This window comes from Syngnathus floridae, chromosome 3 (genome assembly GCF_059516105.1).
Source record: "Syngnathus floridae isolate MCC-2025c chromosome 3, RoL_Sflo_1.0, whole genome shotgun sequence".
Classification (NCBI taxonomy): Eukaryota; Metazoa; Chordata; class Actinopteri; order Syngnathiformes; family Syngnathidae; genus Syngnathus; species Syngnathus floridae.
Genome location: NC_142415.1, coordinates 6,224,371 through 6,276,807, shown reverse-complemented (window position 1 = coordinate 6,276,807; position 52,437 = coordinate 6,224,371). Strand labels below are relative to the sequence as shown.

General features: G+C 40.3%; 3 protein-coding genes and 1 pseudogene across 7 annotated transcripts; 3 read left to right on the top strand and 1 right to left on the bottom strand.

Moving 5' to 3' along the window:
* Positions 1–544: 544 nt before the first annotated feature.
* Positions 545–16,858, top strand: LOC148400208 (brevican core protein-like). 3 transcript variants are annotated; one of them, XM_088371118.1, is made up of 15 exons: positions 545–652; positions 2,374–2,463; positions 4,151–4,242; positions 4,658–4,949; positions 5,921–6,095; positions 6,168–6,295; positions 6,411–6,704; positions 6,845–7,147; positions 9,918–9,995; positions 10,715–10,822; positions 13,965–14,123; positions 14,227–14,309; positions 14,852–14,996; positions 15,066–15,248; positions 15,324–16,858. In XM_088371118.1, exons 2-15 carry the CDS (start codon positions 2,376–2,378, stop codon positions 15,392–15,394), a joined length of 2,199 nt encoding a protein of 732 aa, XP_088227244.1. In that variant the 5' UTR covers positions 545–652; positions 2,374–2,375; the 3' UTR covers positions 15,395–16,858. The 3 variants fall into 3 exon arrangements, with proteins under 3 accessions (XP_088227244.1, XP_088227245.1, XP_088227246.1); XM_088371119.1 differs by lacking the exon at positions 10,715–10,822; XM_088371120.1 differs by lacking the exons at positions 6,845–7,147; positions 10,715–10,822.
* Positions 16,859–18,235: 1,377 nt separating this feature from the next.
* LOC148400207 (uncharacterized) lies at positions 18,236–27,601 on the top strand. 3 transcript variants are annotated; one of them, XM_088371115.1, is made up of 9 exons: positions 18,236–18,370; positions 19,411–19,681; positions 20,245–20,303; positions 21,433–21,647; positions 22,071–22,708; positions 23,082–23,288; positions 23,508–23,631; positions 23,732–23,965; positions 26,911–27,601. In XM_088371115.1, exons 2-9 carry the CDS (start codon positions 19,412–19,414, stop codon positions 27,516–27,518), a joined length of 2,355 nt encoding a protein of 784 aa, XP_088227241.1. In that variant the 5' UTR covers positions 18,236–18,370; position 19,411; the 3' UTR covers positions 27,519–27,601. The 3 variants fall into 3 exon arrangements, with proteins under 3 accessions (XP_088227241.1, XP_088227243.1, XP_088227242.1); XM_088371117.1 differs by having other exon boundaries at positions 18,258–18,323; XM_088371116.1 differs by lacking the exon at positions 18,236–18,370 and adding an exon at positions 18,418–18,659.
* An 851-nt stretch (positions 27,602–28,452) lies between these two features.
* LOC148400206 (uncharacterized) lies at positions 28,453–33,502 on the bottom strand (annotated as a pseudogene).
* Positions 33,503–37,068: 3,566 nt separating this feature from the next.
* Positions 37,069–46,571, top strand: LOC148400205 (alpha-2Db adrenergic receptor-like). Its single transcript, XM_088371981.1, has 2 exons — positions 37,069–38,326; positions 44,286–46,571. The coding sequence occupies exons 1-2, from the start codon at positions 38,015–38,017 to the stop codon at positions 45,420–45,422; spliced, it is 1,449 nt and encodes a 482-aa protein (XP_088228107.1). The 5' UTR covers positions 37,069–38,014; the 3' UTR covers positions 45,423–46,571.
* Positions 46,572–52,437: the final 5,866 nt, after the last annotated feature.

Genomic DNA, 52,437 nt, shown 5'->3' with positions numbered 1-52,437 from the left:
TTATGTTTTTCTTCATAAGGGGCTTGTGTGAGCCGTGCTTTGTCTGGCCCCTCACCTAGGACCTGTTTGCTATGGGTGACCCTACCAGGGGCATGAAGCCCCAGACAACATGGCTCCTAGGATCATAGGGGCATGCAAACCCCTCCACTACGATAAGGTGACGACATACATACAACATAAAGTGTTGATATTGTTAAATTAAATTATGTTTTGTTTTATTTGAAGATGCAGCATTCATTTTGAACTTCTGGATTTCACAAACAGGAAGCTCAATATTTATTTTTCAGTTCAGTAGTGATGCAGCACATGTATTTAACCTGAAACTGAAAGACAAACACCATTCCCTATATATACGTACATGTGTGCCTCATTTGGAAAGGATGTGCTTCCTTGGATGTGCAAGCCATTTTTGGAGTTTTTTTCCTGGGTAGCCTCAAAACATGTCCAAAAGCAGACTGCTTTTATTTTGAAAGCGGTAACCTGTTGCTCCTGGAATTTCAGTATAAAGACAGCCACTGTTTCCCTTTCTTCTGCACACAGTCAAGCAGGTTTCTGCTATTAACAGGGATATCCTTACGGACAAAGCTGCAACCGACTGTTCTACTGAGGCAAAGACACAGCACTAAGGAAAAGTCCAGTTTTTCTTCAACAGGTGTGTGTAATTCATCTTCTACACAAGTTGTGTTATTTATAAAAATTTCTTTTGCAGAAATATGGATAAAATGAAAATGACTAGGACATTGGGTAGACTTTTACATTTTACATCATTTTGCAACTACATACAATGACAAAATGTGTTTGTAATTTGTTTGATCAAAAATAAGTACACACTTGGCATTCCTCTCAGGATAAATATAAATATATATATTTTACAACAATGCATAGTTAAATTACATAATTCGCTACATAAAAAAATACATTCCATATGTTACACAAATATCTGATTTATCAGAGGTGAAAAATACTTTTGTACTAAATTGTAATTGTGAAAAATACTATTGTAATTATTGGCTCGTGGTGATTGTATGGATACGGTACACCACTCTTTTCATTGTTAATGAACGCAAAAGTATTTTTATTGTTTAATTTCCAGTCACACTTGTGATCATTATTATTGGAAGTAAATTGGAAACAAGTTATTATGCAGGCAAGACCACATTGGTTATTGCCATAGTACATGGTCACATGACCAAAGTGCATCTTGTAGTAAGAACTTGAGTATCAGACCCCCCGTCACGGCTCCATCTGTGGCCAACAACTCCTCCCTACATGACTTGTACTTTTTCAAGTCCCCCGCTTGAATGCCAGTAGTAAAGGGACGGAAAAGACTGACTTTGTTTCCGTACGTCCTGATATCATCAGAGCTCCAATAATGCAGACATCAGGAAGAACAAATCCGGTCTTATGGGCCCAGTCTTTCCGGGAGTGGACCTTGGCACAGAATATGAATGACGCCAGTGTGAAGTGTGCGACCAGTGCTGCTCACACTGAAGTCAGTAGTGAATGAAATGTCAATTAGACTAAAGACCATGTCAGAGTCCCGAACAGAAACGCCCTCCAGGTTTTAAACAGGTTTATGAAGGACTCTCTGTGTCTGACCCGGGCTCGAACATAAGCAGTTAAATACAAAACCCTGGGTGATATCCAAGTCACATAATGTACAAACAATAAAGGTTAAAGATAAATGGAATTGTTAAATACAAAACCCTGGGTGATATCTAGGTCACAATCTACAAACAGTAAAGGTTAAAGATAAATGGAATTGTGTTGGAATAAAATGCATTTTCAAATTGTTTAGATCAAAATTTTGCAAATTACAGAACTAAAATTTGCATAATGTTCTTATAATTTGATTAATAAATGTAAAGACCCCTGAAAAAAAAATCTAAATGTTTTACATCTTTACATATTATTTATAGATTTAATTAATTTGTCTAAACACCCAGTTGGTTCTGATTCTGCATAATAGTGTGTGACATTGTAAGAAGTTTAGTTTCTCACACCAGTTATTCCCAACCTGATATAATCAGGGGTGTCCCGGGTAATTACACAATTTCACTTAGTGTGTCTGAAAACTATTATGTATGGATTAGTATATCTTTGTTTATCCGCGTATGCCCGCAATATATATTGGAACAGAAGCTACAATAATTTTGCTTATCCAACTGTGGACAAACTGTGGCTTCCTGGGAGTATTTCGGCTTTGTGTTCATGTTCAATGAAATCATCATTACTTCAGTATTCATATTTTTATGAATTTTCACAATTTTCTTTGTGGGAAACTCCTCTCTATATGAAGTAAATGAAGCCATTTTTGTGTGTTTTCTGTGCAAATGTCACATTGAATTAAAACAGATTCTAATCTCTTTTCAGATATGATCAGGTGGGCTGTTCATCTTGGGGTTTGTCTAAATGTCATCTCAGCGTCACTTGATTATATGTATGATGACAGCTCTTCCCTAGGTAAGAAAAGGAACTGCATTTTGGAAAGTTTAAATTCATTTACATATTTTGAAATTGTAATTGTCGAGTGTACTTCCTTCGACATCGTGTGCAGAATTATTAGACAAATTGTATTTTTGAGGATTCATTTTGTTTTTGAACAACTACAGTGCTCTCGGTCAGCCAAAATGTTAATGAACCTTAAACTTGAATATTTAAGAGAGTAAAAGTGAGATTCTGGCTTTCTTGGGAACATTTCTATGTGTGTATACTTATTAGGCAACTATTACTGTGCAGAATTATTATGCAACTAAAGTAAAAATAGAAATCTTAGCATCTCACCTGTTTCTTTTCAATTGTTGAAGTGAGAATAAGAAACTCCAAATTGAAAAATTAACATTTAAAAAAAAAATCAGTGACCAATATAGCTACTTTTTGATAACAGTTACAGGAAGGACTTCCATCCATGGAGTCTGTCAGCCTCTTGATCTGTTGACGATTAATTTTTTGTACCGGAACAACCACAGCCTGCCAAAAAGTTGTTCACAGAAGTGTACCATTTTTCTCCAGCGCAAATCTCCCATTTAGCCATTTAGGAAGGGGCTATAATTTTTCAATAGAGTTTAGGTCAGGAGAAGAAGGGGGCCCACGTCTTTACCAGCGAGCTACCAAGTGGAGTATTTTGAGGCATGCGATGGAATGGCAGTTAGTTCATTTCAATTATTTTTTTTGTTTTAATTTTAGAGTTAATTTTAAGTCCACCTTTAACTCGAAAAGGTCCAACCAGCTCATCTTACATAACGACACCTTGCTGGTGTCTGATTTGAAATGGAGCTCTGTGGCTGTTACTGATCCAGCTGGTCTGTCAAGAGTCACTCTTATCTCATCAGTCCATAGGATGTTTTAAAAGTCTGTCGTCTGATACTTCCTGGCCCAGTCGTGACATGTATATCTTGTTCAGTGGTGGTCAGGTGTCAGCCTTCCATACCTTGGCCATGTTTCTGAGCACTAAACACCTGGTACTTCTGGGCATTACAGGTAGATTGAAGTTCCAGAATATGGTGGCACTGAAGGATATTGGTTTCCTAGTAGCTTTATGTTTGACTCTTTGGCAGTTAATTTGCGTCTTTTTTTTCCCTAGCATGTTTCTTGCAACATTGTTGACAATTTGCAATGAAACATTTGATGGTTCTGTGGTCACGCCCAAATATCTTAGCAATTTCAAGAGTGCTGTATCCATCTGAAATCCTTTTTTTTTTTTTTTTTTTTTTTTTTACAATTTTTTACTTTACAGAGTCTTTTTTGCCCCGTTATGCCTGATGAAAACAAGGGGGGGGGGGGGGGGGGTAGCGTTAGTACCGAACCCCATCAGCTTCATTCACCGAACCCCTCTTTGGGGGGTGGGGGGTAATTACATACCAGCAAATCAGTGTGACTTCTGCTGTTGCCTTTGCAAGACCAGTCTTTTTTGCCCCATTATGCCTGATGAAAACAAGCTGCCTAATAATTATGCACTGTGATATAGTGTGTTGACCATCCCTCATAACGCAAATACACATCACTTGATATGCTTGTATTGAGTAAGCATTCATGCTTATACAGCATGTAGCTGGAAAATATGCATGAAAATTATCATACGGTCAAAATACGTACTTGCCTAATAGTAATTCTGCACACTGTGTGTATTTTATATGACTCCCTTGAACAGACCCATTAGAAGTGCTCAGTGTGAGAATACCTCTACTAGACCCGCATCGGCCACTACTTGGAAGCACATTAATACTTCCATGCTACTTCAAGGTGTGTGTGTGTGTGTGTGTGTGTGTGTGTGTGTGTGTGTGTGTGTGTGTGTGTGTGTGTGTGTGTGTGTGTGTGTGTGCATTCACCGAACCCCTCTTTGGGGGGTGGGGGGTAATGACATACCAGCAAATCAGTGTGACTTCTGCTGTTGCCTTTGCAAGACCAGTTCAGATATGCGTTATCGCGAATTTACACGACATTCAGGTGTGTTGGGCCATCCGCGGGGGGGGGATAGCATATCAGCTCTGCCGAACCCCTGAAGCCAACTCACCGAATCCAGGTTAAGAACCACTGCGATAGATGTAAATTACTAAATCATTATTTCCTTTTTCCCCTGTAATTTAAATTGAGAACACACTATGTTTGATGTATTTTTATAAACAAAAAACAGTGGGTTTTTCTTGTCTTAATATAGGACCACACTATTCCAGACCCTGCAGCGCCCAATATAGCTCCACTTTCTCATCGCATCAAATGGAGTTTCATGACTAAAGACAAGACCGCAACTATTTTAGTTGCTTTAGAGGGAGAAGTGTACATCAGCAAGAGGTACCGGGACAGAGTTCATCTGGTGGGCTACCCTTTGACCCCGACAGATGCGAGTATCAAGATAGATCAGCTAAGGTCCAGTGACTCTGGAGTCTACCGCTGCGAGTTTCAACATGGTATTGAGGACATTCATGATGATGTACATGTGAAGGTTCAAGGTAGGCAAAATTTGAAAAGTTTGCTTTAGTCACTGTTTTTTCAACCAGTCTGCTGAGCTCTATACAGGCAGTTAAGCCTCTTACGACTCTGAAATACTTCCTCGATCAGGTAGTCCTTTGAACAGGTCAAGACATAGGCATGTTTCCAATCAGGCTAGTATTTTCTTATGAGGATGTTCAAACTTATCCAGAGGTGGATAGTGACAGACTGGTCCATCCATCTGTCACTGATGGATGCTCATTTTATGGATGGAGGAAGAGGAATGAGAAAATTAAGCAAAGGACAGACGGAAGTAGGTTTTCATCTGTCCGTGTAATTGTCACTAACCAGGTCAAGTGCTGACAAACCTCTCAGTCTGTCAGAGATGGATGCCCATTTCACTGACAGCTGACAGAAATGAAGCTAGCCTGTCTTGTTTGTTATGCAACGTTCACTCGGGATGTATTTTTTATGATATTCACGTTACTGTGAATCAAGTCGGCAATCGTTTTGGCTGCTTTCTTACAGAAACTCAATTCTACTCACTGTGTAACATTAAAGTCAGAGGAATGTATTATTATTGATGACAGTAGTGGTGATGAGTTTTTTTTATGGGGGGGTTGCGGGAAGACAGATTCACGATTGATGGACGAACGTAAGCGATCATGAAAGTGGTTTTAAAATAAAAAATAAGGATTAACTGATGATGGAAGGTTGCCCAGGTAATGGATGAAAGATAGATGGACCGGCAAAATTTGATAAACCCACCTCTGTATTTATAAATGTGTTTATTCACAACCAGAATGAATGTACAAAAAAGAAGGAAACTTCCTATCTATTCACTAAAGTGTACAGACATCTTACAAAATGTTATGCTCTTTACAAAAAACCTGCATAAAATATTGGTTGTTAATAAAAACCCTCAATATGTTATATTCACATGTGTTTGCCTAATTCTTTACTAAAGTGTTTTACTTTGTTGTTACTGCAGGTATTGTCTTCCACTACCGCTCCATTATTGGTCGCTACATGATGACCTTTGAAAAAGCAAAGAATGCATGCACCCAGAACAGGGCACTCATGGCTTCACCTGAACAACTCCAAGCAGCTTATGATGATGGCTACCACCAGTGTGATGCTGGCTGGCTTTCCGATCAGACAGTGAGGTCAGTTTATTTTATAACCAAATGTCTGATTAGCCTTCATTTGCAATATTGTCTCATGTTGTTTCCAAATAGATACCCAATTCATATTCCCCGTGTCAACTGTTATGGTGACAAAGGAAATGTTTCCGGGGTTAGGACATATGGAGTGAAACAACTCGACGAGACTTATGATGTGTACTGCTTTGCTGAAAAAATGACAGGTTTGCATATATCTTCAGGGATATACTGATCTTAGTCACAAATCCTAGTTTTGTGTGTATTATATGCAGGGTCACTCCACTTATTACTTTAAAAAACATGTTCTGTCTTTTTCAGGCAAAGTTTTCTACACTACGTCGGCAGAAAAATTCACTTTCTCTGAGGCTATGTTGGCATGTTCCACAAAGGGGGCCATACTGGCCACTACAGGTCAGCTGTACTTGGCCTGGCAGGGCGGTATGGACATCTGTAATGCTGGTTGGCTGGATGATAGAAGCGTACGCTACCCCATAAACATTCAGCGGCCACAGTGTGGAGGAGGTCTTCTGGGGGTGCATACTGTTTACCTCTACACAAATCAGACAGGATATCCTCTTCTTGACACTCACTATGATGCCTTCTGCTACACAGGTAACCTCATTTACAATGAAAGCTTATTCCTAAGTCACCATTTACTGGCTTGTTTTCTATAGGAAAATATCAAAGTTTTAACAGTGATTGTATTTGATCTAATGGATTTGATCAACTTAGTCGTATCATATCACCCTCAGAGTTCCCTGATGATAAAGGTTCTGGCGTAACAGAGGAAGGAAGCGGCGTATTAAGTGTTATCCCAGTGATGCAGAACCCAGACGTTTTCTTTGGGAAACGAACAACCGAGAGTGAGGCGGCCGGAGGGGTGGTGACCCAAAAACCGACCATCGTAGACTTTACCTTTACGCAGAGTCCTAGTAAACTACCTCTACCTCAAACACCAAGCATCACAGAACTCCCCACTGAAATAAGCGGGCAGGTCACGTTGCCTTCTAACCTAGGCAGGGAGCGAGGCAATGAGGTTGTGATACCTCCAACTGGTTAGTAATTTGCATTTTGATATAATCTGTGTTTTAAGTGGTAAAAAAATATAAGTGCTGATACTCCACTTGGGCGACTGTTGCCAGGTAAATTAGGCTGTAGGTAGCAGCAGATCATCAAGTTAATTAATGTATATAAAATATACTATCGATAATGAACAAATATTTTATCTAATAAAAAACGCCTTTGTTCGTTTGAACAGCAATCTGGCCATTGTTGTTCTGTGCAGTTATTGTTGACATCTCTAGCAACAAGTGAATCAAAAGTGCTAACGTTGCTTTTAGCTGGCTGCTCTTCATTTGGAAAAAATGAGCGTGTTGTCCCCTGTTATCATCAACCACTTCATCACCAGTTTGTGTTTTCTTCCAGTCCTTTTGAAACCACGGCAACATGTTGATGTTGGTAGCAAGTAGCAACTATGTTATGGCAATAAAAACTGTGTTAAGATCAGATGAAATATTGAAAATGAGGCCAACTTCAAAATGAATGGCTACAAAGGTTATCGCATTGGCGTCAATGTATTGGTTGGTCATGCCCTTTGCACTGCCGTCGTGTTATGAGTATGAATGCAGTTCCCTTTCCTTGATGCCGCACATGCCAAAAAAACACAGTTGTAGTATGTATGAGTGTCAAAGCACAAGAGAGGGTAGGCCTACTGTGGGGTCATGTGAAGTCCCAGGACGCTAGAGGCTAAAATGAAGAAGCGCCGCTATTCTGTACTGTTGCGTACCGGCCCATTTAAAGCACTGGATAGATGATATATAATAACTCATATCAAATGGAATGGTTAGGATGTATAGGATGCTTCTATCATCCTTACACAAATACATTGCCATATTCATTCTTGTTCTTTTTCATGGGTATGTGTCAGGTTTTGGAAGCCTGGCTGGTTCTGTGAACCAGGATACCTCTGGAGACCTGTCTCGCATTGGGAGTCTGTCTAGTTCTGGAGTCAAGTTTATCTCCAAAGAATTGGCAGGTTCTGGGGACTGGCTCTGGAGATCAGTTTATGTCTGGAGACCTGTCCGGCTTGGGAGACTTGGTGGGCAGGACTAATGCTGATCTGCCTTATGGCACATCAGCAGTGTTGATTCATCAGGGTCAGGGATCAGTGAAGAACAAGTCATCACCACTGTTTTGTTTTCTAACAGTGACATCAATTCATCAAAAAAAGTCACCAGTTTGGAGAGTTTCCAAAGAGCAGAAGAGGCAGGCTCAGAAATTCTTATAAATAAAAATTCTTCAGAAACAGGTTCAGGCATGCTTGGTGGTAGTGGAGACCTGTCTAGATCTGGCATTGATCCTGGTTTTAGCTCTGCAGAGAGTGGTTTTTCCACTGAATCTTCAGTGGAAAATGGTCAGTTCTCTGGAAAGTCACCTGGTCTTTATTCAGGAAGAACCAGTGGACAATCAGGGCATTTTACTGGAACTGATGCTAAGATCTTATTGATAGATAATGAATTGATTGACACGTCCGCTCATGTTACCCAAAAAGAATATGAGCTTGGAAGGGGACTATTAATTTTCAGTGGCTCCAGGGACACTTATCGGCTGCCCAGTCATGATCTCAGCAGCTCAGCTTCTGGAAGTGGTTCTGAGTTCTTCTCAGGTGTGAGCTTTAAAGGGTCAGAGTTCCCTAACAGAGTCATCATTTGAGGAGCAAGGGGCCTCTGAGTTTTTCTTCTCCAATTCTGGAGAAGCCAGGGGTGAGTATGTGTCAGGAATTAGCTCTTTGGCGGCCTAATCTAGGGCTGGAATGTCTGGAGAAGGTAACAGTCTTACATTATTGACTCGGGAGGTGATGACTGGAATGTCTAGAAACTTTATGGGGTCTAAGGAGAATAAACAAGGGACAGTGGAATTCAGTGGGGAACAAATCAACAGTGGCTTCCATACTGAGAGTAGAGATATCAACCTGTCAACGCCTTCAGAAACTCAGACATCAGAGATGGTGCCTTCACCATCCATTCAGGGGGAATTAATAGAGACTGCTACACTGACTGATGTTACAAAGAGCCCATCTCGGGCTTTGGCCTCTAAGCTTGCCCCAGCTGGTCTGTCTGTTCTTCCCAAAATTATTCTACCTGTTAACAGAAGTCATGAGGACACTGGACACATTCAGGGTATGTTAGCCAATTGCGTTTAGACATTTCTTGTTGATGTATTTATTTAAATGAACAGGGACTATAAGGTGTCATTCTTTCTGAAGTTGATCAAATGTGTGTGATCCGTTTTTTTTTTTTTTGCGGTGGGCCACGCAGAATATACATATATATAATATCCCCTTGAGATAGTCTGATAAATACAGTGTTGCCTCATTTTTTGAGGGTAATACATTCCATAATCCCCTGCAATAGGTGAATGTCCAGGAAGTAGAGGTTGATTTTTTTTTTTTATGCCTTTATTACACCATTTACAAAGACCCCCCCCCCCCCCCACACACACACACACACACACACACAGTTCCCACAGTTCTCTTCTGAACACTTGTTACAGTTAATAAATGTAACTTTCAAAATGCAAAATGAAGACTTAATACCGGCACTGTGGAAGCCAAAAGCCAGCCGCCACAATCACCGCCCCTCCACTTGCGTGCTTACGGTGGAAGTTCTTCTTTGTCTTCCATTTGGAAGATGATGTAGAATAAGTACAGTAGCCATAGTAAACAACTGTACTTATTTTCTTCGGTCGTGAACTACAATGTCCATAAAATGTCTTAGTTGTATAGCTTATGAGTCCTTGAATATATAATGGTAGCCATTTTTGCAGGTGACACTGATCCATGTCAACCAAACCCATGTGGCGCTGCCTTGTGCAGTGTCAAAAAAGGGTTGGCCATCTGCCATGGTAAGTCTCTATGTCAAGCTTCATTTTTGAATTTCTTTTCAGACAATAACTGACCTCTTTGCACATGTTCCACTGCAGTTATGCATGAAATCTGCTTTGTGATGATAGTAACACTACAACACAACAAGAACATACTTTAGTTGGCAGATTAAAATGCAAACATTTGCTCTTTCTGACGTTGGGCATCTTGTTTTGTGTTCACTTTTGTGCATCGTGTCCTGCTTGTTAGATATGCTTGCATGTTAGTGTGTTTGTCAAATATCGATTAATTCTGCTCTGATATTTTTGTCTTATGTTTTATCAAAACTTACTTCAGCTTTGATGTTGTTTTGATGTCTGCTGTACCCACCCATTAGCTTTACTGTGCTGCGTACATGCTAAAAATGACTGCTCCCATTCACGAAAAATTTGAAGTGACAACAAATAATCTGTTGGAACAAGCTGATTTTGCATACAAATATTGCATTTTTTTAAATATAGTTTTAAAAAGTAAAATCATCATTTTGAGTACACCACTTAAATACTTTCTAATTTTAAAAACATCAAATAACATGTTTGATCGGATATTTAATATGCAGTCTGTATTGTATGGGTCAGAAGTTGCAACAAGTTCACAATCAGTCCTGCCAGTAGTCATAAAAACCCAACTGACCACCCATGCTGCCAGTGCCTTACTAAAAATAGTAGTATTGCTCACTCACATTTTTTTGCTGAATTAGATGTTTGCCACTTTAATCCGTGTGCCAATGGAGCCACCTGTGTGAAGAATGCAGACTCTTACAAATGCTTATGCCTGCCAAGCTACGGAGGGGAGCACTGTGAGATTGGTATGAGTTTTGCTTATGCTGATAGGTACTAATAACAGCCTCTTAACAATGTAGGCCCTAGAGATTATTTCAATAAAAAAAGCATACCGTATTTTCCGGACTATAAGGCGCACCTAAAAACCTCAATTTTTCTCAAAAGCCGACAGTGCGCCTTATACCGTATTTTCCGGACTATAAGTCGCTCTGGAGTATAAGTCGCACCAGCCATAAAATGCTCCAAAAAGGGGAAAAAAACCATATAAGTTGCTCCGGAGTATAAGTCGCATTTTGGGGGGCAATTTATTCGACAAAATCCCACACCAAAAACAGTCATGAACGAGCAACAACAGGCTAAACGATAGCAACAACAGGCTAAACGATAGGTATGCTAACGTGACAAACACAAACAAAGGGCTCAGAACGGGCCTGATGTAACATATAGAGTGATTAAGGACAACTATTACATGAATAACATGTTTATAAAACCATTGGTGTCACTCCAATTCATTAAATCCATCGATCATTCGATACGATAGCAACAGGCTAAACGATAGGTATGCTAACGTGACAAACACAAATGAGGAGCTGAGAATGGGCCTGACGTAACATATAGAGTGATTTAGGACAACCATTACATAAATAACATGTTTATAAAACCATCGGTGTCACTCCAATTCATTAAATCCATCGATCGTTCTTTGTCAACAATGGCTGCGCGCGGCTGAGGGCGCTTGCACTTCAAAATATTCCACAGGCTCATGTAACGATAGATAAACTATATTTCAAATAACTATAATATAAGCAATACTATTATCAAACCATCCATGCACTTTAAATCCATTAAATCCATCGATCAAATTCCTCATCCTTTGTCAACATCGCCGCGCGTGCGCCCTGACGTCAGCCTCGTCTTTATTCCACAGATCTACTATATAACTATATTGTAGCGTTAACAAAGTACAAGGATAGACGTGGGTTTGGTAAACGGCTCTTTATTCCACAAAACAAACTTCCAAGCGTGTGGCGGCGTGGACTTCCAGAGACGATAGCTCCACGGCAGAGGACCGGGCATGCGTAATGGCCATGTCCGAGCCCCATGCACCGTTCGCGGACAGCCACTCGACCGAGCGCCGGCCCCCGACTCAGTAGAGTAGGACCGGGCGTGCGTAAAAGCCATAATAGTTTTTCATAGAAGTTTTTCTTCTATGTCACTCCAAATCCTTAATTCCTTTAAACTCTTTGTCCTCCGTGTCACTTAGAAATGATCACCACTAATGATGCCGGTCGTCCTTACGTGGGTCGCGCCGCGCGGTGCCCATGACGTCACTTGAAATAATAATCCATTGGTACATCACGGTACTCCAAACTTTCTTTCTGCTGCTCGATTACTGTTTTCAGCTGCATATTTTACAACTTGAATAAACAACCCAGTTGATGAGTCACGGCCAACGGTGAAATTTAAAGCGCCCTCGTCCAGTTTCGTCTGAAAATATATATTTTTTCAGATGTAGTTTTTGGTTTTGTTTATTTGGTTGTTTTATCAAAGACAAAGTCTGCTTTATTGTCGATTTTTTTTTTCATATACCAAGACACACAAAGAGATTGAAATTACGTTCCCACTATCCCTCAGTGAGATAGTACACATATCCATACAAGCAACACAAAAAAACCCAAGAAGGCATAAACAATGAATAAATAAGAGTGTTGAATAAATGATAAATAAACAAATAATAATAAATAATAATAATAAATATAAGAGGAGCAAACAGACAGTGGACTTGGATATGGTGCTTTAAAGTGTTAATTGCTTTATTTGATGTTTTCTCTAGTTTTTATGTTTTGAATATGTTCAAGATAAAGATATAAAAGCATGTTAAGTGATCAACTATACTAAAAATAACATGGGAAGTGGTCAACTATACTTTTAAGTGATGTCTTAATAATCAAGTAAAAATTTGTGAAAAAAAAACATATATAAGTTGCTCCTGAGTATAAGTCGCCCCACCCAAACTATGAAAAAAAACGCGACTTATAGTTCGGAAATTATGGTAGTCAGGTGCGCCAAATTCCGTCCCGGCCATCTAAATTTAAACTGGCCTGAAGCATTGTGTCATAAAATCAATCATAAGTGGCCCGCTGAAGACTAAGAATCATCAATCAAAAAGACTATGGATCATTATTTTGTGATTATAATTATATAATAGTAATTTGTTGCGTCTAAAGTTGAAACAAAAAAGATAAAATGGAGAATGATTTGATTTGGATTAAAAATCTGACATGATGCAACCTGGCCTGTTTACTGCAGTCACAAACACCAATATCACCCTTCTTATCCATACAACAATAACAACAATAAAACAAACAAAATACATCTAATAAAAAATTAATTCAACTTTCCTAAAATTATTAATTTGTTATTTTAATCTTTAACTTTAACTTTTAGAGTTTACTGATCTATCTGACTGTTTTGTTTTGTACATAATAAAGTAAGCTTTACATGTTTGTTTTGCGTGTTGTGTGATATTGTTATTGTTTTCACTATTCCAAGTTATTATATTGTGATTGCATTAATGGTGCGCCTTATAGTCCGGTGCGCCTTATATATGGACAAAGTTTTAAAATGGGCCATTTGTTGAAGCTGCGCCATATAGTCTGGTGCGCCTTATCGTCGGAAAATACGGTAATAAAAGATTTCTCTGTCACAGTAGCATGAATGGATGAAAAATTTACTCGCGCTGTCTTATTTTTTAACGGCAAAATGCGACCATTTAGGGACAGTGTGGCGCATGTACAATCCAATACAGAAGTTCAATTGGTGCAAAGCAAACACAATTCTCGACATTAAACACAATAAAACGTCCTGCAAAGCATGCTAAAAAACAACCCACAAACCACACAACACACTGAAATATTAACTTTGTGAGTAATATAGAAAAAATAAATAGATTGAGAGCAGTGTTAAGAACTGGTACTGTATAATATGCTGCTTATCATCATGGCTTTTGTTTTGTAATCTTGACCCATTTGGGGTGGCCCAAGTAGACCCTTCAATGTGACTTTCAATTGCAAACCCTAAAACGTGAAAACAGGTTCAGTAAACATGGAATTTGTATTGTCATATTGCCTAACTTCACATCATCCTCCCTTGGTTCTGTGGCTGCAGATGAGCAGCAGTGTGAAACGGGTTGGATTAAGTTTCAGAGGAACTGCTACCAGCACTTCAGTGAAGGAGAGATGTGGCTGGATGCCGAGCAACGCTGCCGGGATCTGAATGCACATTTGGTCAGCATCATAGCACCAGAAGAGCAACACTTTGTCAATTGTGAGTGCCTTGAGGATCAGCTTTGGGCACCCCGTGACCTATAGGATGTTATTGGAAAATATAGACGTTAAAGCAAAACGAGTAACCCTTTTCCCCCCAATAGCCAATGCGCAAGACTATCAGTGGATCGGACTAAAGGACAAGACTGAAGAAAATGACTTCCACTGGACAGATGGGACTCCAGTGGTGAGTAACAATACCTGATGATAGTTAAGAAGATTACTGTCAATTAATCTATCATCATACTACCATCACACTATGTATATACTATATACGTATACATGAATAAATGAGACAGAATTTTTGGGTGGTGTGTCAGACTGAGAGAGAGAGAGAGAGAGAGAGAGAGAGAGAGAGAGAGAGAGAGAGAGAGAGAGAGAGAGAGAGAGAGAGAGAAATAGATAGATAGATAGATAGATAGATAGATAGATAGATAGATAGATAGATAGATAGATAGATAGATAGATAGATAGATAGATAGATAGATAGATAGATAGATAGATAGATAGATAGATAGATAGATAGATAGATAGATAGATATTGTTGGCATAAACTGAAACTTTGACAAAGGCCAAAGAGCAACGTGAAGTACAAATACATACAAAATGTTTTATCTGTCCTTTGTGCTGCCTTGAACTATACTTTGTTATATTGAATACAACCTATTTTTTACTTATTTATCCACACTGTTATTGTATACGATAACGATGTATTTTTGGGCCCTAAAGCAATATGAAAATTGGAAACCAAATCGACCAGATAAGTACATAAGCCCTGGAGAAAACTGTGTGGTGATGATCGGGTATCACGAGGGCCAGTGGATTGATATGCCTTGCAACGAGCATCTACCATTTACCTGCAAAAAAGGCCCAGGTATGTCAGCCCAGGCCTCACATCTTTGCCCATTTCTTCCTTGTACTGTAAATAATATTTTTTCCCCAGTGTCTTGTGGTGCCCCTCCAATGGTGGCGAATGCTCACATGTTTGGTAACAGAAGGGAGAAATACCCTATCAACTCAATCGTCCTCTATCAGTGCAACCCAGGATTTAGACAGCGCCACCCACCAGTGGTTCGCTGCAACGCAGATGGACAGTGGGAAAAACCCCAAGTAGAGTGTACTGATGGTGAGTGAGATTTGCTAAGAAATTTCTCTTTCATTTTACCTGAAGGTGTTAATAAAAATCATATTCTTTCTGCAGTGAAAGCAAGACAAGGAATACAAAAGAGAGGCAACAGCAGTCCAGTTGAATCAACCACCGCCAGCAACTAACATGATTAAAAAAAAAAACTTTAAAAAGCCTATGAGAAAATTTACAACACTCAAATATGCATTTTAATATATTTTGATCATACAGTAATATTTTTTTTTAGTTTATCTTCAGCATTTGTAATCAATTTGGAATTTTTAAATGACTAAGATTTAAAGACACATTTCTGTATCAAAGATCCATAGGAAAATAATCCTCCCGAGGTGGTGAAGTAAATCTTGATTTCTATAGTGTGGTTAAAATTGGTTGTTGTTATTAGGCACAAAATTCACTTTGCAAAATTCCAAGAAAGTGCTTTCAGTGAATGAACGCATTAGATAAAAAAAATAGATACAGCACTGCAAATGTATCACACAAACACTGTCTGTAACTGTATTGTCATTGTCAGTCTTTTACAAAACAATATTAACAACAATTGCAACAATGTTATAATTCTCTTCGTGTGAACAGTGGATGCAATTTACAAATCAACTCAAAATCCAGTTTATTTATAAAGCCAGAACCATTGTATTGTCTGTTTGTGTCATCCAATTGCTGATTTTATTTTTTTTGACTGAGATTGTAAACAACATAAGCCATCAAAAGCACCGCTTGATCATTCATACCAACTGTAATCACACAAATTTTATTTATGAGTTTCACAATGGATATCTGCTGCACTGAGCTGGTTATTCTCAGACACACAAAAAAAATAGAAAGTGGTATGAACCTGAGAGCGACACGCAGAAAAGATGAGTGAAATCTACACACTGTATTCACCAGATTATCATTTTTGATCCAGGTTTTCTATAGGATGGATTGAGTCCTCCTTTTTTTCAAGCTGCGTTTACCCACTATCACCTTCCAAGTGGGTGTGCAGTGCAGAGCACTTGTGTCATAAGTATCAAAATTTATATGTTGTCTATTTTATGTTTGTGTCATGGAACGGATGGAGCAGGGCGACCAAATGCAGCTTGGACCAGGGTTTATTGAGCAAACTCAAAAGGCAAACTGACACAACTTAACAAAACAATAACTGGACTGACTGACCGGGACGTGAGACAAGAAGACTACAGATGTGAAGACATCAAGACATGACAACAATGATCCGACGGGGAATGAGGGGCAGACAGTTAACAGACATAATAAAGCAACCAGGGATGAATTGTGAATTTATTCTTTATTCCTTGTTGAAATTATATGAATACTTAAGGGGTCAGTCCTGTCTCATGCAAATTATTTACAGCTCACTTCAATGAGTGGTTGCGAAAATGTGAGGGTTTACTATTTGTGCGCAGCGTCAGACCTAAGTGTCAAGAAAAAAGGACATACTGATTCGAAGATCAATTATATTTTTTTTATTGTGCCCTCCCCACATAATGTCATGTACTACATGTAAGGATAAATATTGTTTCGACACTGTGCATACCTGCTGAAAGTGTTGTATCCATACTTTTCAAAAATAAAAGTGATTGCACGCTTCACAATTTTTTGGTAAAGCTGTTTAATTTTACGATTGGAAAAAAAGAAAAAGAAAAACTTACTAGTGTTAAAGGTCTGTCAACTTTTCAAATGGCTGTTCCACTGTAGAAATTACCTGCTTCCTGCTGTTATAGAAGGAGGACAGAAAAAAGAAGACAGTGACAAGGTACACTCACATGTTAAATTATTTGCCATCTTATCCACTTTACTAGTTTTGTTTACGTGAACAGCAACAACATTCTTAAGAACAAAATTGCTGTAAACAAAAACAGAATATCTAAATCGAGCTGTTTAACTGTTTTAAATACTAAACCAACAGATTAGGTTGTAATAGACTCTCAACTGCAACCAAAAACAAACATTTCAGCAATTATGGGGCAAAACGCACAGTTGGTGGGCAGCCATGACTTGGCTGAATCCACTGTGAAAACAATCCAGAACAAATGCCTTATTGTGCCGTTTCAACACTGTCCTTTTTCTTTTTTCTCTCACAGACAATTCCTTATGTTTATTTGAATTGAAATGTAAATATATTTTTTCCAATTTTATATTGACTCAAAACCAATATAGTTCTTTTTCTAGGATATATATATATATATCCATATATCCATATAACCAAATTTGGCATAATTTATTAAAACAAACAAATACCTGTTGTACAGCATGAGTCTTACTTTTTTTCACAGAGCTATGTCTGTGTAACATGTAATTTTTTTTATAGGGATATTGGCACCTATATAGTAAATATTGATTTTACTAGAAAAAAAAAATCACAGAATCATCAAACTAATTTTACTTTCACTCAATCCCAGATGAGGCACATCTCTGTTATTCAAATATCACAAAAACACTGCTTTCATTTAGTCTGAGTTTCAGGGAAACTGTGCGCATTAAGGTAAACGGAATGTACCAGTAATACTGACTCAGAGAAATAAGAAAATGATGCTTAATTTGTATTTATCCCAAAGGGCGTCTTACACATGACATCAGCGTTGTCTTGTGCAGTCCTTTCAAGCTGTTTTTCATCCGAGCTCTTGAAATATATCATTTTTCCCTCTTGTGTAACTAATTAAGGTAGCCACTGTCAGAGAAGTGAGTCTTGTTTTTCTTCGTAAAGGCAGACCATTTGATCAATGGAATGTGCAAGTTAAAAAAAAAAATCGACCTTTTAAGGAGCTTTTACATCTATTTCTTTTCCCCGGTCATCAAAATACGCAAACATGACGCGTTCCGATAGGCTTAATGTAAGCTGAATCGTTCATTTTTGTATGTGCATGTTATGTTATTAATTTACAAATATAGTGCATGTAGTTCATATGTGTTCGGGTAACATGATACTAATGCAATATGCACGGAACCATTACGACGTGAAGCGCTCAGTTCCTTCCGGACTAATAACAAAAACGGACTTCCCCTGGCTATTCTGTCGTTGCTTAAGGATATTGTATTACATACCAAAGAATTCCAACGGTAGAAATAATCAGTCCACTGTAAAATTCAACAAACTTATTGCAAGTGTACGTGTTTTTTTTTTTTTTTTTTTTACTATAAAACATCGATGGTGGTATTTGCCAATTAGCTTACAATGATAGCACCCGCAAACACCGATCACTCGAGTCTACCAATTTAAACATCTCTGATGCGTGTGGGCAACAGCATACATATTGCAATAAAGTTCAAGTTCGCTAAACTTGCTTTAGGCTAGCAATACCTTCGCGCAGTTACTTAAACGTATATCAATTGACACATTTAAATTATTGATATATTTATCATTTCTAGCCAAATGATGTGTGAGTAAACTAAAACGTATGTCGTTTTACAAAGTTGATTTTACAGTCGCACTATGAATAAATCTGTGACAAAACTCAGAATTTCTCTTTAAAGGCAGGGTCACATAGTACTTATTTGTGTGTTATGTTTTGGGTTTTTTGTAAAACCCATTGACCCATTTGAATTAACAAAATTGCCTTTTTGAAATTACTTCCTGGATACAAATAATTTTCTCAAACTTAATTGCCCCAAATCAGGCATTTTCTTAATAATATTGTTATATAAATATAAATTCGAAATTTAACATGTACCAAAATAAATAAAAACAATTCTTTATAATCAAAGATTTATGGAAAAATAAGCAGCCTCAATGTATTGTTATCTAATTAAGTTATGTAGTGTTAATAATGCCTCTAAATACTTTACTCCGACTGGATGATGATGCATATCTTATTAGTCAAACTCAGATCATATCTCACAATTCCATAATGAATTAATCACACATCTTTGCGATACGCATATTGCATGTCTCATTGTCGTGATGACGATATTATTTTGACATGCAGTATTGTGCAGCCTTAATTCCTATTTTTTTATAGTCCAATTCAACTACTTGAGGTAACAAAATATTAAATTGCGGTCTGATTATGATGCAGTACAGGTCTACATCACCGTAAAGCACCATAAAGTACAACTACACATGATTGTGTCGCATAAAGTTGGTTAATACTGTGTAACATTCAATTAAGTTAATAATGACTCTTGTTTCTCTCCCTGTTTCTTATAGGATGATGGCCTCCTGTCTTTCTCCTTGCATTCCTACTGCTCTGACTTCTTTTCTCTCTACAATACTTCCCCCTGGCTTTGCTGTGGGGCCTTCAATATCCTGTAAGGGAAGACTTGGACTGTGGTGGGTTGGTCGAGTTCTGCAGGTTGGAGACCTGCTGGGGAGGGAAGGGGACCCAGAATGGATACACAAGTTTCAGACTGGACGACTTGCTCCTCAAGACCTTATCACGAGAATGGAATCCATAACAGACAGCACGAAGGAAGAGAGGGTACGTTGCATGCACATTTATAACAAAAAAGAGAGAACTTTAAAGGAAAAATCTGTGCATTTCTTTTCTTAAAGAAATAGTGCCTTTAAAGTGGCACTAGAGACAGAAAAAAAGTCAACTACATAACCTGCATAAAATAGTGCAGCAAACAGTGGACAATCACAGTTCAACACTCCTGCAGGCTCATATTAATGACATTTTGTGAGTGCTGTCGCCCATACTGAGTGAGCTATGAACAACAGCATTGTGTCTCTGAACATATAGAAAGAGGTGTGCATGTAAATAACTCAGTCGGTGTTTATAATGATTTTAAATATTTGGTGGGTAATTTTACAAATAGTCATACTATGCTGAAGATTTGACTGATTAGCTGTAAATTCATTGTAATATCTGTGTCTTTTTCCAAGAGCTGTCAGTGAAAAACAAAATGGCACATTAGGGCACCAACATCCACATGTCAGCCAATACGTTAGTCAGATCACCCATACATGATGAGTGTTGTACAATATATTTTCATTTTCTATTGACTTTAGTGTTTTGTTTTGTTTTGTTTTGTTTTGAAGGCACCTACGCAAATAGCAGAGGACAATGCTTTTCCAGTGTGTGACGCTGTCTGGATCAGGTGAGCTGCCTTCACAACCAATGTCTTTATTGTATTTTGTTTTATTTTATTTTGAGAGTTAAGGTACATCTCACCATTTAGAGCAAATATAAATTGTATCCCTCAAAAATGTCATTTCTAATCATCTGTTTCCTCCACCAATATTTCAATTTACTGTATATGCAATCTTGTATTATAAAACCAAAGATGTTGATGTCCATGAAGAAGTGTGCAATGGGCATTTGGCAAAACATTATTGCTCAGCTACTCAGAAGCAACGATCAGTTCATTGATTATATGCTATTTTGGGGTGAAGAGTTCTCTGAATGTTTTGAACTCACATCATTAATTGTTAATTGATAATCATTGTTATGCCCAGCTCAAGTGTATCACCATTGCAGACAGTGAATCAGCGCAGCAGCATAATTGTTGTTCACCGTAAGGATTGTCATAGACGCAGCTTTTCTCTCCCATCGCTTATGTCGTGATTTTTCCTCTCCAGCAATTTCTCTTTATCACCATCACTGTAGATAGAGTGCCAGCACTTTAACTTGCTTTAGGGAGTTTGTACTGATTAAAAATAATAATAATAACATGTTCTATCTGTGAGTAAACATAGATAGAAGCAAGCAAGAGCCATGGGACACAAATCAGAGTTTATGATTTTAATATCTTTTTGGCAATGAGCGAATGACTACATATTAAATATTAATCATTTTACAGCTGTGCATTTGAGCCCAGGTGCTTCCCCGCAAACTATTTTTCTGCCCTTGTATGAACAGACATTTTTAGACTGTGGAACAGTGGGCCACAGTTTCGCATGTCCGCCTCACAGTACAGAGGTTGCGGGTTTGATCCCAGCTCCGGCCTCCATGTTCACCTCTTGCTTGTAAGGGGTTTCCACCGCATACTCCAGTTTCCTCCCACATTCCAGAAACATGCATGGTAGGGTGATTGGTCACTTCAAATTGCCCATAGGTATGAGTGTGAATGGTTGTTTGTCCATGTGTACCCTGCGATTGGCTGGCAACAAGTTCAGGGTGTCCCCCAGAGTCAGCTGGGATAGGGTCCTGCACGCCCATGTAAGGAAAAGCGGTTCAGAAAATCGATGAATGAAAACTTAAATAATTGCTGTTTTTGTCTTCCACAGATTTGCCTGCCAGGTGGAAAGCAAAGCTTCGCAGAATGTAGCAGTGCAATGCACGTGTGCAGAGATGTGTGTGGGCATGTGTGTGAGTATGCGTTTGCGTGTGTGTCATGAGATCCAGCCAGGAACGGAACTCTTGTTAGGTGGTGAAATTGAGGGGCGAAATGATGCAAGAGACAGATTTGATGCACAGAACATCTCTGAAGGAGAACAAAGAGGTAAGTGGATACTACAATTTTCTTTCGGTTGCTTTGTTGTAGGGTCAAGTTTAAATTCATGACAAAATAAAACAAATGTAAGACATAACCATACATTTTGACTTCTGGAGGCAGGAGTGCATAGTCATCAAAACGCCAAATTAGACTTTGCAATTAGAGTATTGGATCTGTGGTGCATTCAGACTATGGTTGCGTTGCAAAAAATATGAAAGTGGCCCAGATCGGACTTGAAAGAAATCGTAATTGAGCCGTTTTTGAAAAAGTGGGCAAAAATATTGGAATTGAGCTGCAATGGAACATCACATCAACACAAATGCTCCATTATTTCCAATGATATTGTATTATTATGCTTAAAGAAAATCACATTTAAGTGGCTAAATATTTTCAATCTAGTCAACTAACACTTTGACACCATATTTTCAGATTACCCAGTGGAACAATTTATGGATCCAGAAATGGCTGTGCCCAACTCACAGACCACTCAGGAAAAACAAATAAATGACCGGAGAGATGAAGAGGAAGAAGAAAACAAGGAACCTTATCAACTCTCACCTGGTCCTAAGGATGTCAGACTGGAGGGAAGTAGCACAGCTTTTACCACTACTGCTAAAGGAGCCAATAGTGTCATGACAAAGTTGAAGTCAACAGACAGGCAGAGAACCTTAGGTGGCCCAGCTCCCCCTGTCCGCTGTAGCTCTCGCCTGGCTGCTAAACCACAACAAGTTCATTGTCAGACCAGCCAAGGAAAAAAACTCACAAGTCAAACACACTCGGACAGACATATAGACAGGCAGGAGAGTTTCACAGTGGTTACAAAGTCCTCTGCGGGAGCAGCGGTTTCCATGGCAACATCACATTCTGATGCCGTGCCTGTGAGAGCAGCAAATGCAACAGTTGAAGCTTCTACTTGGTGCCCAGAGGTGAAAAAGAAGCGTTACAGGTATTCCAGTTGTGGAAAGAAGTTCGATCAGATTGCCCACTTAAGGAAACATCAGTTTAGTCGCACAAAGAAGGAATGTGGCAAAAAGTGTACCTCTGCAGAGACCTCTAAGGCCCATCAGGTATGATTCAGCTAAATGCATTTTTTTTTCAAATAAATGCATCATTGAACTGATGTACATTATTCATCCAATTCAGATTAAATTGTTTTGTTGTTGGATGTTTGCAAAATATGCTGCTCAAAAAAAGAACACAATTATATATTCCAATCTATCACACTTGTATCATTATCAAGGCTATCCGGTCAACAATGAATCAAATCCACAATCATTAACAGACCATTTCTGCCTTCTATGCACCTTTCTTGGTGTTTCCTGCCTAGTTTTAAATTTGAATAATGGCTGGCAAAATAGTTTTTTTTAACATGACCAGTCAAAACAGGATTTTAGACACAGATTTTGAACTGTATATTAATAATGGTGTGAACCCTTACAGTTGAGCCACCATCGGGAGTGTCTTTTTTCCTGTCCTCACTGTGACAAGACGTTTGGCCTAAAGCAGGACCTACATGAGCATTTAGTCATCCACACAGAAGGGAAGCCATATGTGTGTGAGCGCTGTAGCAAAGCATTTGGGCATCGATCCTCGCTGCGAAACCACCGTCTCCTTCACTGCAGATTGATTTATCCCCAGCCTCCAAAGGTGTGTGCGTGTTCTAGGACAAGTTCATCAATATTACACTCTCAATACTAGTTTTCCCTAATAAATTGAATGTTGAACTCTCTACTTCTCAGTCAGATGTATAAATCTATAATGTAGCATTTCAAGATTCATTGTCATGGAGTCCTGACTGTCATCCATTTTCAACACCAAGAATATACAAAGAGGAAAAAGAAATTTGATTTTGGATTCTTCTCTTAGTTGCAGTGTACTTTATGTCCCAAACTGCTAGCAAACTCTGGTTCTCTGAGGAATCACATGAAACTCCACACAGAAGAGAAACCTCACATCTGCCAATACTGTGGAAAAAGTTTCAATCAAAAAGGTAATACTGGAAGAACAAACAAGTCAGAGCAGTGAACTGAAACACATTTGAATAGTCTCGTCAACAAATGTAGTCTATGACCCTTCTGTCTCTCTCGCAGGGAACCTTGATAGCCATTTGAGAATTCACAATGGAGAGAGACCATATCCCTGCCCTGAATGTGACCAAAGATTTGCTCAGAAACCTGAACTTCGCCGCCACAGCCTTTCCCACACTGGAGGCGTGTTCCTCTGTAGTTACTGTGGAAAATCATTAAGGGACCCACATACCCTCAAATACCACGAAAGACTGCATACTGGTGACAGGCCCCATCGTTGCCCGATTTGTGAAAAAGGTGAGCACATAAAGTGGAAGTTAGAACTTCAACAGAGCAAACTTCAATGTTGTCATCCTCCAACCAATATACAGTATTTTCCGGACTATAAGTCGCTCCGGAGTATAAGTCGCACCAGCCATAAAATGCCCCAAAAAGTGAAAAAAAAACATATATAAGTCGCTCCGGAGTATAAGTCGCATTTTGGGGGGCAATTTATTCGACAAAATCCCACACCACAAACAGTCATGAACGAGCAACAACAGGCTAAACAATAGCAACAACAGGCTAAACGATAGGTATGCTAACGTGACAAACAAAGAGCTGAGAACGGGCCTGATGTAACATATAGAGTGATTAAGGACAACTATTACATGAATAACATGTTTATAAAACCATTGGTGTCACTCCATTAAATCCATCGATCATTCGATACGATAGCAACAGGCTAAACGATAGGTATGCTAACGTGACAAACACAAATGAGGAGCTGAGAACGGGCCTGACGTAACATATAGAGTGATTTAGGACAACCATTACATAAATAACATGTTTATAAAACCATCGGTGTCACTCCAATTCATTAAATCCATCGATCGTTCTTTGTCAACAATGGCTGCGCGCGGCTGAGGGCGCTTGCACTTCAAAATATTCCACAGGCTCATATAACGATAGATAAACTATATTTCAAATAACTATAATATAAGCAATACTATTATCAAACCATCCGTGCACTTTAAATCTATTAAATCCATCGATCAAATTCCTCGTCCTTTGTCAACATCGCCGCGCGTGCGCCCTGACGTCAGCCTCGTCTTTATTCCACAGATCTAGTATATAACTATATTGTAGCGTTAACAAAGTACAAGGATAGACGTGGGTTTGGTAAACGGCTCTTTATTCCACAAAACAAACTTCCAAGCGTGTGGCGGCGTGGACTTCCAGAGACGATAGCTCCATGGCAGAGGACCGTGCGTGCGTAATGGCCATGTAGGCGCCCCATGCACCGTTCGCGGACAGCCATTCGGCCGAGCGCCGGCCCCCGACTCAGTAGAGTAGGACCGGGCGTGCGTAAAAGCCATAATAGTTTTTCAAACCTTCTATGTCACTCCAAATCCTTAATTCCTTTAAACTCTTTGTCCTCCGTGTCACTTAGAAATGATCACCGCTAATGATGCCGGTCGTCCTTACGTGGGTCGCGCCGCGCGGTGCCACTGACGTCACTTGAAATAGTAATCCATTGGTACATCACGGTTCTCCAAACTTTCTTTCTGCTGCTCGATTACTGTTTTCAGCTGCATATTTTACAACTTGAAGTTTGTAACTTGCAAAATATGACTTTCTTTTTGGTGCCATTTTTCTTAACCCCACCCAGTTGATGAGTCACGGCCAACGGTGAAATTTAAAGCGCCCTCATCCAGTTTCGTCTGAAAATATATATTTTTTCAGATGTAGTTTTTTGTTTTGTTTATTTGGTTGTTTTATCAAAGACAAACTCTGCTTTATTGTCGATTTTTTTTTCATATACCAAGACACACAAAGAGATTGAATTACGTTCCCACTATCCCTCGGTGAGATAGTACACATATCCATACAAGCAACACAAAAAAACCCAAGAAGGCATAAACAATGAATAAATAAGAGTGTTGAATAAATGATAAATAAACAAATAATAATAAATAATAATAATAAATATAAGAGGAGCAAACAGACAGTGGACTTGGATATGGTGCTTTTAAGTGTTAATTGCTTTATTTGATGTTTTCTCTATTTTTTATGTTTTAAATATGTTCAAGATAAAGATATAAAAGCATGTTAAGTGATCAACTATACTAAAAATAACATGGGAAGTGGTCAACTATACTTTTAAGTGATGTCTTAATGATCAAGTAAAAATTTGTGAAAAAAAAACATATATAAGTCGCTCCTGAGTATAAGTCGCCCCCCCCCCCCCCCCACCCAAACTATGGAAAAAACCGCGACTTATAGTCCGGAAATTACGGTAGTTTGTCTCACTAAAGCCCAGTGGACACAAGCTGCCAATATTTGAACGCTATTATTTGTTACACATGACAATTTAAAATCTTGTTCCAGATTTTAGCTATGGTCATAAAAGTTTATCTGCTTTTGTAGGCCACTTACGAATCTGGCCCCCGGACCTCGACTTTCACACCTGTATTAAAAGATCTGAAATGGGAAAACCATTAGAATAATGAAATGATGTTTTCTTCAAAGGCTCATCCACATGAAAATCAAATGTGATGTAGTTCATTGAGTTGTTCCCAATAGCTCCCAGATCAGCTAGAACAGGAGTCAAACAAGGGAAAGCAAAAATTAAGCACAAGAGGCAAACTTTTCTTTGCTTTCAAATGCTTTAGTCGGCCGTTCTTTACCAACTGAATCTAATTATAGTTGCTGTAAAAAGACAGCATTCTTGTCAAAAATATTGTGTGAATTATTTTAAACTTTTCTTCCTGAGAAAACTACCCAATCACGTGTACAGTGATCCCTCGCTACTTCGCGTTTCGTTTATCGTGGCTTCACTACATCGCACATTTTTTTCCAAATTAAAAAAACATTTAAAAGTCAAAATAAAACCTCTAAATTGAGGAAACATGTGTCTAACCTTTAGGACAATGTAGTATTGCTCCAAATGTTTGTTTACATTCCTTTAGAAGTCCATTTTCGCGTGTTAGCACGATCGCGAATTAGCATCTTTCCGCTAACTCGTTAGCCTGCCCAGTACTTCTTGTTGGTGACCGTACTTTGCGGATTTCACTTATCGCGGGTGGTTTTTGGAACCAATTATCCGCGATAAACGAGGGATTACTGTACCTGTGATGCTCAGAAGGACCAGTATATGGTTTATCACGAAAAAAACGTATCCAACAGTTTGGATCAAAATGTTAACTCTACATACCATGGACATTTACCTTTTCCTTTTTTGTGGGGGATTGGGTTACTAGGCTACACTATGGCAACAAAGCTGAGGAGGCACATCAAATCTTCTCACGTGACAGAAAAGCCTCACAGCTGCCACTGCGGTGCGTCCTACACTCTGAGACAAAGTCTTTTGAGGCATCAAGCACAGCACCATTCACAGGAGGAACTCAAGGCAGGACTAAGACAGAAGGCCAAACCAACTATACACCAAGTAAACTCTTGCCATTCAAGGCCAGTCAAAGGCCGACCCAAGAAAGGGTCCAAGGATGAAAAAGTTCAGAGAAGAGGACAAGGAAAGGGAGAAGAAAGTGGGTCAGGAACACTTTTAAGGACATCAGAGACTTCAACTGCTACTTGGGAAAATGGAAAGCCTTCAAATGACCCCCAACACACCGTTGTATTCGTTCACACTGACACTACAGCTACACCAGGCTGCAGCCCTCTGCTGCTCACCTCAGATGACTTGCTTTCAAGAACGGGACAGGAGCTGGTTGAAGTGGTTTTATCAGGCGATGCAGACCAGTGCATTGTGGTCCAGGAGCAGCAGGCAGTCGGAGATCTGATGATCGTACAAGAGGAGGAGCTCTGCTCTGTGGCCCAGACAGTTGAGATAAACACTGTGTTGCTTTAACTCGTATTCATTATCGGTTGAACAATCTTCATTGGACAGAAAATGCATTTGATTGAATAAATTAATGTGTTTACATTTGACAACCGTTGAAAATGCAGTTTTTTTTCCGCACAGTTTTGCCAATTACAAAATTCGGAATATCTAATGAGCCCTTTTCTTTAGTGTATTATTTTATGGTCAGTCTCTGAAGTATGCATGGAATTTGTCATATAAGGGCCACTCTGAAAAGCAGAGTGGACAAAAAGTGCTTATGCTAAGGAGAAAAGTACGAACAGAGGTACTTCAACCTCATTCACTGCTAAATACATACAATACAAATATCTTTTAAGAATCCAGACATTCAGTTGTATTTATCTACAGTCAAGCTCAAAATTATTCATATTAATTTTAAGCTTGACTATATATACTAAAAAGAAATTAACATGGTAGAGTAAAAAAGGATTTGATAATGGCTGTCTGCCAGCAGTTTATGAGTAAACTTTGGCTAAAGGTAAATATGTTTTCGTTGCTTTGTTGACTCTGTCAACTGTCTAACAAAAAAATATGTTAAATTAGTTCCCGATACCTGAAAAAAATATACCGTATACCTCCTTATCCTTTGTTTTTTTCAGATTAGACTGAGATTCTGAGCACCAAAAGCTTCTGATTCTCAGGCTGCCGCAACACATTTTCAAGCCATAAATCGTTGAAGCCAGTAATATCCAACAATTTTTTGTTGCTGTCTATATTTCTCTTCATCCATTTATCTTAAAAATAAACAAATCTATACCAAATCTGTTCTAAACTTTACCCAAAGTGCTTTGAAATCTGATAAGCATTCATGTGTGGGCGTGGAAGAATTGGGCATATGCTCCTGCCCGCTTTTGGGTCTGGAATACATTTGTCTATGGTGCAAAATTAACCACAAACAAAACCTGATAGGGGTGGTGGGGGGGAGTGTTGTTCATTCAGGCAATGCTCACCAAAAATTCGTGCTAGCATTAATGAGCCTTGTCTAGTTGTTTACTGATATTAAATTGTCAGGTTTAATGAAGGTGATGCACCAGACAGAGAGAAATCAAAGATTTGCAAGACAACTTACATAACTAGATTTACTCAACTGAAAATCAAAGCTGTTTATGTTCAAGCCAGAAAAAAAGAATGTGACCATAAACACATTTTGCACAGGTTTTTAATGTACCTTGCCTGATGTTGGATTTGGGGAGCGCGTTATCCGCGCCTCACGGCAAGAGCCATAGCCAAACACCTGTTATCCAATTCACTCACTGTGTGCTCGTTTTCCTTCTTCAGTTTTTAGGACAAGAATAAGACACCGAAACAAAAATTAGACAGGTTGGTTGAGTTCAATCACAATTCTTGTTATGAAAGCTCTGTTTTCAGTAAAAACACAATACAGGGTTTTTCGTGCAGCAATGCTCAATAGCAGAAAGCCCCCATTCACAGGGGGGGGGGAATGAGTGATGATTCCATTGGGTTGGGGGCATGTTCGATAAGAGCTGATTCCATGGAAGTGGGGGCTGATTCCACGGGGGGTTGGTGTGGTGAGGGCTAATTTGGTGTGTGTGGCGGTGAGGGGGTTGAATTGGTGGGGGCTGTTGTTTATTGATTGATTGATTGATATCTTTATTTTGAACATCCAAAACAAAAAAGAAAAAACAAAACAAATCACACTCTAAAGTGCCACATATAAGTCCATACAACAAACAAACAAAATATAAACCAACAAACAGAAAAATATACATAAATAAATAATAATAATAATAGATGTTAGGGTTTTCCAGGTTATCTTTATCATAGGATTATGTTGGAATGCAACAGGTAATAAATACCTTACCTTGTCCTCCTTATCACAAGGTCGTAAGGTTCCTCACTTAGATTGTTCCATAGTTTGACCCCAGTTATAGTGATGCAGAAACTTTTTAAGGTTGTTCTTATGTTTAAGATTTTGAAGTTGTGATTCCCCTCTAACTTATAACCTCCCTCCCGATTCCTAAATAAGTTTGGGATATTTTCTGGTAGTTGTTTTGCTTTTGCCCTATACATGATGATTGCTGTTTGGTAAGATACTATGTCAGTGAATTTCAATAGTTTGGATTGTATGAAAAGTGGATTTGTGTGTTCCAAGTAGTTGACTTTATGAATAGTCCTTATTGCTCTTTTCTGCAGAATGATAAGTGGCTGTAGTGAAGTTTTATAAGTATTCCCCCAAACCTCAGCACAGTAATGCAAATAGGGCAAGACAAGAGTACAATAAAGTGTACGAAGTGAATGATAATCCAGTAATTCTTTTGCTTTGTATATGACTGCCATGCTTCTTGAAATTTTAGACTTTACGTTTTTGATGTGTGGCTTCCAACTCAGCCTGTCATCTATTATAACCCCAAGAAATTTGTTTTCCTGCACTCTTTCAATTTCAGTCCCATCTATTTCTATTCGTATCTTTATGTTCGCTTTGCCAAATACCATAAAATTGGTCTTACTTACATTTAATGATAATTTGTTCCAGTCGAACCACATTTTTATTTTTTTCATTTCCTCATTCAACACTGATTCCACTTGTTGGATGTTATCACCTGAACAAAAGATATTTGTATCATCTGCAAAATTGATGAGTTTTAGTTCTTTAGAGACTTTGCACGTGTCATTTATATACAAAATAAATAATTTAGGGCCTAAAACTGACCCTTGTGGAACACCACAAGCTATGTCCAAATATCCAGAGCAGTGATTACCCAACTTTACATACTGTTGCCGTTCTCGCAGATAATCCTTTATCCAGTCTAATACAATTCCCCTTATCCCATATTTTTCTAATTTATTGAATAGTATATTATGATTAATTGTGTCAAAAGCTTTTTTGAGGTCAATGAAAACTCCCACTGCATGTCGTTTGTTATCTATTGCATCTGTGATTTCCTCGATTGATTCCATTAATGCCTGTGCTGTTGATCTGTTCACTCTAAAACCATATTGGTTCTCTGCAAATAATTTATGTTTTTCCATATATCCATCCATTCTACTGTTAAAAAGCTTTTCCAATATTTTTGAGAGTTGTGGCAATATTGAGATAGGTCTGTAGTTTGTAAAAATGTGTTTGCTCCCAGTTTTATAAAGAGGAATGACCTTAGCAATTTTCATCTTCTTTGGGAATGTACCAGTTAAAAATGACAAGTTACAGATGTACACAAGTGGCTTTGAAATCCCCTCAATGATTTGTTTAACTAACATCATATCAATCCCATTGCAGTCGGTAGATGTTTTATTTTTGCATTGCTTTACAATGTTAATGATTTCATTTTCATCAGCTGGCTTCAAAAACATTGAGTGAGGATTCCTTTCTATTAATTTATCTCTGTTGCCTACATCTGGCGCTGGAATCGGTATGTTTTTTGCTATTTGAGGCCCAACATTTACAAAGACCTGATTAAAACTGGTTGCTACTTCTTCCATATTATAATTTTCAGTATCATTTATAACAAAATATTTTGGTAATTTGTGTTGTTCGGTACCTTCTCTAATAATGTGGTTTAGGAGAGTCCATATCCCCTTAATATTATTTTTGTTATCCTCTAATTTATGCTTATAATATTCTTTCTTACTTAATCTTATAATATTGGTTAATTTATTCTTATATCTCTTATATTTATCTTCAGCGCCTTCTGTTCTCTGTTTTATGAAATTCCTATAGAGTAAATTTTTCTTTTTACAGGCATTTCTTAAGCCTTTCGTCAACCATGGACTGTTCTTATATTTAGTTTTTTTATTATATTCCTTGATTGGACAATGCTTATTATATAATGAAGTGAATATAGTCATCAATTTATGGTATGCATTATTTACATCTTTTTCTTTATATATTGCATCCTATTTCTGTTCCATTAATTCATGTTTTAGAGTAGCAATTGTCTCATCTGTCCTAATTCTTCTTTGTTGTTTATACACCCCAATTTCAGATTTGAAGTTATTGTCATATACTGTGAACACTGGAAGGTGGTCAGTAATATAAGTAATTAATAACCCGCTTGTTGTCCTGTTTTCTATTATATTGGTGAATATGTTATCTATCAGAGTAGCACTCTGTGATGTTACTCTCGTGGGTCTAGTGATTGTAGGAAAGAGACTCAGGCTATGCATTAAATTTAAAAAATCATCAATATTTTGTTGCTTATTTGGATTTAATAAATCAATGTTATAATCCCCGCAAATAAAAATATTTTTGTTGCCTTTTTGTATAATCACACTTTCTATCCATTCTGTGAATGTCTCTGCTAGAACCAGGAGCTCTATAGACACAGCTTATAATAGTGTCTTTTTTCTTTTCAACACAAATCTGTATCGTGAGACATTCAAGAAGATTGTCCACCACCTGTGTCATAGCCTCTACAATCTTGAATTTCATATTCAAATCAACATAGATTGCAACACCACCCCCACCTTTGCTCTGTCTGTTATTTTCTAAGAATTCATAGCCTTCCATCTCAAAGTGCATTCCCTTCTCAGTCGTAATCCAGGTCTCAGACATAGTTATTATATTAAATGGTTGTTTGAATGTGTTTAAGTAAGCCCGAATGCTACTAAAATTTTTATATAGACTCCGGCTATTGAAATGGATAATAAATATCTTATCTTTTGTTAAGATGTCCATATTGTACTGATCATTGCTGTAATAATAACATGTGTTGTTTGTGGTGGAGAAGAAATTATTGTCTGGGTCGATGTCCTGATCTATGACCAGAGTGCTGCTTTCACTGTAATCAAACGTTAGTTGAAGTTGTTCATGTTCTTGTATCCACTGTGTTACATGTCCATTGTTGCTTGATGTAGGTTGAGTAGTGTCCCTGAGCATTATGTTTGTGTTTTGTGTTGTTACCTCCATTCAGTTCCAAGTCCACTCCAGTTGATTTTCTATTGAGGATACTTATTCGAGCTTTTCCAGTTCCTCAATACTCCTCACCATCAGTATCTTGGCCTCTTCTGGTGATCCATTAAGCTTGATGTATATCTTGCAATTTCTGGTCCATGTACTCTGTATTTTTTTCATTCTTCTCAAGTGACGTGCTTTCTTTGCAATATCCGCATTGGTCTTTGTCAAATGTTCATTGATGTAGATGTCTGTGCCTTTGAGCAACTTACCCTGCTTTAGAAGTGCAACTTTGTGCTTCCTGTTGACAAATTTCAGAATGACTGCTGGCTTGTCATTACTGTTTCTTCTGGGCAGTGGATGACATGGTTCAACCTGGTTGGAGTCCATAGTTATTCCTTTAGTTTGCAGAAACTCAGCTAGCTGTTGCTCGGCTGAGCTTGCATGTTGCTCACAGCCATCGTTACCTGCCGTCACTGCCCTTACATAAGATATAGGTTTAATTGCTATTCTCGTGATGACAATGTCATTTATTCTTGTATATTGCTCAATGTCCGCTACCCGACTTTCAAGGTAGGCAAGCCGCTTGTCCTTCTCAGCATTGAGCATACGGAGCATCTTTACCTCTTCCACCAGTGCCAAGATGTTTTTCTGCTGCATCCTTACAGCAGAAACTTCTTCCGAAAGGAAGTCAAGTGACCTTTTTATGTCCTCGACCTCCTCCGTGGACATGGTTAGGTTTTTTTTCGGCCCCATATTGCTCACGTTGGTCGCAGCTATCTGTTTGACAGCTCAATCAGCTGTTCCCCGGTAAATCAGCTGTTAGCAGTCTGCTAACAGACTCGCGGGTTTGCGATCTGCTTAGATCGGTTACGCTTACTTGTATTTCCTTTCACTAAACAGCACAGGGATGGTTCGTCTGTGGCAACAAATTAACAGAAACTGCACAGGAATGGACCGTCTGTGGCAACAAAGTTATAAAATAAAAAACAAAAAAACTGCACAGGAATGGATCGTCTGTGGCAAAAAAAGTGACAAAAGTGACAAAAAAGATCTTCTTGAACTCCTCCACGTTCAAAGTTCCACTGGACCTTGTTTGAGAGGAAATAATTGTTTGCAAACAGGAATGTGCCCCGCTTTTGCTCTTCGCCGTGGCGATCTTTATCCATCCACCTGCAAAAAAAGCATGGTTTGCACCTCACGGAATTAATCCATTGGCAATCTAACTTCAACCCACAGAAAGGGAGGGTAACGTTTAGTTTGGAACACCAACACTGGTGTGGTTGTGATTGTGAACATTTGAGTACAGCCAAGTAAGATAACTTGGGCTGGTTTGTGAAAGCTCTCTGAACCATTTTTTTTAACTGTAGCATTTGCAAAATCATGGTTGACATGTTTCTCTCTTTTACTACCTCTTTATACTAACAGGTTGAGCTTGTTTACGTATTCCATAGGAGGCTGTGATTGACATTTCGTATTTGCTTAAGATCCCTAGATCTTCTCAGAGAGTCTTCATTATCCCCTTAATGAACCTTAAGGCAGTATTTAATGACTTGTGAATCAAACAAGTTTGCTGTCAAAGCCTAGAGAGCCCATTTGGTAAAGCTGTTTTATCATTATATGACGCACTGACCTCTTCAATAAAAAATATGATTCGTTTTATTGACCAACTATGTCATTTGGTTTTCAGATGTTAGTGTCTTTCTAAGTTCACAGCAATATTTTGAGATGATAGTGTCGTCTTCTTATGCCCATTAACTTCCAGAGGAGCATGGGTCATTGACAAATCTTCCCAATCTTTTCTGTCTTTCCCCGTGGTTGCAACATACCTCTTCAGCCTTGCCTCATTGTTTCGCCTCTAGCTGTTTTTAAGCCTTCCACTCTTCCACTTCCTCTGGGCGTTCGTTCCATGCCAGGGCTAGTTGTTGAAAAACTGCTAATTGTTGGGTAACCTTTTTTATTTTACACTGGATTCTCACTTATGCGCAAATAAGATATGTAAGTAGCTTGTCAAAGTCAAAGTCTGCTTTATTGTCAATTTCTTCATGTCAAGACATACAAAGAGATCAAAATTGCGTTTCCTACTATCCCATGGTGGAGACAAGACATATTACACCCAATTGGTCCACAGACAAACAAAACATTCAAGTAAGCAATATAAAAAGTAAAATAAGAAGGCAGATACAGTGAATAAATAAGAGCAACTTGGTGGAAATGGTGCATCTGCGCATACAGCAGACGGTCAGTATAATAGCGCAAAAGTACAAGTGGAGTAGTGCAAGGCAGCCATCGTGGTCCAAAAGGCCAGGACGTTATGCAGCCGAGGGTGGAGGGGGGAATGGGGGGAGAGTGTTCAGGATCCTAACAGCCTGGTGTATGAAGCTGTTAATAAACAACAAACTGAAGGCATCACGTCTGTGTAAAATTTGTAATCCTGCGAAACAATCCAAATTTTATTAAATGAACTTAGAATCTGATTACCATTTTTATTTCTTCCTGTAACTGGAACAGAAATCAGTTAAAAGGTTACTGCATCCTGACTAGGTACATACTATGTATTCTATTACTCCCCAAGCCTTATGGGTTCTCTCCAGCTTCCTCCTACAATCCAACAACATATAAATTACTCTCAGTGGATAATGTAAATTATCCATGGGTGTGGGGCGGTACGCTAGAGCACTGGTTAGCACATCCACCTCACAGTTAGGAGGGTGCGGGTTTGATTCCACCTCCGGCCCTCCCTCTGTGGAGTTTGCATGTGCTTGCGTGGGTTTCTTCCGGCTACTCCGGTTTCCTCCCACATTCCAAAGATATGCGTGGTAGAACGATTGAGGACTCCAAATTGCCCGTAAGTGTAAGTGCGAATGGCTGGTAGTGTGCCCTGCGATTGGCTGGCGACCAGTTCAGGGTGTTCCCCGCCTACTGCTCGATGATGGCTGGGATAGGCTCCAGCACGCCTGCAACCCCTGTGGGGACAAGCGGTACAGAAAATGGATGGATCCATAGGTGAGAGTTTAAAAGATTTTCTGTCTGTCAACCCTGCAATTGACAGTCTCTGACAGGCTCTTTCTCCCCTGTGAGACAGAACAGGATAAATGATATAGAAAATATATGGATTGATGTTGAAACCTGCTCTCTGACTGGATCCAGTGATGCGTCACTCACCTCCCACGGTGGTGTGGGCTGTATCTAGAGGCAACAGGAGTAATTGGGTTGAATATACATACGGCTTTAGGTTGAGTTCAAGCTACCCATCTTTGCACACAGCTAAATTAAGAGCACCATGAGGTTATTCAATGGAGGCTTTTCCTCTTACCACGTAGTATATACTGTATGCGTCGTCTGCTGTGAACAGAGGAGACAGATTACTCAATTTCTCAACCCAAATGTATTTCAAATATGGCATGAACATATAAGTTTTTGGATAACACAGAGACAACAAACCGTTCATTGAAGGGAAACTCAACCCAAGCTGTCTAAACCTTCTGTTACAATTTAAATGAGCATACTTTCTTTATCAGTGTCTTATTAATCAAATCTATTTATTCTAAGAACAAATACGTTTAAAATTTCACATATGCCTCTGTATATCCATTTATGAAGGCCACTAAGAAATCACAAATTAATTTCACTGCCATTGATTAAAAGGGTACAACACGTTAGCGTGCCACAGCAGTTGCATCAACTTTCCAAGCTTTTTTTCAAAGGTCTCAGAGCTATGAGTGATGTTTTGAATATAACATGAGCTGAGTAAGCCATTTACTTGAGAAAAATGAATCTGCATACATAGTAAGGGTGATGTGGCTCAGTGGTACAGTGTTTTTCTCCCAGCTTGAAGGTTGTGGGTTCAATGAATAGGACTAAATGAAAATTAAAAGAAAAACCTAGCCACCGCAAATCAGACATTGCTTTTGAATTGTGGTCCAATAGAATTATTTCAACAGTCCTGGGTGAAAATGATGGTACACATTCTTTTAAAGAGACATGTTCAACCAAGATGGGTCCTAAAAGACCATCTCCAAGAAGCTTGATGTTCCTAGCATTTTCAGAAATGTAAGATTCACTGAACTATCATCAACCTCCATGGACGTCGCTGCTGGGGATTTTTTAATTTTTTTATTGGAGACTAATATTATGAATGGTGTGCTGTGTTAGTGTTCTGATTGAATAACTGTTTGTGTAAATCAATAAGCATATTTACACATTGATTGACTAGACTGAATGATTCATTTACACATTGATTGATATGAAAAGTTTAAAAAGTGTATGAGTGTGTATAAACTAATAAAAATATGTACACATTGCTGTTGCTCTCTCCTCATCTCAGGCCAGCTCCGTTGCAGTTCCAATTATTCCACATACCTAGAGCGCCCTCTTGCGGTTTAGTGTGACAATAACATGTGAAATGATATAATGTGTTAATAATTGCGCACATAAGTCGCTCTTGCGTATAAGTCGCACCCCCGGCCAAACTATGAAAAATACTGCGACTTATAGTCCGGAAAATACTGTACTTGCCAAACTCATGCGTTTTTTGTTTTTGTTTTTTTTAAGTCAAAGCAGACGTTTGCAAAGGTCTTGTTTTGATCAAACACAAAAGACATTAAAGGATTTGGACAATTCAAAGGTAAACCATTTTATTACAATATTAATTTGATGAAAGCTCTATCTGCTTCCCACTGCTGTTACTCCACATATTCTCTCTCCTGGACCTTTTCCAATGGAGTCTATTTATCCTTATCTTTCCCTTTTTTTCTCCACCAATATTTTTCTGTTATTTTATTTTTTCCCCTCTGCTCCTTTCTTAGCTGCTCCTGTGCATCAACTTGTCATCCCTCTTCTCTGCACATCACTTCTATTTTATTTCCCTCTTTTGTCTACATTGCTTGATCCATGAATCATCTCCTTTTTTCCTTCTTCCCTCTCTTCCTCGCTGTGCCATATTCCGTTCTCAGATTCCTTTCATCTGCTACTCTCTTCTCCTCTCCTCTCATACCTTGCTCATTTCCTGGATGTTAAAATACTCTCCTCAAACATCTCTCACTCTCCTCACTGCACACCTCTTTTTTCATTTCACTCCGTCTCCTGCTTATTCCAGCAGTGGAGCATCGGAAAACGGCAGCACTTTTACTCAGCACTTCAACCATTTGCATCATTGATATTTTTATGCCTTACCTCCTCTTCTTCCTCCTACAGTTTTTTTTTTTTCTTTTTTTTTTTGGTTACTTATTTCCTTTTTGTCTGTTTTGCTCCTTACCAAAGATTTTGTGGATGCTTTCTTCTCTCCACATGACTGTTCGGACTGCTGCTGTACTCCAACTTGGCATCGTATTTTGTGCGCGTGGTATATTGGAAACAAGTACAATCTTTGTAACATCAACGTCTGGCTTTTGTAATGTAAGGTATTATTTTGCAAATCCTTCAATGACTAAATGACTATGAGACTTTAAAATGTGTAATTGTTTTTTTGTTGTTTTTTTGACAACTGTTCTGCTACGATGATGGACCTTCTCTGTGTTCAAAGACTTTTTGGGAGGATTGTTTTGCTTTCTTCTCCTACATTTTTCTAACTGGCATAAGGCAAGTCTGACTTTAATGCAGTCAGGTACAAAATAGAGACTGTAATTTACGAAGAATGGACTCAGATGTGCTCTCACCTGTAATGGCCACTGTCTCCGCAACCTCTTCTTTGGAGAATATTAGTCAGACGTCCTCTCCCTTGTCAAAGTCTGCTTCTCTGCCTCCGCACTCTAAGGCAGCATCAGCGCTCATCCTGCTGGTTGTCACTGTCATCATCCTCGTGACAGTTGTGGGGAATGTACTGGTTGTGGTGGCCGTGTTTACCAGCCGTGCCTTGCGGGCTCCTCAAAATCTTTTTCTAGTGTCTCTGGCTTCAGCAGACATACTGGTGGCGACGTTGGTCATCCCCTTCTCCTTGGCCAATGAGGTGAGGATAAAAAAAATGGGATCCATCTCATCTGTAAATCAGTGAGTGAGTTTTCAAACTTTGTTTCGCCATTGTTTACTTAAATGAGATGTATTGGTCACATAAGTATTAGATGCAGAAAAAAATCAACAAACATTACTTTTATCGTCACAAAACGGTTGTTAGGGGCGGTTCCTCGGGACCGGAAAGAGAGTTGTGCCCCCACCTACACCCTAAATTCCCTGCAACAAAACGACAAAAAACACTACCAAACTCACTCCGGGGGAGTACCCCTGACGCCAAAATCCAGCACCGCATGAATGCGGTGGGGCAAAGCCTTCGAGATCCCCATAGCCCGACTGGGGGAAAAACCTCGGAGCTGCAAGGCTGGTGTGGGTGCGGCGTCGCGTTGCGGCGGTGCAGAGGAGTCGTTCACTGGATTGCGAAGCTCTCGGTTAAGCCTAAGGCGTCCGATCCGGGCGGCCGCTTGAAACGTGCTCTCGCTCAAGGAAGACTCCGACGTGCTTTGCTTGTCTGCAGAGCTCCGCAGGTTGGGCATCGTCGTGGCGGCCCTCACGGAGGTGAGGTGGCCACGTTCGGGCGAAACCAGAGTGGGTGGTTACACCTACTACTGGTCGGGCCGGAGCGACGGCCAGCACTTCCAGGGGGTGCCGTTGGTGGTGGCTAACTGAGTGGTTTTGCAGGTGAAGGAAGTCACGCCGGTCTTGGAGTGTATTATGCGACTGCACCTTGCTCACTAATTGGGCGTGGTGTCGTTTGTCGCAGTATACGCTGCCACTGGGGTGAGTGAGCTCTCCACAGAAGAAGCCTTCTACGCCGAACTCAACTCGGCGGTGAGTGTGGTCTCGAATGGGGACACCCTGATTGTCCTTAGGAACTTCAATGCTGTCACAGGCACCTCCACAGGACTGGCTGTGCGTCGGTCCTCACGGCTCTGGAACATTCCCCAACGGCGAACGCGACACCAACTCCTCCCTGATGCTGGACCTTGTCAGGAGTCATGGTCTGAGGGTTGGTGGTTCGTGGTTTCAGCGGCCGGATCTGTGGCATTGGACTTGGTATTCTAATACCGGCCACACCAGGAAGGAGATCGACTACGTTCTCGTAGGTGGTCGTGGTCCCTGCTGCTGGCCTGTGGGGTGTTCCGGAGTGCCCATTCTTCAGTACTGACCACCGGCTCCTCATCGCTATGCTACAGCTCCGTCTTAAGGCCCCAAGAAGGGCAGCGCCTGGCCAAATAAGGCTAGACATCGGAGAGCCTGATGTGGCTGTGGCGTACCTCGAGAGTCTGGCTGGGAGGCTTGGAGGGCTGGGGTCCTTGGGAGGTCCACAGGTGCTGTGGGAGGGATTCAGAGACTCAATCCCGGGGGCTGCCAAGGAGACCATCTTTGTGGAGACACTGGATGTCCTCGAAACATGAGGAAGCGGAGCCATTGGGGCTACGTGTCCCCTAGATCAAGACAAAGATCCAGGCATTCGGCGAGATTCTGGAAGGTGCTATTGAGTCGGCCGATGTGGCAGGCATGAGGGTTGAGATCGTGGAAGAGTTCACTTACCTCAGCAGCGTGGTTCACCACTCCACCTTGTGCAAGGCAGAAGTCGATCGTCGACTTGGCCTTGCACAGGGAGCTATGGGCTTGCTGAAGAAAAACGTGTGGCGCTCCCGAATAGATTGACTAAGGTCCACATCTTTCGCTCGCTGGTCATGCCTGTTCTGCATTACTCAAGTGAAACATGGACACTGACCGTGGACCAAAGACAATGGCTGAACACCTTCATGTGCACCTTACTTCGCCGCATCCTTGGGATCCATCGGCAGTGCCGTGTGTCGAACCAGACGGTCCTGGAGAGGGCGAAGATGAGGTGTGTCAACTGTCAGATATGGGAGCGCCAGCTGCGCTTCTACGGCCACGTGGTTTGCTTCCCGCTGATGGACCCGGCAAATAGAATAATTGTGAGCCGGACCCGAAAGGCTGGAAGCAGCCAGTAGGGAGGCCACGTGCATGATGGTTGCCGCAGCTTGGGAGTCATCTGAAGAGTGTTGACGCATCGGGCTTGACAGGCGCTCAGACCTATGCCAGACGGTCACTGAGCAAGTGGAGCAGGTTGGTGAGCGCAGCGAAGCACCGCCGCAGCACCGCCGCTGCACCGCCGCAGCGCATGCCCCCATACCTGACCTGACCTGACAAAACCCCCCAAATGGCTTGTTTTCCAGATTATTTCTCTAGGTCAATAAACAACCCATAAAATTGGGTGAAATAGCTAACCAAACATTAGGTCCAAATGCATCTGAGCTGGCTTATTTAGTATGCCTTGTGCATTGGGTTCAAGATTTGACCCAGCAGATTGTATCAAGATTTTGGTCCAGCAACAGGTAAAAACTATGATAGAGATACGTTAACACTACCAAGAAATGGGTTACCTGGTTATCAATATAGTTGAAGAAAAAAACATTTTATTATCAATGTTCTAATGAGTAGAAGCAAGCATCGTGACCCACCCATGGCCATCTTCCCTGAGTGATTTGAACTCCAATCCCGTGTCCAAAACCAGCAAACTCTAACATGGTAACCACCTTCAGTTCTTCAACCCACACAAATACAATTTTCAACACAATTTGCCGTCTTAAAATAATTAACTCACCTTGGGTAAATGTTACTCAATCTGCCTAAAATCCTGTATCTTTTTTTTTTATTATGGAAGAAGGTAGAAAGGCACTAAAAAGCATGATAAATGGAAAGTCAGTCGGTCCCAATAACATGCGTGTAGAGATATGGAAACATCCAGGCAAGGTGGCTGTAAAGTTTTTCCTTCAGGTTGTTTAGTAGAATTTTAGAGGAATGGAGCAAAAGTCAACCCGTGACAGTTTTTAAGCGTATGGATGATGTGCAGAGTTGTGCAGTCTATAGAGGAATCAAGTTGATGAGACACACAATGGTGTTATGCGAAAGAATAGTGAAGCCAGAACAGGATACTGGTGAATAGCAAGGGTAAACAGAGCACCAACAGCATGCTTTCACACCGAGGAAGAATAACACATGCATTATTTGCCTTGAGGGTGTCGATAGACAACGTACAGAAAAGGGCAGTACAGAAAAGTATGTTAGAATATTACAAGACAGCAATGAGAGTAGCAGAGCAGCAGTGAGATGTTTAAGGTGGAGATGGGGATCATCAATAATGATGGATAGGCTGCCAGAAGAAGTTAGACTGGAAATCTCAATGGATCACGTTGTTCGCAGATGACATTGTGATCTGCAATGAAAGCAGAAACCTGTGGAAGAACATTTAGAAAGGTGGAGGCATGTGCTGGAAAGGAGAAGAATGATTAGCAGTGATTAGGAGGACCTGGAGATAACTTTAGAAAAGAGCTCACTTGGGAGACAATTTGGGAGAAACTTTAGAGACAAAGTTAGAGAGAGAAGACTGATATGGATTGGACACACAATTTGGGAGATATGTTAGAGACAAAGTTTGAGAGAGAAGACTGATATGGATTGGACACACCCAGAGGAGAGATTGTGAATTCTTGGTTGAATGGTAATGAGGATGGACCTGCCAGGAGTGGTGTAGTGAAGGATGGCATGATCACAGTTGGTGTTAGAGAGACGAATGCAGAAGATTGACTTTGATGGAAAAGGATGACACGCTGAGGCAACTCCTCAGGGGACAAGCCAAAAAGAAGAGGAAAGACGAACTGTGGGGAAATAGTGCCCGTGAATCCTGGAGGCTCAAAGAAGTTCGGCCTGTGCTCTAGCCTCTACTTTCCCTCCCGAGCCAGGATGTTCTGATGGATTTTGATCACGTAAAGCCAACCGCAGCCTGTCATCATTGATATCACAAAACTGCAACAAAATACCAGATGAGACAGAGTCAATGCCATTTATTAACCTGGTAAGGCTTTCAAAACCATTTACTAAAGCTTTTCCATGGCCATGATTCCCAAATCAATTAAACGTGGCCTTCAAAATTGCCTGCCTTCAAAATTGAACCCAAGAACCAAGGCGCTATTTGACACTCTGATCACAAAATTACAGTTTGAGTGTCCCGGCCATAGACATCTATGATCCAGGTCGTTGGAGACTGCAAATCCTTTTTTCAATTATCTACTAACAGCTTCACACAGCATCTGCAACAAAAGGGAATACAAGCTCGTCCATGCTGAATGCAAATGTGAAGGGATTTTGAGTAGATCTTTTATGTGTTTAACTGATTTGTTGAAGTGTTCTTTACATTTAGTGATTATTTGACAACTTAAAAAAAACATGTTTGATTATTATTTTCACTTCATCAGACACCAGTCAGTTTCGTGCATTCATTTATGCACTTGCACACCAGCTTTTACTTTTGCATCATAATTTATCTGATTAGTGCATTTAGTCCCGCAGTTATCAGGTCAAAAGGGTTGATGCACTAATCATTGTATTTACGCCAGATTTCACACTTCTTCTGGCTGACGTTAGCTGTGAAAGCAGCATAAGTAGTTTGCAACATGAATTATACCATGGAGAGAACAGGCGAGGCTCAGATCCAGCTTTAGTCTATCCAAGTGGATTCTTAAAAAAATTCATCCGTCACTCCGATCCTGAACCAATATTTATCATTCTATAATTAGTTAAACATGACAACCATCATTTAAGGCTAAATTCTAGGATTAAGACTGTTCAAAGTAAATGAGTACACAATTAAGCTTTTTTATTTCAATCTAAAAATTTAGCCTTACAACACTTTTTTGTGACATTAAATGGGTTTGTTAAAAGAAACTTTGTGTACATTGTCAAATTTTTAATCAATGGCCCTGTTGTGTGTGAGTATTTTGTAGTTTTGCTATGAAAATTGAACATTTCTAACCACGCTTAAGGTCAAGATTTAAAGTGGGTTTCATGTCAATATTGATTGAGTTGCCAATTATAATAGTATAAGTCGGTTTAATTAAAGGCACACATTTTTTGCCAGTCTGCAATTTGCATTATGTTTGTGCTACCATTCATCTTATGTTCAATATATGTCAGTGCTATGGCGTTACATGATTAATTTGAATACATTTTGGTTGTGAAGGCCAAACAAATTTCTGATTTGGTTTTCGGGTCTGAAGAACCCAAACCTTAAGTCATCTGCTGTATAATTGACATAGGACTGCTTGTTGTTGTGTCACGTCCATATTTTGTAGGAGGACTATTGTTATGCAACAACCCTGTGCTGTGCACATTTTCTGTTCTTGCCTGACACATTTTATCTTTTTTTTCTCGTGAAAGTTAAGGCCTGCCTTGAGCTATTATTCACAGCATTTTCAGTCCACCTTGCTTCAACACCTATACACCATCCTGCGATGATTCAGCTGATCTTTGTCTTAGCTCCCACAATTTAGGCTGAAGTGGTCCACAGTCATTTTAGATATCTCAGAGCTTCGCAGAGACTGAAAGAGAATTTCTTTTATGCACACACGTCAAGTGTGTCTGTATATCAGCTCCACATATGCGTAAATCCCAATTCAGAAACATTTTTAGCTTGACTAGCTTAGTTTGCTCGTACACACATTTTTATTTTTACTATTTTGGGTAGTTATAAAGTTAATGATATGCAATAGCTGTGATCAATATCAAATCTTGTATATGAATTAAACAACAATGTTATTCACACCTCTTGGGTTTTTCCTTAAACATACTAAACTATATAGACTCTAATTAAAGCTGATCTCATGTTTTGATGGTCTCGGTAGATAATAAGACAAACCCATGACAAGCTTGAGAACTTTAATTCATTTCATTCAATGAAAACAACAATCTTGTCTCACTTTGAGACAAATTAGTCGAGAATATTGACAGTGTCACCTCATTGATAACTGCAATTATATCTTGTCAGATTGACATAGACATAGGACCGTGGGCATGTCATTGATTTCCACTCAACTTCCTTGTAACTAAACTGCCACATCTTAAATAGTTTCTCTTCTTTTCAGGTGATGGGCTACTGGTATTTTGGTTCCACATGGTGCTCCTTCTATCTGGCTCTGGACGTTTTGTTTTGCACTTCATCCATCGTCCATCTTTGCGCCATCAGCCTCGACCGCTACTGGTCAGTCACCAAAGCCGTCAGCTACAACCGCAAACGGACACCCAAACGGATCAAATCAATGATCAGTGTGGTGTGGCTGATATCTATCGTCATCTCTTCACCGCCTCTCCTCATGGCGCACACACAGAAGAGTTGGGACGTGGATGAGCACAAAGACCCCCAGAGGCAGGAGTGTTTACTCAACAACCAGACGTGGTACATCCTTTCCTCTTGCCTTGTGTCCTTCTTTGCGCCAGGAGTCATCATGATATTGGTCTACTGTAAAATATACCGTGTGGCCAAACAGCGAGCCTCCACTGTATTTGTGGCTAAAAATGTGATCGAGCGGCAACCATCTCAATCTGAGACGTGTTTTGGTGGTGTCCAAGGAGTTGGAGCCAAGTGCAGAGCATCCCAGAACAAGCCAGACAACCAAGCGCCTGAGAATAGACACAGCTCTTCAAACATAGAGAGTAACAGCAGCAGCCACAAGCGAGAAGAGTTGGACATTATTAACTTAGAGGAGAAGACCCAGGGGGACAACATCAAAACATCTTCCTTGTTTTCTGCTTCGCTCCACATCTCCAGGAGAGCTGGTGGGAAGAGGAAAGCAGAGGAGGGAAAAGACAGTGAGGGACCAGCAAGAAGGTTGAAGCTTCCTCCCCCATCTTGTGCTTCCATATCGTGGGTATCATCTGATCACTGCTCCCAACACTTCCTCCTCCCTTCTCCCATGACGCTCCGAAAGAGGCAGATGTCTTTGTCCAAAAACAAAGTGGCACAAATGAGGGAGAAGCGATTCACGTTTGTTCTGGCAGTAGTGATGGGAGTATTTGTCCTCTGCTGGTTCCCATTCTTCTTTACTTACAGTCTTCAAGCTCTCTGCAGAGAGAGATGCACGATCCCCGATGAACTCTTTAACCTCTTTTTCTGGATCGGCTACTGTAACAGTTGCCTGAACCCAATCATTTACACTATTTTTAACCGAGACTTTAGGAAGGCCTTCAAGAAGATTATTTTTCGAACTCATAAACAAACATAAACTGTGAATGTACGTGTTCAAACACAAATGTGTGCACACTTTTAATCTCATTTTCAACTGTTCTGTAATATGAGCATTAAAGGGCTTGTCTTTTGAGGATTCATTTATTATCTACCTACAAAATAAATCATTTTATAACCATTTTTGTTGAAGCAACAAGCCAGGGCAAGATGATTGTAAGACTTTTTTTTCTAATTCGGCTCTCTTAACAGTTCCCATATATAACTACTGTACCTGTTTGAATATTCATTGGAGAAAAGGACGGTAGGGTAGTCATCCTGGAGATGTCTGTGCATTGTAATCGGAATATTGACAGCCAAAAGTACATTTTAGTTTTAAAGTTTTAGACCTTGAAAAACTAACTACCTGCCTTCTTATCAAATTCTTATTTTTTGCAGTATTTTTCCCCACTTTATGTTTACAGTCACCAAACAAATGTATCAATAAATTGGATTCATATCTGGATTTTGACTAAAGTCCACTCCAAAGCCTATATTTTCTAAGCTTTCAGAAGTTGACTTGCTAGTGTATTTTGGATCGTTGTGCTGTTGCAGAATCCAACTTGTCACCTTCAGGATTTTCTGGCAAAAAGCCAGATTCATGTTTCAGTCTATAGCAGCTAGTCGTCCAGGTCCTGTATCAGTGCAGCAGCCCCAGACTATCACGCTCACAAACTTGGTATGATCTTCTATTTCTGGAGTGCTGTGTTACATTTACCCCAGATGTAATGAGATACACGCAAAGTGCAGCTTTAGTCTTTTCATTTCATAGAATTTTGTCTTCTTGGTGATGATGATGATGATAATGTTTTTTTTTTTTTTTTATTTGGGGTTTTTTCTGCCTTGGCTGGCATCCTTTGTTCCTTCATGATCTCCTGGATGAGTCATCACTGTGGTCTTGCGGTCATTTTTTGTAGGCTGGCTGTTCACTACCATTCCATGTTTTTCTATTTGTGGATAATGACTCTCTCCATGGTTGGGTGGACTCCTAAAGCTTTAAGAATATCTTTGTAACACTCTACAGACTGATAGATGTTAATTGCTCTATTCCTCATCTGTTTATGAATTTCTTATATTGTGACTTTTAGAGACTTTTTGACCAACTTCATTTTGTGTCCAAAAAAATATGAATTAACTAATTGATCAGTTTTTGCACAGCAGAAAAAAAAACTGCGATGAATTAGTTCATTAGTTAATTCATCACTTTTTATTACACGGGGCCATGTAGCTTAACTACCCTCAGAAAATAAAAATATCATTTAAACAAATGCACTTTGTTTACTTGGGTTAACTATTGTTAAATGTGCTCTTAGGAGGTGGGGGGGGGTTAATTTGAGAAGCGAGCAAATGCTTTTTATCGTAGTATAGTTGAAAAATTGAGCGCATTCGCGTTGCATGTGTGCGTTCTCAGGTTCAGTCCCAGGAGTCTCCATTTTTGTGTAGTAGCTCATATGTTTGCTTGTTTTTTTTGGGGGGGGGATTCTTTTTCTTGCTTTCTTCTAGCTTTTATTTCTGCGATTCCATTTTGACTTTGCTTACATTTTTGTTTGTGATTTGCATTTCTGTTTGCTTGTTTCTTTTTCAGTTGTGTTTTATCTTTTGTAATGTGTTTTTCAGTTTTGTGTGTGCCTTTTTTTGCTTGTCTTTTGTGTATTTGAACACAGGAAGACTGTTGACACCTCATTGCTTTGGGCTAAATGCATTAAACATTTAGTGCAGCCAACAGATGCATTGAGCTGCTCGAAAAGAGCAGATAGAGAAAGAAGGAGAACAGAGCAGCTTCTCAATAGATATAGTAATCATCCTCCAAATTATGGGTTTGATAATAATTCCCTAAAGCTCACCGCAAATTTATGGGGCGTGTTGCTGTGCGACAAAGACACAAAGCTCACATCTGTAATGAGTTCGCGGGGAATCTAACTTTGAAGACAAGGAGAGTCGAGCCTGCATCAGGAATTCCACATAATTAGATTGAATCAATTGCTTCATTCTAACTGAAGAGTGTCTTGGGCAAGAAGAGATAATCTGTTAATTTCAATTAAGACTGTATCTCACAAAGCACTGAAGGTTATCGAGGGTTTGAGCACGGCCTGAATGTTGAGTTTTCGTCCAGGTCGCAAATTGTCACAGACGTTGGGCAGACATTCGCCAACAGTTTTAATAGTTTCCGACAGTTTTAATAGTTGTCAACTACTATGCAAAAAACAACTGCAACAACATGCGCAAACACCTGCGGCTCAGTGAGACACGGCCTTTAGGTAAGAGATAGAAATGTTCCTGATGTTTTTCTTCCCCTTTAGTAGTAGTAGGGGGAAATCAAAGCCACGAAATGTGTTGCAGGAAATGGGGTCAAAATACAAAAAGCCCTGCCTAGCTACAAAAACAGATATGCTCAAACCTCATTGAATAAAGTACATAAGCAGACAAGTATATTCACATATTAAATAAATAAAAGAAACATTTTAAGCATATAATTATGCCTACACACCAACTCAATTAAGAAGACATAACTAGACATTTTTGATAAGTGGTGATGAGAAAGGTTTTTATAACTTTATGATCTGATATATATTTCTGAGCACTTTGAAATAACAAATGACTTTTGATATATTGCCTAAATAGCTTAATGACCCTTAAGGAATTGTGTAATGCATGCCTGATGTTTTTTCTCTAAATCATGGACACGGCCAGAGTCGTCTTGACCGTTCAGTACTTGATTGTATCTTATGTTTTGACTAATGCTATACGCCAGTTTTTGATTACTACTGAACGCTCTTCACAGAGGGAAATAGCTTGCCTAACAAAGGAAAGATACGGTTGGAAGTATGATAAAACTAAGAATAAGCAAAGACATGATGTATCAAAAGAACAGCAATAGATTAATGATGTCACAGCCAAAAGCTAACATAATTTCATACAAAATGACAAAATTGAAAGAATGAGGTACGACAGTGTATGTCCAAGATTGGAGAAGAATGTTCACAGGAAGGTCATGTGGAGATAAAACCAGCAGGTGCCAGAGGGAGCCAGCCAAGGACTCGGCCAAAGATGATCGCCAAGGCCGAAAGACGGGATGGAAGACAACAGCCCCCACACACACCGAATCGCCCATAACCAGCACCCACTCCCATGGCAAACTTGCCCCACCCCAAAGACTCATCACCCATCAAACTCAGCCCACACTGGCATGTGCAGCTGATATAAACTAACCAGAGAACCTTGGACGTTGCCTTTTCTGAATGGAGACTTTCCGCTCTTGAAGGGCCCAGCGCTGTATTGTACTTTCCTGAAAACAGAGCTGTCTGAACAAGAATTGTGATTGAACTCAACCAACCTGTGTAAGTCTAATTTGTGCTTCAGTGTCTTAGCATTTTCCTAAATCTGAAGAAATCAAACCAGCACGCAGAGAGTAAATTGGATAACAGGTGATTGGCAATGGCTTTTGCCATGAGGCGCAGATAACGCGCTCCCTAAATTGTGGACAGAATCCAGCAAAGTGCATCATTTTAGTTGCATTGCAGCAACACATTTAGTAATAGCATTGAGCTGCTCGAAAAGAGCAGATAGAGAAAGAAGGAGAACAGAGCAGCTTCTCAATAGATATAGTAATCATCCTCCAAATTATGGGTTTGATAATAATTCCCTAAAGCTCACCGCAAATTTATGGGGCGTGTTGCTGTGCGACAAAGACACAAAGCTCACATCTGTAATGAGTTCGCGGGGAATCTAACTTTGAAGACAAGGAGAGTCGAGCCTGCATCAGGAATTCCACATAATTAGATTGAATCAATTGCTTCATTCTAACTGAAGAGTGTCTTGGGCAAGAAGAGATAATCTGTTAATTTCAATTAAGACTGTATCTCACAAAGCACTGAAGGTTATCGAGGGTTTGAGCACGGCCTGAATGTTGAGTTTTCGTCCAGGTCGCAAATTGTCACAGACGTTGGGCAGACATTCGCCAACAGTTTTAATAGTTTCCGACAGTTTTAATAGTTGTCAACTACTATGCAAAAAACAACTGCAACAACATGCGCAAACACCTGCGGCTCAGTGAGACACGGCCTTTAGGTAAGAGATAGAAATGTAATGAGAAATGAGACTGCTTCGACACCACTGACTGGGACTTGTTTAAGCAGGCAGCCACCTACAACGATTGGACGGACATAGAGGAATATACTGACTCTGTTACCTCTTACATCACGAAGTGCATCGATGATGTGACTTGCTCGAACTCCGTCGTCACTCGCGCGAACTGGAAGCCGTGGCTGACGGGGGCTGTCCTCAGACTGTTGAGGGCCAGGGACAAGGCTTTCAGAGCAGGGGATGAGGCTGGCTTGAGGACAGCGAGGGCCGACCTGTCCCGAGGCATCAAAGAAGCGAAGAAGGCGTTCTCGTGCAAGGTCTCCACCCATTTCAAGGACAGCAAGGACGCACGTAGCCTTTGGCGGGGCATTCAGACCATCACAGACTACAAGCCCGCGCCGAGGAGCTGTGAGGGCGACGTCCGCCTGCTGAACGATCTGAACCGCTTCTTTGCTCGCTTCGACGCCCAGAACAGCACTTGCCCGCTGAAGACCACTCCCCCCCCACACGAGCAGCCCCTGCGCCTCTCTGCCGACGGTGTGAGGAGGGCGCTTGCCGCTATTGACACCCGTAAGGCGGCGGGCCCTGACAACATCCCGGGTCGAGCGCTGAAGGACTGCGCTGGGGAGCTGTCGGGTGTCTTCACAGACATCTTTAACGTTTCCCTGCAGCAGGCCATCGTCCCCTCGTGTTTCAAGGCTGCCACCATCGTTCCTGTGCCGAAGAAACCTGCACCGTCCTGCTTCAATGACTACCGCCCTGTGGCACTGACGCCCATCATCATGAAGTGCTTTGAGCGGCTGGTCTTGGAGCACATCAAGTCCGTTCTCCCCCCCACCATTGACCCTTTCCAGTTTGCGTACCGTGCCAAGCGGTCCTCTGAGGATGCCATCTGCTCTGCCCTCCACTCGGCCCTCACCCACCTGGAGAGAAAGGACTCATATGTGAGGTTGCTGTTTGTGGACTTCAGCTCTGCCTTCAACACCATTGTGCCGCAGCGACTCATCTCCAAACTCGACGAGCTGGGCTTCAGTACCTCCCTCTGCAACTGGATACTGGACTTCCTCTGTCAGAGGCCTCAGGTGGTGCGTGGTGGCGACAAAATCTCCGCCAGCATCACGCTGAGCACGGGGGCCCCCCAGGGCTGCGTGCTCAGTCCATTGCTCTTCACCCTGCTGACGCATGACTGCACTGCGACCTACAGCGACAACCGCATAGTGAAGTTTGCTGACGACACGACTCTGGTGGGTCTCATCACGAAGGGCGACGAGACTCGGTACAGGTCGGAAGTTGACCTTCTGACCACGTGGTGCAGGGACAACAACCTCCTGCTGAACGTCAGTAAGACCAAGGAAATCATTGTGGACTTCCGGAAGGGTCACACAACACACCTGCCGCTGATCATCGACGGTGCTGTGGTGGAGAGGGTGAGCTGCACCAAGTTCCTGGGGGTGCACATCAGTGAGGACCTCTCCTGGTCCGCGAACACCTCGTCACTGGCAAAGAAAGCTCAGCGCCGCCTGTATTTCCTGCGGAAGCTCAGGCGTGCATGTGCTCCTCAGGCAGTCCTGTCTACATTCTACCGTGGCACCATTGAGAGCGTCCTCACCAGTTGCATCGCTGTCTGGGGTGGTAACTGCACTGAACAGAACTTGAAGGCCCTGCAGCGCATAGTGAATACGGCTGGTAAGATTATTGGTGCTTCGCTTCCCTCCCTGAAGGACATTTACACCTCCCATCTCGCCCGCAAGGCAACCTCGATTGCCAGAGATGTGAGTCACCCGGCTCACTCCTTGTTTGACCTTCTGCGCTCCCGCACCACCAGACTCGCCAACAGCTTCTTTCTCCAGGCTGTTAGGGCCCTGAACTCGCTACCCCCTTCTGCGTAGCGTGCGGCACTGTTGCGCTATTTTCGGGAATGTCTGCTGTACGCGTTTTTACGCTCCTCTTGATTAATTATTTATTTATTTATTGTTGTGTTATTTATTCATTATTTATTCAGCACGCTTTTGTTATACTTGTTTACTGTTTGTCTGTTGTGAGCCATGTCTTGTCACCGTGGGATAGGGGGGAACGAAATTTCGGTTTCTTTGTGTGTCTTTGGCATGTGGAGAAATTGACAATAAAGCTGACTTTGACTTTGAAAAAAAAAAAAAAAAAAAAAATAGCGTTTACAAGTAATAAAGTATTTCATTGTTTTCACCCAGTATACAGTTGCTGCTATCACCCTACAATCTGAAATACATTCATTTCAATTCATTGAAACAAAAACATGACTATGGTCCAGAATGTTCAAACACAAACAATCTGCTGTAGGTGCCAGACAAAGGATGTTGCCCAAATTTTGAATTCATAGAATGAACTGTTGTGGGGCTGTTTGTGTGACTTTTATAAAACGAATCCAATTTATTATAAACAAATCCAATTCAATGAATATTTTAATCGCTTGACAGCACACAAATGTACGCTATCAGTGAGAAGATGAGTCACCCGGTTACACGAATGAAAATTCGTTTGTGATGGCTACACCCCTGGCTAAAGATCATTCCTAAATTATTCATCCATTGCTGTTGTAAGCGATGCAGCAAACATTACTGTAACTGCCTCCACATTGTTATGATGTAACAGCAACTAGTTGGTGGAATGTCAAATTTGTGATAGCTCATAAAATGTGTTAATGTTTGAAAATGTCAAGGCTGAGCTAATATGCCCCAGAAATATAATAAAGTCTATAACTGTAAATCACAACTATCATCAGAGACCAAGACGAATCTTTTATAGCCAGCTGAGAGCAGAAAAGTAGAAGGATTGTCATTGTGTGAAAATTTAAGCCATTGCCACAACACTTTTGAATACAAACCAGACCAGACAGTATAAATATGCTTTGTAACAATAGTTTTATAAACATGACATGCACCCAGGAAACTGGTTGT

What these genes read in the sequence shown, in the direction of transcription:
- LOC148400205 (XM_088371981.1), top strand. Translation starts at nt 38,015, where the DNA reads ATGGACTCAGATGTGCTCTCACCTGTAATGGCCACTGTCTCCGCAACC. An exon ending in CCTTCTCCTTGGCCAATGAG is followed by an intron (nt 38,327 to 44,285) that starts GTGAGGATAAAA and finishes TCTTCTTTTCAG; the next exon opens with GTGATGGGCTACTGGTATTT.
- LOC148400208 (XM_088371118.1), top strand. Translation starts at nt 2,376, where the DNA reads ATGATCAGGTGGGCTGTTCATCTTGGGGTTTGTCTAAATGTCATCTCA. An exon ending in TACTTCCATGCTACTTCAAG is followed by an intron (nt 4,243 to 4,657) that starts GTGTGTGTGTGT and finishes GTCTTAATATAG; the next exon opens with GACCACACTATTCCAGACCC. An exon ending in AGAGCAACACTTTGTCAATT is followed by an intron (nt 14,124 to 14,226) that starts GTGAGTGCCTTG and finishes TCCCCCCAATAG; the next exon opens with CCAATGCGCAAGACTATCAG.
- LOC148400207 (XM_088371115.1), top strand. Translation starts at nt 19,412, where the DNA reads ATGATGGCCTCCTGTCTTTCTCCTTGCATTCCTACTGCTCTGACTTCT. An exon ending in TGTGACGCTGTCTGGATCAG is followed by an intron (nt 20,304 to 21,432) that starts GTGAGCTGCCTT and finishes TGTCTTCCACAG; the next exon opens with ATTTGCCTGCCAGGTGGAAA. An exon ending in TTGCCCGATTTGTGAAAAAG is followed by an intron (nt 23,966 to 26,910) that starts GTGAGCACATAA and finishes TTGGGTTACTAG; the next exon opens with GCTACACTATGGCAACAAAG.